Source organism: Canis aureus, chromosome 1 (genome assembly GCF_053574225.1).
Source record: "Canis aureus isolate CA01 chromosome 1, VMU_Caureus_v.1.0, whole genome shotgun sequence".
Classification (NCBI taxonomy): Eukaryota; Metazoa; Chordata; class Mammalia; order Carnivora; family Canidae; genus Canis; species Canis aureus.
Genome location: NC_135611.1, coordinates 49522952 through 49591882, shown reverse-complemented (window position 1 = coordinate 49591882; position 68931 = coordinate 49522952). Strand labels below are relative to the sequence as shown.

At 47.2% G+C, this 68931-nt stretch overlaps 4 protein-coding genes and 2 non-coding genes across 14 annotated transcripts; 3 read left to right on the top strand and 3 right to left on the bottom strand.

Annotated features, from left to right (window-relative positions):
- Positions 1 to 13211: 13211 nt before the first annotated feature.
- On the bottom strand, positions 13212 to 31208 carry PNLDC1 (PARN like ribonuclease domain containing exonuclease 1). Of its 8 annotated transcripts, none has more exons than XR_013380511.1 (19): positions 31075 to 31208; positions 30602 to 30659; positions 30277 to 30350; positions 29199 to 29238; positions 28359 to 28482; positions 28108 to 28196; positions 26394 to 26542; positions 24764 to 24840; positions 24437 to 24580; positions 23933 to 24002; positions 22278 to 22363; positions 20808 to 20863; positions 17781 to 17845; positions 17310 to 17363; positions 17059 to 17224; positions 15509 to 15608; positions 15113 to 15206; positions 14817 to 14915; positions 13212 to 13724 (listed from the first exon to the last, which is right to left on the bottom strand). XR_013380511.1 is itself a non-coding variant. In XM_077899026.1 (19 exons), exons 1-19 carry the CDS (start codon positions 31148 to 31150, stop codon positions 13661 to 13663), a joined length of 1767 nt encoding a protein of 588 aa, XP_077755152.1. In that variant the 5' UTR covers positions 31151 to 31208; the 3' UTR covers positions 13212 to 13660. The 8 variants fall into 8 exon arrangements, 7 of the variants coding, with proteins under 7 accessions (XP_077755152.1, XP_077755162.1, XP_077755181.1 ...); XM_077899026.1 differs by having other exon boundaries at positions 15031 to 15206; XM_077899036.1 differs by having other exon boundaries at positions 15031 to 15206; positions 15542 to 15608.
- Positions 31209 to 32697: 1489 nt separating this feature from the next.
- MRPL18 (mitochondrial ribosomal protein L18) lies at positions 32698 to 37683 on the bottom strand. Of its 2 annotated transcripts, none has more exons than XM_077899000.1 (4): positions 37336 to 37683; positions 36911 to 37097; positions 33761 to 33821; positions 32698 to 33105 (listed from the first exon to the last, which is right to left on the bottom strand). In XM_077899000.1, exons 1-4 carry the CDS (start codon positions 37427 to 37429, stop codon positions 33034 to 33036), a joined length of 414 nt encoding a protein of 137 aa, XP_077755126.1. In that variant the 5' UTR covers positions 37430 to 37683; the 3' UTR covers positions 32698 to 33033. The 2 variants fall into 2 exon arrangements, with proteins under 2 accessions (XP_077755126.1, XP_077755118.1); XM_077898992.1 differs by having other exon boundaries at positions 33590 to 33821; positions 37336 to 37619.
- A 705-nt stretch (positions 37684 to 38388) lies between these two features.
- On the top strand, positions 38389 to 47504 carry TCP1 (t-complex 1). The gene is made up of 12 exons (XM_077898920.1): positions 38389 to 38596; positions 39424 to 39509; positions 39710 to 39838; positions 41447 to 41544; positions 41922 to 42032; positions 42310 to 42491; positions 42885 to 43011; positions 45276 to 45451; positions 45836 to 45959; positions 46263 to 46455; positions 46587 to 46750; positions 47205 to 47504. Exons 1-12 carry the CDS (start codon positions 38533 to 38535, stop codon positions 47419 to 47421), a joined length of 1671 nt encoding a protein of 556 aa, XP_077755046.1. The 5' UTR covers positions 38389 to 38532; the 3' UTR covers positions 47422 to 47504.
- On the top strand, positions 41697 to 41836 carry LOC144289507 (small nucleolar RNA SNORA29). The gene has a single exon (XR_013357376.1). It is a non-coding gene; the product is annotated as a small nucleolar RNA SNORA29 (small nucleolar RNA).
- Positions 46021 to 46150, top strand: LOC144289492 (small nucleolar RNA SNORA20). Its single transcript, XR_013357362.1, has one exon. It is a non-coding gene; the product is annotated as a small nucleolar RNA SNORA20 (small nucleolar RNA).
- ACAT2 (acetyl-CoA acetyltransferase 2) lies at positions 47415 to 65105 on the bottom strand. Its single transcript, XM_077898933.1, has 9 exons — positions 64947 to 65105; positions 64273 to 64407; positions 61458 to 61639; positions 59947 to 60064; positions 50441 to 50584; positions 49520 to 49642; positions 48789 to 48943; positions 48164 to 48274; positions 47415 to 47810 (listed from the first exon to the last, which is right to left on the bottom strand). The coding sequence occupies exons 1-9, from the start codon at positions 64999 to 65001 to the stop codon at positions 47640 to 47642; spliced, it is 1194 nt and encodes a 397-aa protein (XP_077755059.1). The 5' UTR covers positions 65002 to 65105; the 3' UTR covers positions 47415 to 47639.
- Between the last annotated feature and the right edge of the window lie 3826 nt (positions 65106 to 68931).

Below are 68931 nucleotides of genomic sequence, written 5' to 3'. Positions count from 1 at the left end.
CAGGGAGCCCGACGTGAGACTCGATCCCGGGTCTCCAGGTTCACGCCCTGGGCTGAAGGTGGCACTAGACCGCTGAGCCACCCAGGCTGCCCTGTTTTGTTTTTTGTTTTTTGTTTTTTAATAATAGTCATCCAAGGGGGCCTGGGGGTAGCTTGTTTAATGACGTGCAGATACTAAGATGAGGAGTATGTACTTGTGCTCTTACCTGAGCCCAGAATTGCCAGGGTTGGGCCTCTTCTCACCACAATTATATTGGAGAGTGTGTTCATTTCCTAGAGTTGCCATCACAAATCACCCCAAACTGGGTGGCTCAAAACAACAGAAATGTACTCTCTCACCTTTCTGGGGGCCAGCAGCTACCTGCAGGGCCTTTCTCCCCATGAAGTCTCTAGGGAAGGGTCCTTTCCTGCCTCTTCCACCTTGTGCAGGCTCCCAGTGCCCCCTGGCTTGGGCAGCATGCCCTGACCTCTGCCTCCATCTCCATGGCCCCCTGCCCCGGGTAGGATGGATCCTCAGTCTCGGCACCCCAACAGTTCTCATCTCTTCTAGTTTAAATAGTCTCTTTTGGATAAGAAGGAAGAAGACTTTGAGTTCAGGTGTCTCAAAGACCCACTCCACACAGAGGGATCTTTCGGCCTTAGGGGTGGTGTTGAGTTGGGTCCCAGGAGAAGCAAGCACCAAGGTGGGATGGTATCTGGGGGACTCCCCCCAGTAAGAGCAAACAGTAAGCGGGCAGCAGGCAAGACAGTTGCCAGACCTCAGTGCAAGCCTGGCCCTGTGTGCGGGGGCAGGAAGGACAGTTGGTGGCTGTGGCCTGGCCTGCCTGGAGCCAGGGAAGCGCAGCAAGCCCGGTGGGGCATCCCTGAGCACTGCGGGCTGTCGGCTGTCGCTGGAGTCCTGTTTGCTCCAGCACCCTGCATGCGGCTCCCAACCACTGGCAGGGAGGCTGGGAGCATGCCACTGCCACCCCCCCCCCCCGCCGTGTCCTCCGAGCTGCTGGGCTGTGGGCATCACCAGCACCCTCCTGGCCTGGCTCTGGCACGTCTCCTTGCCCTGCCCACCTCTTCCCCAGCAGGGTGTTCTCAGCCCCGCAAATGAAGAAGAAGGTCATGGCAGGCTGGTGTGTGCAGACGCCCCAGGGCCCCTCCACCCAGGGGCCCAGACAGGAAGCAGGACAGACCACCTCTCCTGCACTTCCTCGAACCCTCTGGCCTCTCTACTGCCTTGGGTCTGAGCACCAAGTCCAGCATCCCACATTCGAGCCTTCCTCCCCAGGCCCCACGCCAGTCCTGGTAGGGACTTCATGGCCACCACCAGCCCCTGAATGTCCAGTCTATCTTAAAATAGACCCTCGGTGCCCTGGGCCTCTGGGCCAGAGCCATTGATGTCCTGCCAAACAGCCCCCAGGAAGCCGCTCCTTCAAGGGGCTCAGGAAGCTTTTCTAAAGTGGTTTAAACCCCGGTGTGAGCAGTGATGTCTGTCCTCTCTCAGGCAGAGGAAGAGATACGGGTCACAAACTCTCCTGAGAGCAAAAATACATCAAAACAAATTTCAAAATAGCATCCCCCCCTCCATTTGGGAAAAAAAAAATGGAATTTTAAATGACTCCACCTGTAGGCAAGGAGAAGTCCTTTTGGATTTCTTATTTTTTGGTGCCCTCAAGTGGTGACTTAGGTTTTCAAAAAGTGGAATCATTCTCCTAATTCTCTGTATCCTTGTTTCCCTGCTTCTAGAACATGTCGCATTTTTATCTCTTGAACTATTTTTAGGGGAATTTTGTCCAAAAAAACAGGGAAGATCCCCTAAACTTGACAGACCCCAAATTAAATCGGCTGTTTTTAAGCAAGTGAGAGAGAGAGGCTGTTTTAAGCAAATGAGAGATTCTACATTTCTAAGAGGCAGCACTCAAAACGGGCTTTAATGAAGTCCCTTTGTTTTCCATAAAATATAACATCGTGCTCTTCAGATATCACTCACCCCCAGTCGTCCACACCTTCTCATCGTTTCCCCTTGACGTTCCAAAGGCTCAAGCAGAGCTTGGGGGCGGCCTGCCTTACAAGGTTGGACAAAGGCAGCCCCAGCCCAGCCCCTGCTATCCTCCCATGGGGTGGCCTGTCTCCCCCTTCTATGCCCCAAGATGACTGACAACGAATACAGCCAATTACAACTGTCCCTTTCTCCCTTTGGGGGCACTGAGAGGTGGGTTTGTTCATGGCCAACAGAGGCATGACAAAACGACAATCACTAGAAGTTATCGTGACATAAAGAAAGCTCTAAAGACCAAAAGAAGAGCTTCTCTTCTTGTTGTGTTTTGTCGTTAGAGCTCCCAGGATGACCCCCAGGGGCTGGCTGTCCCAGGAGGATGGAGCGATGGAGGAGGTTCAAGCAGATGTCCTGCTCACTTCTGCCCAGGGTCCCTGGCACACCTGTTGTAACTGAAAAATTCAGACTGATCCTTGGGGCGGCCACAGGTCCTGAGAATGCGGGTGCCAGATGTCTTAAACCAAATACTAGACAAAATTGATTACAGTTCTGCACACAAAAAAACAAACTTCTTGGCAGCCCCGGTGGCTCAGTGGTTTGGCGCCGCCTTCGGCCCAGGGTGTGATCCTGGAGACTAGGGATCGAGTCCCACATCGGGCTCCCTGCATGGAGCCTGCTTCTCCCTCTGCCTGTGTCTCTGCCTCTGTGTGTGTGTGTGTGTGTCTCTCATGAATAAATAAATAAAATCTTTTTTAAAAAACCCCACAAACTTCTTACGTTTATATATCTTGTATTTTCTCAATACATTTCTCAGGTGGAAAACACAAAAGCAGAGGATGTAGTTCAAGATTGGAGACTGGCAATCCTAAAGGTGGGATCATCCCTGTTTCTTCCAGGAATGGGAGGTGGGCCTGAGGTGCTCAGGCAAACGGGAGCCCACTTAGTCCAACAAGCCCAGAGTTCCTGGTTGGGCAGGTATAGTAGTCTCCTGCCTTCCCTTTCCCAGCTATCATGGTACTTCCTTCCACCCAGACCCACAGGAATATTAGCCCTGCTCCCATAGCCCTGTTCACATTGCTGCAAGGAATAAGAAGGGGGTAGCCAGTGAAGCCCTACAGATACACAGTTGTAAGAAATGGCCATCCATAGGGCACCTGGCTGGCTCGGCCTGTAGAGCATTCTACTCTTGATCCTTGGGTCCTGAGATCAAGCCCCACATTGGGCATAGAGCTCACTAAAAAAAATAAAAATAAATAAATAAATAAATAAAATTTAAAAACAGAAATGTCCATCCATAAATATTTATTTGGTTTGTTTTCACCCTTCTCAACTACGTAAAACATTTCAGATGACTTTAATGAATGCTTATAAATGATGGACATAAAATTAAGATCTTAGAAGGATAGGTAGGATGAAAGATATAGTCCAAAGGAAAAATTAACATGTAGATATCCAGACTGTAGTCTCACCTGTATTAACATGAATTAATATTTATCTACATATTTTAATTGAGCTTCCTGGTGGTCAAAGCAATAAGGAAAATATTATTAGCATTCTCTGGAATGGAAAGGAAACTACACCAATGTTTCTTAGCTCTCCTTGCATTTAGGTCTGAGTAAAATTTCTCCCCTGGTCTTCCTTGGAGTGAAAAATGAATGCCTTTGTAACATAAAAACACTGTGGTCCAGGTACACAGCTTTTTAGAGGTCTAGCTTAGAATGTAGTTAAAACCCTATATGATCTAAGAATAGACTGACAAACGATCTTCCATACATCCAGATTTCTTTAGGTGGGTTCTTGATAAAAGTAGATCATCAGGCTGTTCAAGGATATATTCTCAGGCAATCATTTTCTGTATCAGAATCAAAATAAACAAAGCTACATGAGTTCCTGGTATCTGAAGGATGCCCATGGCAGCCGCCCACAGCAATTGGTCTGCAACTCTGTTTTCTAAAGGAACCTACCTGACACTTTGCTTGTGTGTGGGTAGTAATATTGCACAGAGGAAATATTCTCTACTGCCTTAACATAACACAAATTCCACCTCGTGGCATTAAGCAAACCACGTGAACCCACTCAGAGAGAGCAGACTCTTGTGTTGGAACCAGGCAGAAGAATCTTGCATGGGCTGATAATGAAAGAAGGGTCCATGTCAAGAATGATAAACAAACGTAAAGAAAAGCCAAATACAAGTGATTGAGGAAAAAGAAAGAAAACTAGCTTGTTACCTTCTTTATGAAAGTATCTGGGAAGAAACAAGGAGAGAAGAATGGAAGTTTGGGAAATTAATATTTTTGCCCGTTGCATATTTTTAAAAGGATATTCCTATAGAACAGCCTACATACAGAGAACACAAGAGAAAATAGCGACCAGTGGAAATCCCTTTTTGGTTTCTGATTTGGGGCACCATTAGGTGGCCTTTCTGCCTAAATGGTTCTAATGATTATGTTCATTACTCTATCACTTGTCATCTTTCTTTTGGAGGTAACTGAAATGACTCCTTCCTGAATTTTGATAACCTTCCTAAAAGTACAGAATTTTTCTAAGAGGTGACTATTTATCTTGAGGGTAGAGTTGCCAAATGGCTTTACCAAAAATATTAGCTATACGTGATACAAATTTGCCAACCTACTAGGTTTTTCCAATGGCATTTTAAAATTTGATTCTCACTCAGAAAGCACAAACATTAGAGTGCCCAGTTCCAAGCCAGAATCCCTGCCAATTCCATATGGAGGGTCATCCATATCTGGTCTCCTTTCCCTTGTCTCCAGGGCAAAGAGGGGAGTTGGGGCCTTCATTACAGGTAGGTCACCTAGTGGATAACCTCTGCACCCCAGGGAGAGTTGCCACTGCCTCTCCCAAACCAGCTGTTGAAAGGAGTAACCACAGTTCACCTGCCAGGTACATCACAGGGGAGGTGGAAATTGTTAACCTGTATGCAGCCCTTGGAAATGTCCATAGGGATGTGTGTGTTTATTTCACTTGTGTTCCACAAAGGAAGTGAAGTAGCTAAGACACATAAATTAAGTAAAAATGTGGACATGGATAAAAGCCAAAATCAGAAGGGCACAGGCAGCATGAGAGAGGAAAGCCAGGGGGAAAGAGCTATAAACATGCCGACCACAGAGCTGTCTGGACTCCCGCCAGTGGGCTGTAAACACCCAGGCATCAGAGCAAAGAGAAAAACCAAGTAGGGTCCATGATTTGTGTCCTCTGTAAACTGACTAGTTCCTGTCTTGGGGCGGGGGGGTGGGGGGGCACAGTGCAGGGAGGGAGGACACACACGTCCTGGTCTGAATAGAATTTCTACCATGGATGTTTCTGGGGAGACAGTGAGCAAAGACTTTAAAACCAGTCATCAGGTGGTGTTTTCTAGCACTCTGTTTTTCCAGACATTTTTTCTGGGATACAATTCACATACCATCAAATTTGCCTTATGTAAAGAGTACAATTTGGGGCACCTGAGTGGTGTAGTCAGTTGGGCGTCTGACTCTCGGTTTTAGCTCAGGTCTGATCTCGGGTTGTGGGATCGAGGCCTGAGTCAGGCTCTGTCTGTGCTCAGCACAGAATCTGCTTGGGCTTCTCAATCTCTCTGCCCCTCTGCCTGAGTGCGCTCTCTCTTTCTCTCTAAAATAAGTCAACAAATCTTTAAAAAAATAAAGTGCGTAATTCAGTGGGTTTTAGTAGAATCACAGAATTGTCACCATCCTAATTTTAGAACATCTTTATCACCCTCAAAAGAAAGCCCATACCCCTTAGCTCACACTCCCCACTCCCCAGAAACACGCATCTACTTTCTCTATGGTCCCTATGGATTTGCCTACTCTGAACATTTCATTTAAATACAATATATGGTCTTTTGTGACTGACTTCTTTCACTTAGCCTAAGGTTTTCAATCCACATTGCAGCGGGGATCAGTACTTCATTCCTTTTTATTGCCAAATAATATTCTATTGTATTGATAAACTTTATGTCTTCTTTTTAAATTTAAATTCAATTAGCCAACATATAGTACATCATTAGTTTCAGATGTAGTCTTCAACAATCCACCAGTTGTGCATAACACCCAGTGCTCATCACATCACGTACCTTCCTTAATGCTCTTATGTCTCTTTTGAAGTTAAGCAGATAGCATAATTCTAGGGTGGGGGGAGGGGGTAGGCATCAAGTCAGAGGCTGTCTGGGATAATCCAGCTGGGTCCTGGAGTTCACAGAATATCTAAGAATTGAAATGCACAGGGAGTCCTTCAAATTATGGTTGCAACTTTGTTCCAGATGTGCACTTGATCAGAACAGAGAGCAACCCAAGTGCACACTGCTTGGAAAGGCTGGGATGGGCAAGGCAGATCTGGGCTGGCTCAGGACAGACACATAGATTTCAGAATGGACTGGTCGGATGACAGGATTAAGGACCTTTTGCGGTATTAAGGACCCTACCCAAGATTCATACTTAGAAAGATGACTATTCAGTAGGAGAAGGATAAACATTATATGGTCTCATTCATTTGGGGAATATAAAAATAGTGAAAGGGAATAAAGGGGAAAGGAGAAAAAATGAGTGAGAAATATCAGAAAGGGAGACAGAACATGAGAGACTCCTAACTCTGGGAAACGAACTAGGGGTGGTAGAAAGGGAGGTGGGGGGGGGGTGATGGGGTAACAGGCACTGAGGGGGGCACTTGATGGGATGAGCACTGGGTGTTATTCTATATGTTGGCAAATTGAACACCAATAAAAAATAAATTTATAAAAAAAAAAAGAACGATGACTATTCCATCTGTGTAGGAGGTACTTGCAGGCCAGGGTAGAGTTTTACTTTGCACATTGTTCTAGATCTTCCCCACCAGGTGAGTAAAAAATGATCAAGACCACAAAGCTGTGTAGCAGAGAGCCCATCCCAGGAGGTTTTGAGACTTTGAGAACTTTGTTTTCTTTGAGAACAAAGAAAGCAAATACCCACTACTATGCCAGAGAGATCTTACTGCAACCATGAGAAACAGCCCACTACTACAAATAGGTTGCAAAATGAACCTCTAAGTAAAGACACTCGTTCCCTTGCTGACTGTACTTGCTAAATATAGACCAATTAAACTTGGACAAATTATCTGCCAAAATAAAAATCATTTAGGTTTTAAAAAAATCATTCTCATTTCAAGTGATTTTTTTAAAGATCTTATTTATTTGAGAGAGAGAGAAAGCTGAGTGGGGTGGGTGGCAGAGGGAGAAGCAGTCTCCCCACCAAGCAGGGAGCCCAACGAGGGGCTCAATCCCAGGAGATCATGACCTGAGTCAAAGGCAGACGCTTAATCAATTGAGCCACCCAGGCAACCCTGGTTTTAAGTGATTTTAAAGTAACTCTTCCTGACAGTGCTCAGGTTAGGGAACCAATTGCCTACTACTTACATTCCTAGCTTATGATGAAATAATATGAGAGGATAGTTCTTTCAGTCTGTGACCCTTTGTTTCTGTCTCTGCAGCCAAAGCCCTCCTGCCCCTTCGTGGTGTAAAAAGAAGACACCCCTCTCCCCTACCTTAGCAACCATATGTGGCAACAGGACTGAGGAGCTGCCCATCAGATGCTCTAGGGCTGGAGTTTGATTCATCATTAAACAAATATTTGCTGAGCCCCCACATGTCAGGCAATGGAGACATGACAGTAAACAAGACAAAGACCTTGCCCTCACGGAGCCCACATTCTCGTGGAGAGACAATAAACAACTACCTGTAAGGTGCTAATTAGTGCAGCGTGGAGTCTTAAGATAAGGGAAGGGGGTTATATATTAGACATGGGCGGGGGTGGGGGGGGCGGCTTCCCTGTAGATGTGACATTGAATGGAGACCTTGAATGGTGAGGAAGAAAGCCACGTGGCCTGGGACGTGGAGGGAGGGAAGCAAAGTGACTTAGGAATTGTTGCTTGCAGCAGCTGTGCTAGAGCCCAGAGGGCTGGAAGTCTTTGCTAGTCTATGATGGGACAATGCAGGGGTTGTGACGGTGATACTGTGGTAGAACGAAGCGAAGCGTGTCTGTTCCCTTAGGGTTCAGCTGGGAAACCTGAGCTGCTAAAAGCACACTGGGAAGAAGGGAGGAACCAAGACTAGAGGTGGGAGGTCAGAGGATCAGAGAAAGTCGCTTGGAGCAGCCTGGAGCACTGGTGCAGGTGGGCCGGTCTGAGCGCACAGGGAAGTCGGAGGAGCCCTCATGCCCACCACTCTACAAAGGGGCGCCCTCAAAGAGGCCCTGGCTCTGCAGAGACTGGCTGGGGCTACTGATGATGGGCAGGGCCACAGGCCAGGGTGGTATTTGCATCCTCCTACCTGAGCTCGTCTTGGGATTGAGGGGTGGCGGGGGGGGGGGGGGGGGTACCAAAGGGAAACAGCCCTGAACGTGTCAGACTTGCCTTGCTCCTGTCTTGAGTTCCCCTTCTGCACTGGGCAGCATGGGAGCTTGCGGCAAGGACCTCAGTGGAGTTCTAGACATAATGGAGGTGCACACCCCAGCTGCATGTCCTGTATTAACAACCCTTGAGACACCTAGGTAGCACTTTGTGGAGGCGCTCACTGGCCGCCAGACCAGTCAGGTGGATTTTGGGGTAAGATGCCAGCGGTATGGATTTGGTGGGTGACACGGTGGAGGCGTGGGTTCCGATGACAGCTGGGAGCTTGTATCTCCGCTTTTGTGGAACTGAACTTCGAGGGTCCTCGGGCCCTCTCACATTAGGTCCTCAGACAGGAGAAGCAACTAAAAACTTAGCTAATAAGCACTTTGAAGGATTTCTCATGCTATCTGAAACCTGCCCACTGGTAGGTTCCAGCTCTCTCCCTCCCGATGGTGATCAGACATGATTATCATGCCCACTATGTTTCATGCTGCAGAAGCTCTCGAACCCTGTACGCTGGAAAGAGGAGGACTCTGCCACAGAGTGTGCACATCCACCAGCCAGGTGGGAAAGCCACTTGCTTTCCCCACCCAAAACATCCCAGGAGCAGGGACGCCCTTCTGGGAGCATCAGTGGTCAGCATCCTCAAGAGTCCTGCCTGGAGGTCTGGGCCAGACCACCCAAGGCTGTTTTTATCCTTGTGGAAGTCAACACGGACACTGAAAGGGAAATGACCAGTCTCCGAACGAGGTCAGTCGTTCACTCTTATCACAAAAAAGGCTGAGCATTAACCCAGATGTGCGTATTTACTGATAAGTTGTGTGCTGTGCTACATGTACTGATATGCTCATGATTAAATAAATCTTTAAAAAAGTTTCATTTTTTCATGAGAGACACAGAGAGGCAGAGGGAGAAGCAGGCTCCCTGTGGGGAGCCCGATGCAGGATCCCAGGATCACAACCTGAGCCAAAGCAGACACTCAACTGCTGAGTCACCCAGGCGTCCCAAAATGAAATTTTAAGGGTAAAGAAAATAAATACAAATAGGTTCTCGTATTTCCTTTCCAAACACCAATGGAGGTTTTAAGTTTTAGCACAAGCTTGGCCACCAGGTAAGTAAGTATAATAGTCACCCATCCAGGCAGTTTTTAAGGTACACTGAAAGGACCCCATTTGGCCTGCAACTTAACAGCCCAGTATCTAGAATTCCATTAGAAATAATTTCGAGTGAGACTGCAGGGTGGTGCTCCCTTGGCATTTAGTGAAGGGATGTGGGAATGATATCCCCTGGGTTTGCATGGGACCCTCACAGAGCCAGCAGAGGAGCACACTGAGCAGAGCCCTGCAGCAGGGAAGGCCTCCTCAGGGCCTCCCCAACTCCAGATGGCTGCTCGGTGGGGATTCAGACAGGGTTCCCTTCCCCTAAGGGATGCAATGCTTCGTCAGAGCACGTGGCTGGGGGAGGAGAGTGCTGCCCGGGCTCCAGGTCCCCACCCCTTCCTGCTGGCAGCCAAGTCCACGTGGGTCTGCAGGATGGGACCCCAGCTGTTCCCATGGGTGCCAGCAGGGAAGCAAAGACAATACTGATGTAGGATGTGCCCAGAGGAAGGGTGGCTGTGGCTGCTGCTCATTCTGGTCCCTCCCTCCCCGGGAGGGAAGGGGGGGTGGGTTGGCATCTGAGCAATTCAGCAGCATCCAATCCATCAGCAATCCGCAGCATCTCCTGGAGGGACTTTCCTCTCCCACATGGCCGTGGCCCCTTGGTTCTCTCCACCTGGAAGCCTCTCTTTACATCCTGTAAAAACAGAACCACAGCCAGCCTGGCAGCATAAGGGGTGGAGATGCCGGAAAAACAGGCAAAGGGGCAGTGGGCACAGGGCCCCAGTGCATGACGGGACAAGCACTGGTGGCGGAATTCAACCAACCTGGCCCTTGGCCTGACCCTGGGACCTAGGGAAAGGTCACCTTCTACCTCACCTGAGTCACTTTTCTCTCATTGCCAATAAACGACAAACACTGTCTCAACAACAAAAATAGTAAGTGTTCTCTACTCACAGATACTGAAATAAAACAATCTCAACACCCTCACATAGCAACCCCACACTTCTAGCTGCTCAGGCCAAAATCCACACATTCTCAGGGGGAGCCAGGCTCCTGGGAGGCAGAGCACACGCCCTGGGGGTGGGGGGAGCTCCTGGGGAAGCAAGGACAGAGGGTTAGAGGGCTGGGAAGGCAGGGGTGGGTGTGATGCCATCACCCTGCGTCCCAAGCAGGCTGGAACAGGGTACAGCCTGAACAACGAAGCAGGGGGAGCCCAGGTCTCCCTGCAGCCTCTCTGTCCCAGATGTGAGGATCCCGTACTTCTCTTTAGGAAAAGGCATCAGGATAAACGATAGCAAATGAAAACCTGTGTGCGTGAGCTGCCACGCGCTGACCCTCGGCAGACGCTAGGGAAGCACAGTGGTTCCAGAGACCAGGCAACAGAGCAGGGGCCCCAGCAGGGACGGTGCGTCACTGCCTGCAAGCCGGGCCTCCACCAAAGCCTACTACCTCGGCTTCACCGTCATAAGGTGGGGGCACAGACACATACCTGGCTGCACCGCGGTGAGTTAGCTAAGCCAGTGCTTGGTAAATGTGATGCTGGAGAACGTGTTGGGCAGAAAGGATTCTGACCCCAGAGAGGCCCATGTCCTAACCCCAGAACCTGTGATATGGCACCATGTGCGGCAAGGGGACTTAGCATTTATTTTTTAAGGTTTTTTTTTTTTTAAGATTTTATTTATTTATTCATGAGAGACACAGAGAGAGAGAGAGAGAGACAGGCAGAGGGAGAAGCAGGCTCCATGCAAGGAGCCCGATGTGGGACTCGATCCTGGATCTCCAGGATCACACCCCAGGCTGCAGGCGGCGCTAAACCGCTGCGCCACCGGGGCTGCCCAGCATTTTAATTATTAAGCTTGCACTAGATTTTCAGACAGATTTATAGAGATGGCATAGAGATGTTTAACGGTTAGAAAGTAACAGACTTTCTTTCCCTAGGAAGTATTCTAAAGTTGATCATGAAGGACATGAATTTTTTTAAGTAGCTTCCATGCCCAGGGTGGAGCCCAATGTGGGACTTGAACTCACGACCCTGAGGATCGAGACCTGAGCTGACATCAAGAGTCAGGTGCTTAACCGACTTAGTCACACAGGTGCCCCAAGGACATGAACTTTTATCTCTCAGAGAAAAGGTACCTGAAAGATCTAAAAAGGCTAATTTTAAGATGACAATTTTAAGATTGCTATTTCCACTCATGATTTTTCTTATGCTAAAACATCTCATCAGTTACACGTAAGATTCAAATAGCCAAAGAGCAAGGACTGGAGTCATGTCAGGAGCCAGAGGGTCACGAGGACATTCTAGGCCAAGGTCATGTGGAGCGACCGTGCATCCTTCTAAACTGCAGAGGCAGAACCATGTCAATTGTGCAGGAGGATACTCATTATTAAGATGCCTCAATGAGCAGCACCCAAGAATTCAAACTGCATTCCAAGTAGCTCAGAGGCTCCAGCACAGGGAACATCAGCTCACACAGACACAGAGGGACCCGCAGGTTCCGTGGACCTGACAGCAGAGAGCCCACCTGTGAGGGGACAGCCCAGGACCTGGCCACACTGTGCTAAGTGTCCTAATAGAGGCAGGAGAAGCCCGACGACCCCTGATGGGGCCATCAGAACAGCAAAGATCCAGAACGGAAAGGAGATGCCAGGGAGGCTCAGAGGCAAGCAGAAGAGGAAGGGTGCTCAACACAGCCTACAGGGCAGGAGCAAGCAGGAAGATCAGGGGAACCTGGCCGCAGAATCCATAGGAGGACTCGGAGCAGGAGGGGCAGGGAGAGGGGAGGCTCTGCATAGCGTTAGTGGACCAGGAGGTCCCAGGGAGGGCAGGCAGCTGGGGGCAGGCTGCCAACGTGGCCACTATGGCCTGTGAGCCAGTTTACAAGGAAGGGAGATGCAGCTGAAAGGAGAAGGGTCCAAGCCACAGAGGGAGGAGGCAGACAGAGGGAAGGGGGGAAGGGGGGGCAGCTGGTTTACATTTTGCTTTGGATTTTTCATTTAATGATGGCAGAAAGAACTACATGAAAAGCACAGCTCTGAAGACCTAGACAAGATAACGAGAAAGCACGGGGAGGGGGAGGCCCCATGACTGGGACCCCGAGCCCACCCAACACCCCGGGGTTCTCCTTGCACTCGGCACTTCTGAACAGCACACAATCAATCGAGAGGCTCCGGAGAACTCGTAAATGGAACCCAAACATGATCAAGGCCCAGCCACCCCCCCAACCACTAGAAGAGCCAGCAGACAGGCAGTGCAGCCAGCGTCCCCACGGTCCGGTACAGACCACTACCGCCAGCACAGACGCCCCAATGAAGGTGCACACAGCAGGTAGGAGTCACAAGACTCCAGTCTCAAAGTCACTTCAGGGTGGTCCTCACTCCAGAACTACACAAACTAGCTTCTGGTGGTCAGGCCCTGCCCCAATCTTGGAAAGCCAAAATGGTCACTTGGTACACTCAGCTAAGTGTGTTTTTCACTTCTCACGTTTGCTTACTGCATGTGGAGCTCGTCTAATGAGACTGAGCCCCAAAAAGCCCACAAGAGAAAAGGGGAGGGGCACCTGGGTGGCCATCTGCCTTTGGCTGAGGTCATGACCCCAGAGTCCTGGGATAGAGCCCCACATCCAGTTCCCTGCTCAGCAGGGAGCCTGCTTCTCCCTCTCCTCCCCCCCAGCCCTCCACTCCACTCGTGCTTCCAATCTCTCTCTCAAATCTTCAAAAAAACATCACAAATACATATGGACACTTAGCTTCATTTTTTTTTTTTTTTTTGCCTCTTTACTAAACTCAGGCTGGTAGAGGTTCCCAACTGGGAAATGGCCTATCGGCCAAAACTTTCTCTCCCAGAAATAACGTAGTCTTTGGTTCACCTGCTGTCCAGCTCCCGTGCTCGTGGTCTGTGCAGGAGACCCTCTGGGGGTGGGGTGGGGTCTAGCCTAAATTCCCAGGGGTGGGAACATCTCCCCATTTACAGAAAGAAAAGTTCTGGCCACCAAAGTGCCACATCTAAGGATTTCTTTATCGTTGATGATCATTACAGTATTTCACATTCAGAACAAAGCTTCTCATAAGGACCTCACAGATCGGTCTACATGTAAAATATGATTTATACAAACAAAACCCACAAAGAAAAAAAAAAAAAAAACCCGGCTGGCTGTCCCAGGTTGGTGCAGAGATAGGACAGGGGCTGCAGGCTGCACTCAGGGGCCAGGTCTTCCGAGGAGAAGCGCCAGGAGAGCCCAGGTAGTGACCACACCACAGACCCTGCAAGACAGAGAGCAGGTCAGCGGCTCCACCGACAGCCGTGTGAGAACAGGCAGGTCCAGAGGACAGACAGGCAGGTCCAGAGGACAGACAGGCAGGTCCAGAGGACAGACGCGCAGGCCCGGCCCCGCTCACCCAAACATCCCCATCTTCCCATCCTTCTCCCCACATGAACTTCTGACTCCAGGGCAGAATGGCCCAAGACACATGCAGACAAGTCATTTTCCTGGTGATTTACATCAAAGGTTGACAGATGGAAAAGATAGCCAAACATTTTTCTCCAAGCATGTGGTTTTCTACAGATAAGGCTCTTAACCAGCAGCCAAAACCCTCATAGAGCAATTCCATCTGTGTCACGCAGGCTGAAAACCCAAACTCGACCCTGCTCCAGGGCTGCCCATGATCCCGCCTCAGCACCCCACTCTGCCACCAACGCAGTCCAAGCCCAACTGGACAGGATGCCTGCCTGGTTTCCCGACCACCTCCCTGGCCCTCTGCAGCCTGCCTCACACAGAGCACCTCACCTGGCCGCCCACAGCTCCTCCCAACAGCCCAGGCCCACCAGGCCCACAAACCTCTCCAGCCCCTCTCCGTGGTCTCCTCATTGCCCCTTGGCACACCAGACATTTCCCCACCCAAGAGCCTCGGCCCCACACCCAGGCAATCTCCCCCAGAGCTCTGCCGGGCTCATTCCCTCACATCCTTTAAGACTTTAATGGGGTTCCCATCTACTCCCTCACCGGCAGCCCCCCTCTAGCCCCCTACTCCCACCTTCTGACCTGCTCTTGTTTTTGCCACACACTTGTCACCTGATCTATAATTCACTTGTTCACAGTTACCTCCCGCTGGAGGGTGAGTTCCAAGAGAACAGGGATTTTGTTTTATTGGCTGATGCAACCTAGAACCCACAATAGTACCCAATATAGCAGATGTTTAATAAATGCTTGCCCGGTGTTACCGAACGACACTCAGGTCACCATACTTGTCAATGACCCCTTCATAACACACACTAGCTAGTGAACTCCACTCCATGCAGAGCCCACCAACATTGTAGTCTTAGTCCGAAAAGCGGCCTTGGTCCTGGTCACTTACTGTAACAAGCAGTTGATGTTCGGGGAGTGTCTCCAGTATCGGTACAGGGAGACTTGCAGGGTGGGGTGGCCCCTGTACTCCTTCAGGATGCTCCGAGCGCTGCCAAGAGGAGTTCTCAGGTCAGGCATGCAAGTATCAGACCTGCTGCCCCAAGAGACCACTAGGAGACAGGGGCTGTGGGGCCCAAGGACAGGCTGGAGGCCAAGGCACCTACTCCTTAAACTTATTGGTCAAGAGCAGGAACTGGCTCCGTGAGAGGCGCCGCACATCAAACTTGCAGACATTCTGAAACTCACGATAGACTTGCTGCTCGCTGACCCCAGGCCACCTACGGACACGCAGGAGGAGGATGGGAGGCCGGATACTGGGGCAATCTGGACCAGAAAAGTTCTAGAAGACAGGGAGAAGAACAGAGATTTTCTGAAATTCCCACTGACAAACTACCTGGTTTGAAAATCCTGAGGCTACAAGATGTCCTGTGTGGACTGGGAGGGGGACGGAAGGAATGTACACATCCGCATTGGTTTGCGCAGGAAGACAAGGAAAGAACAAGCCTATCGGGGTGGAAGCACCCTCTTCACTCTGGTTTTTGGTCGTCATCAGACCACCTCTGAGATATCCCCCAGGAAACCAGGCTGCTTCCCAGCACATGCCTCTGAGTAGGGGAAAGGAACAAAAGAAAGGCTACTCACAATCTTAGGGACCCCAGCTCGGATAAGATTCACCTGGTTCACATAGGGAGCCAGCACGTCAAGGTAGAGAGAAAAGGAGGGCTCAGGCATGGGACCAGCACTGTAGGGACAGAGAAAACCCCAGAGCATTCAGGCAGAGCAGCGATCAAGCACAGGTCCTCAGCCACAGCTAAGAGTCCGCTGATGGAACAGAGGAAGGGGCCGCCTCGGATCACTCTTCCCCCTCCTCCCTCCAAATCACCGTGCTTCCCCCACCAACCAATCTCACAAAGTTCTCTCCAGGGCCCAAATCAAAGCAGGGCTTCCAGGTGGTCACTGCCTGTTGGTGACACTTTTGGTAAGAATTCCTTGACAAATGTTAGCAATGGGCTCAGAGAATTAGTGAGAGGCCATGGTCCAGAGGTGCACTTGACAGGACATCACCCTTGATTCCTAATGGCCGCCCCTCAGCCGTCATTCTACTTTGCCCTACCTCCATCCAGACACAACCACACATCTGAGCACAGGTCCGTGGAGAAGCACAAGCCTTGGAGCCAGGCAGGCCCCAGGCCACTATAGAACTTCTCTAAACCTAGGAGGGTTTTTAAGTCATGAGGTTCAGAGCAAAAGGCTGTAAGGCACCCAGGTGCAGGGCACGATGGGGCTCCCCTGCCATTAGCAGCCTTCACTGTCTTGCATGCATGTACCTCCCCAGTCAGCACTCAGATGCTGTCAAAGGAAAGAGTAAGGGGAGGGGGTGGGGACAGACTTCTTATTCAAGCTATCAGCCTCATGTCAACAGGTCATAGAGTATTTCTATGTATAACAGCCATTACTAAAATGGGCAAATGCAGGCAGTACTAAAGTTAAATTAGTCCATGATTATTAGTTTTCTTAGTCAGAAAAGGTTTCAAGTCAGCCTCAAAGACCCTGCTACAATTTTGATTAGCTCCTCCACCAGGCCTAATTCCTACTTATCAAATGCATACACCAAGGACGGGGCTACAGAACACATATTTCAAGTGTGGCATCGGTGCCTAGGAGCCTGGTGCCATAGGAATCAAGAATGCTGCTGCCATGGGTAAATGCATTTACAATGCCAACTTGGGGTTAAGAAGCTCTTCCCTACAGCCCTTATTCCAAGCAGCTCCCCTTCTCCCCAGCCTGTACAGGCCCCAAGGAGGTGCCATTCATTGACCAGAACACTCCGTCCTCCTACCTGTGATTTATGCAGTTAGGAGAACCAGGTGGGTAATAAAGCCAGCATACTACACTGGGAAGCACTGAGGCAGGTGCGGGGACCTGCAGCTGACCTCCCTCCCTTGGCCTCCTGGCACGTGAATGATCCCAAAGTGGAGACGAGGGCCCAGGACCAGCAGGGAAGGCCATCCTCCACGGGGTAGGGTGGGGGGGTGGGGGAGCTGCTGCCCCGTCAGGGACCATCCCTGCCCAATGATACTGCCTCCCCCCGTCTTTGGGAGAGCCAGAGGAGCCAGGAGGTCTTAGCTTACAGCGAGGGCTCAGAACGCGGCCACTGTTCTGGGAACAGGACGAAAGGAAGGAACGCTCACCTGTGTACTCTCCATAGGAGCAAGTGTGCCACTTTCAGAAGAACTGGTGGTGGTGGGGGGGGGGGGGGGAGAGAAAAGCTAGAGATGTAACACACGTCCAGGCTCAACCGGATCACCTCCTCAAAATATGCCAACTCCTGCTTTGTGTCCGTTACGTGCAACCCACCTGGAAATAAACGGAGACCCTCAGGATGGTGGGAGATTACCACAGGTAAAGCAGGAGCCCCCTTGCAGAGGAAAGCAACTCTCACCTGATCCACAGAGGAAGGCGTCATAGGCGGCCTCATGGGGGTACTTGGTCTCAACTGAAGAGAGAGAGAGAGAGAGAGAGAGAGAGAGAGCGCGAGCGCGAGCGCATGGAGCCACCATCAGAACACGGCCTGGACGAGGAATCTCTTCCCCACCCAGCTCCACACCTGCACCGGCCAAGCACACACCACCAGCACCCATCATTCCTTCAGAAAGGTGTGTGTGCTTCTCCCCGCCTGTCTTCACCGTGGGCTCCCGCCGCCCAGCAAGCCAGCCACATGTCAAAGGGGACAGAGGACCCCCAGGAGTTACGATCCCTTCCAGGATGGCTCCTTCATAAGGCAGAGGGGAGACATAGAGCACCCCATGTGACCTTCCCACACACCTGCCCCTGATCAGGAGAGGCGAGGCCTCATCCCTGGCACCTCAATACTTTGCCAACCATGGAGCAGCATACACTCACAGGAACATACCGTATTTTTCACACTTGCTTGCATGAATAACCACTGGCCCAGAATTTTTGGTAGGATTCAAGTCACTAGTAGAGAAAAGCAGCGTAAGGAACAGTCACTGCAAATAAGCCCTTCTTGGGCTCTCCACACCACGTTAAGTCAATAAAAATAAAAGGGTCCTAGAGACTGGGGTGCCTTTCTAAAAAGAACAAAAAGGCACAAACCCAGGAGTGGGGGGGGAGGTAGGGTCTTGGTAACCAGGCAATCGGGCAGATGTGCCAGAGGCTGCAGCTGGGTCACTCACTCTGAGCAACTGCCATGCACCGAGCCTGATACACTTGGCATCAGCTCTGCCTGGAACTACCCTGTGGTCTAAAGGGCAGGTTGGGAGCTGGTCCCACTACCGCAGCAGCACCCCAGGAGTCCTGAACCACAGGAACTCATACGGTTGGAGGCACAAAGAGGTGTCCGGCAAGTTGAACATGGAGAACAGGCAAAGGCAGCGAGGCCCAAACAGTGCCACTGAGGCATTAAGTGTGGCCAAAGCCCCCATGGGAAGGGCAGGGGCCAGGAAAAGAGCTCGGATGATCGGGGAGGAGAGGTGAGGGGGTATGGAAAGCCCTTTCAGAAACATGGGGAAGACAGCCCAGAAACACAGCCCAGGTGATTCATGTTTTAAAAGATCACACCAGTGTCGATGGGAAACGAGCCAGACAGGCCCTGAGATGCCCACAGGTTGCATGCCTGCAACGAGAGAGGACGGGGCGAAGGCAGGGATGCTAGGCATACAGAGGAAGGGCACACGAGAAAGCCTCCGGGCATGCTCAGGGCGTCAGCCGACTAGGAGTGGCTGGCCTGGCCCGGCTCAGGCACAGGTGGGGGCACTCCACGAGGAAAACTTCCCTTGGTTTTCCAACAAAGCCTCTCAACATGGGTCAGTGCCAAGCACCTCAGAACTGCCAGCTTCTGTCTCAGGTGTGTGCCCATTTGGTTTAGGGCCACTGGCTACCATGCCAGCCGCCAACACCAACACTGCACAGGCAGGGACCCTAGTCCTTCCCTGCATGTGAGCTGTTCACCTCTACTGCCACCTGTGGGTTTCCCGTGGCCACTTACTCGGGTCACAGGCGGGAAGACAGAGGCCCAGAGAGATTCAGTCACTCTCTAGAGGTTGCTCACAAGCCACTGGGTGGCAAAGCCAGACCTTGAACCTGAGGAGTCTCAGTTCAGAGCCTAGGCAGTAGAGCCTCCCACATGCACATGGGCCTGGGGCCAGAGGACCTAGCAGGGGTTGCCTCAGGCACAGAGGTGGGCTTGAGGGCCAAGAACAGAGCAGGTTAAAAGTGGTTTGTGGCCATGCGGGTAGGAAGGGCCACCAGACAGGGGGCAAGCGAAGGGGCCCTGGGGGTCTCAACAGTCACAGATGGTGGCAGTGGAAGCTGAGGAAGTGGATTCAGTCACCCAGGGACATGGTCATGAGCAAGAGGAGGGCTGGGGAGCCGCCCTGAAGGAACTAAAGGGGTGGGTGGAAGAACAAGACCCCAGGAAGAATGGATTAAAAAAATTAAAAACCCACCAGAAATCTGGGAAAGGATCTTAGGGAAGGCCTGGGAGGGGAGAGGCTGGGAGTGCCAGGCACCAGAGGGTGGGTCATACACCATGCACCTCACACACATCGGCCCCTCGGCTGCGACCATGGCAGAGCCTGCACCCAGCAAGCTGGCAAGAACAAGGTTCATGAAGGAAGAGAACCCGACCTCCGTGGGCCAAGGCTATGTAGAGCACCCCCTCACCCCGCCCTGCATACAGGCGGCGCTCACATGTGCAGGCTGGCAGGAGAGACTCTTAAAAAGACAACACTGGAGGGCAGGGAGGGAGCAGAGACTCCCCGCATAGGGCCTCTTACTGTCTTCCTGTAACTAGACCAGGGGCGCTGCTGGAGGACCCAGTGCCCAGGCATGGCACAGCAAGGGGTGGTCAGAAGACAGCCACCAACAGAGGCACAGATCTGATCACCTCTCAAAAAGGTGCCACTTTCAGCTGCCGCAATGTGGCACTCTCCCCACCGCTGCTCTGGGTGCTAGTCCTCCCAGCTGGGGCAGAAGGAGGTGAGCTGCCCCTACACCCTTGGGTTCCCAGGCCCTGTGTCCCCACCAACTTGCACCCAGGCCACAGTGGGTTAAGGCCAGGAAGGGAGGTGGGAGCTGCTTCTCCTACAGAAAGATCAGGGTCGTCCCTAGTACTGAGGTCGTTCATTCACTCAAATGCTTGGGGGCACATCTACCAGCTCTGCTGTGGGCCCAGGAGAACCACCATCAGATGAAAGGAGACGAGCCTGATCTCATGGAGATTATCTCCAGTAATCAGAAACCAATCAAAAGAAATTAAACCGTGGCCAACAGAAACCACCACGTAGGGACACTTGGGTGGCTCAGCAGTTGAGCGTCTGCCTTTGGCTCAGGGCATGATCCTGGGGTCCTGGGATCAAGTCCTGCATCGGGCTCCCTGCATGGAGCCTGCTTCTCCCTCTGCCTGTATCTCTGCCTCTCGCTCTGTGTCTTTCTCATGAATAAATATATAAAATCTTTTTTTTTTAAAAAAAGGAAGTATCAATATTTTGGGATGCCTGGGTGGCTCAGTGGTTGAGTGTCTGCCTTCAGCTCAGGTCAGGATCCCAGGGTCCCAAGATCGTGTTCCACATCAGGCTCTCTGCGTGGAGCCTGCTTCTCCCTCTACCTGTGTCTCTGCCTGTCTCTCATAAATAAATTTTTAAAAATCTTAAAAAAAAAAAAAAAAAAAAAAAATCACATAATCCATCAGCCGTAGGTATTTTACTGGATTCCTGGCCCTCTAGACAGGGTTAACCTCAGCACTAGAACATTTCGGGCTGGAGAATCCTCTGCTGTGGGGGGCTGTCCTGTGCCTCTACTCAGCGGATACCAATCCAAAGTCTCAACACTGCAGCCATGTCCTGGAGAATAAAATTCCCCCTGCCCTGGACTGAGAATCCCTGCACTGCTTTTTAAAAAAAAAAAAAAAATTCCTTACCTGTTTAGGACTTCATAAACTTCTGAAAGGTTTGAAACTCTTGGAAAATTCAGTTCCTAAAATTATGGAAAACAAATGAGGGAGATAAAACTTGTGCTTTTGTTATCTACTTTGAGGATTACCAAATGGCCATTAAAGAACCTAGAAAATAATCCCTATAAGCCCCTCTTTCTATTCAAACTTAAATCTCCTTATTCTTTGATATCTGGGCACCTACTAATCTTGGGTTTCCTAGAAAGTACCCAAAGACCTAAACTAGAAGAACGGCAACAACTACTACCTTCCTTCAAAGACAAGTGTTTAAGAGGTTCCATAAATGTATGCCTCCAAGGCTCCCGGCCGTGGCCAAGGACATACATGTAGAACACCAGGTGCTTTGAGAACTAGCAAGCCTTGGGGAACTCCAGGTTGCCTTAGAGCTCATCAACTCTTGTGTGGCAAAGGGTACACACGGTCCCCTCAGATCAGCCCACATCCTCTCTGCTTCACCCTAGGACTCCACCACATGGACACAGACAACATCACATTAGCGTGTTAAGAGCTAGGAACTGGTGAGGTGCAAGTAGTGAACACAGCTCCAGGCAAAGATGTACCAAGTAACCCAGTGCCATTTCTGTGGCTCCCTTATTGAGTAATTCATCTTAAGTGACCAGCTTGAGGCTTTTAAATGTTGATCTGAGGGACACCTGGGTGGCTCAGTGGTTGAATGTCTGCCTTCGGCTCAGATCGTAATCCCAGGATCCTAGAACAGAGTTCTGCATCGGGCTCCCTGCAGACAGCCTGCTTCGCCCTCTGCCTAGGTCTCTGCCGGTCTCTCTGGGTATCTCTCATGAATAAATAAAATCTTAAAAAAAAAAAAAAAAATGCTGATCTGACTCCTCTTCTCTGTTCTTCAGTTTAATTTCTAAGAAACATTTAAGCTAGCTGGTGGGTCCCTTCTCCAGGTGTAGTTCACGCCCTAACTGCACAACAGAAGCCATCTGGGAGCTTTTAAAACACTCGCCCATCCCTCTAAACCACAGGAAGCTGGCGGTGGGACCCAGGTGTCAGGACTTGGTTTCCCAGGTGACTAATGTGCTCAGGGTGGAAAACTCATGACCTTATGGCTCAGTAAAGATTTTTCAGAACCTCCTCCATCCTGATGCTCTTGAAGTTGGCTGCAAATACTCATCACTCATATCAAGCTCTAGAACAAGCTGTTCCATGACATGCTTATTTAGATCAGACAAGCTAAAGAGAACTCATTCAAAACATGAGAACTTGAAGGAAAAAAAAAAAAAAAAAAAAAACTCGGAAGCTAATAGGATAACCCAACGCTAAAATACAAATGAAAAAATAAAATAAAATACAAATGAAGCCAATATTGGTGGTAAAATAGAGAAGGGTTCCAGGAAAAACTTTTAGAAAGAGACAAAGTGAAGTGTGACTGGGACAAAGCACTCCTTAACCCAAAGCAGTCCCGTTCATTACCTTCCAGATGTCCTTGGTCACATTCTTGGTGTCAATGAGAATGGGAAATAGGTTGTGGATATTCAACTTAAATTGATCATAGCTTTCTAAAGGGAAAGACCAGACAAAAGAGGGTACGTTGGTAAAAATGGGGAAGAAGATTCTCCAATCTAGCTTGTCACCAACGCTAACAAATAAAGCAAACAAAACGAGAATTAAAAACATCCCTGCTCTTAATCATTAAGAATTGACAGATCTCAAACCAACCTGCCATCACCATTCGTGGTGGTGAAAGCCAATGACTATTAAATTCAGGATATTTTCTATGGTCAACATTAATGTAGTTTGCAAGGTTTTAGCCAACGGGGGGAAAAAAAAAAAGGAGAAAGAAATGCTATTGGAAAGGCAGATATGAAATTGTCATTTGTAAGGGACTGTTCAGAGAAGATTCAAGAAAAGTCAACTAAAAATTATAAGTGCCCTGATAAATTAAGCTACTGATTGGTATATTCAGATCAAAGGCCTACCTGCATATAGTTTAAAGAGGTTTGTTGCGAAACCAACCAACACCAAGCCTTGCTCTCCTCTTCCCACTCCCCACACACTTTCCATTCCTTTTCTCTGGGTGTTTGTTCCCAGATCTCTCAACGGGCAGCACCATGCTGCTGCCAATTTCTCCAGTTTTAGGCATCTACCTGTGATTTCCTACAACGTAGGAGGACGGCTCAACTCATGACTCATCTCCAGCCCACACCTCCTCGCGCTCTCACAGGGCCAGGCCATGTTCCCCGACCTTTCCTTACCCAGCTCTTGTTCTCCTAGAAATCTTGTCTTAGCTCTTCTGGTGAATGCTTATTAATTTTACCCCTACTCCTCCCCCAATTTTCTTAGTATGCTCAAAGTAAGGTGTTTTATCAATACATTTCTTGGGGAAATCTTAGCACCATCTTGCCCTCCTTGTCTAGATAGTGTACAGGACTTCATTTAATCCCTGTATCAGGATGTTGGTTCTATTTTTACCCTCAATTTTATGGGCAAGGAAATGGAGAAAGTAGCTTGCTGGAGCTCACACAGGTAACAGGGGTGGAATGAGGACCCAAGCATGGCTCTCAAGTCCGTGCTTTAACAGCAGCACTACACGGTTGTACATCCAAGCAAGGGCATCAGTCATAGAAAAGCACGGTCCAGCCATAAAACAAGGCCACACAGCCACCGAATTGGCATTTATTGAGTGAATGACATACATGCTTTGGGTAAGTGGGGTGGTGGTGGGGAGAGCCAAACAGCCAAACATACCATCAACTATGTAGTGCGACCTAATTTGTGAGAACTCAGAGGAAAAAGCCAAGTGTTAGGATTATAGCTGAGATTGAAGGCAGCTTCCCTCCTGCTCCCATTTCTGATTTTGCAAGGTTATATATGAGAATAAGGGACAATTTCCATAATGGGGATCAGAGGATCAAGTCAAATGTAAGCTTTCCTGCCAGAAAAAAAATCAGTCACCTGGCTTCCCCTCTGGGAGGATGGCAACAAGGACAGATGTGCTGGAACTCTGCAGAAGCCCACCAAGTCGTGGGGAGCAGTGCATGTCAGGGCTACTGCAGGAGCACTCTGGACCCAAGCCCCTTGCAAGGGTCGAGAGAAGCCCGGAAAGGGAACGGAAGGTGTACCCGTACCTGGGAGCGGCCTGAAGAACTTCTCGTGGAGATGCAGCAGGTCCATCATCATGTTGTGGCCCACTAGGGGCTACTTGGACGAATCGACAGGTGCACAGAAGAGGTGTAAGAACAGACATCCTAGGTGAACACCCTCTCACAGAAGGGGTGGCTTTAGAACCCACTGTGATCTTTCACCCCACCCTCATGACACTCGACGCAACCGCTCCACGGCCAGGATGACAAGCAGGGTGTAGGAGGATGTGGGACAGGGTCCACGCTGGGGCTCTGAATGAAACAAGGTTCCCCCAGCAGTTCTAGGTCAGCTAGTAGTGAAGCAGCCGTGTATGTAACAGCGGAAAAGAACCACAGTGTTTTATGCGGACCCTCTGTCCCAGCTTAACTCATCAGTTTAGGGGAAGCAAGGCTAGATCCAGAAAGCCAGTTATGGACAAGAAAGAACCACTTATCTCAAGGAATACAAAGGACTGCTAGAGAGCAAGAGAAGAGATTTTTCTTGCCTACCTTCTGGGCTTTCACCAGCATCTGGAAAAACACCGAGAAGCCCCTCGCAGAGAGAAGAATCTTCTCCTTCCAACAGCTCTCTCGATCACAGGAGGTGTTCTCAAGATACCAGCGGTGTTGTTTACTCACTTTTTTTACTATAATCTGAGACAAAAGTAGAGACAAGTTCTCTGAATCCTGGGTTCCTGGGAACAAAGCCAAAGAAGTGGTTCATCTCACGAGGAGAAGGGGAAAAGACGAAAGAAAGAAAGCCTTTCAGAGGCCAGATTTGGTGGGATGAGAGAAAATGGGGCCACTGAGACAGCCTGCTCGCAGGTAGGAACTCACCCCCTGGTCTCTCAGGACCGTCCAGATGTCAGGGAGGGCCTGCCTCAGCACCAACTGGACCTCAAAGGCCTGGAAGCCTGTGGCAAGGAGACATGAGGCTCGCATAGAACCATCACAGACGGCAGTCTAGCTTCCTCAGGAGGAGTTGAGAGATGCATAGAGCCAACGGAGAGGCAGCGCGGAGGTGTGCCTAAGCCCAGGAGCCCCATGACAGGACAGCACAGCATTCACATCCACATCCATTCTTGAAGTTTACTTCAGGGCCACTCTGAGATGGAGTACCCCGATGGGCCTTTGTGGCCGGCGGGGGGGGGGGCGCAGGTGATAGCTTTTGACACTTAGCACGTTAGAACAGCGTGCGGTAAACAACATAAAGAGTTCTCTTTTAAAATAACAAGCCCAGAAAAATAAATAAATTAAATAAAATAACAAACCCAAGGGCTCAGTCGGTTAAGCATCTGCCTTCGGCTCAGGTTATGATCCCGGGGTCCTGGGATCCCGGTTTCCCCTTCTCCCCACTCGTGCTCTCTCACATAAATAAAATCTTTACAAATATAATAAACCCATTATATCGCTGCCCATGGTTTTGTAATCTCATGCATTGGTTACGTGAAAGATACTGGTTTGTGGAGGTACTCGAGTCTCCTGAAGTTCACACATTTCGTTAAACGCTATCAACAAGAGACACTTGCACATGTGGCCACCGACCATCAGAAAGGTCTCGGTATTGGCAAGCTGTCAAACTCCTGGTGGCAGAGCCAAGTTTCCCAGAATTTTAGTTTCTGATTGAAAGCTCAAATTTTATCACTAGCAAATTCTGTGAGTTCTTTTTCTGCAAGTGACAGGTTTGCTTTTCTCACTTGACAAAATGGCTGAAAATACCCAAATTGAAATAACTACAGTCAGCACTGTGCCGAGGTGCTGGCAGGGTTACCCACCAGTGCTTCACTGGCTACTATTCCTGCAAAGGCACAGTGACAATGGCCAGTGAGATTCTGAAATACTTTTGACCTTGTGGACGCCCAGGGAAAGGGTTGGAGACCCTGGGGTTGGGAGGAGGTGTCACAGGCCAGGCCTGAGAACCACTAATCCAGGGTATGTTCATTGTGATTCTACACTGTGCCATGAGGGGAAGAAAATGCAGAGATGAACAAGAGAGCCCCACAGGACTCTCAGGATTGGGATGAAAAAGACGACTCTAAACAGAGCTGGACTTCAGTCTGAAAACTCAAAATAGGGGCGCCTGGGGGGCTCAGTCAGTTAAATGTCTGCCTTCAGCTTGGGTCATGATCCTCGGATCGAGGCCCCTTATCAGGCTCCCTGCTCAGTGGGGAGCCTGCTTCTCCATCTCCCTCTGCCTCTCCTGCACCCCCTCCACTTATGTGCCCTCTCTCAAGTAAATAAAATTAAAACACACACACACACACACACACACACACACACAACTCCAAATGGGTCAGAAAACCTCAAGCTTCCGAGTTGAGGTCAGAGCTTTAACCCCAACGACAATTCACCTGCTGAGCCGGTGCCCAGAACATACACTCCCCACAGGGAGCAGAGTGTATGCTCCCCCCAACCCCTGCACCCAACAGTCACCAGCCCCAACACCCCAGGCTGGGGGACAGCCTACCAGCGATACCGGGGAGAGTCATCCAGTCGCCCTCCTCAGCCAAATCCAGCCACCGTGTCACCTCATCAATCACCACCTTGATCTGGTCTTTATCCAGAGAACTGAAAGTGGGCACATGAGAGTGGGATGCTGCAGAAAACCACCAGAACCTTAAAAGCAGAGTTAACGTGACAGCAGTTTTGGAGGACTCCAGTCTTAACACTGCCAACTCAGCAAAAAAAATAGATCCAAATAAGACTATATTTTCTGAGTCTTGTTCTACAAGAGAGCGCCAACCACTCGGCCCATACTCTCCCATACATTCGCAGGAGAAGGTCCCATCCCTTTCTCCTGCATGGGAGCTAGCCAGCACTAAGCACTACTGTGAGGCCTGTCTGCTTAATTCAGCGTTTGGGGTGAAAAAGCACCATCTGGTGAAATAAGGAAAAGACAGGAACTTTGGTAAGCACGTCTTCTCCTATGTTAGAAACGTAAGAACACGATGTTATTTTGAGATGAGGAAAGACTTTTCTCCAACATTTGAAAATAACAGAACGTTAAAAATTCAAATAGTTCTTCTCCTACAAAAAGCTACATTTTTGGGTGCCTGGGTAGCTCGGTCGGTGAAGCATCTGCCTTCAGCTCAGGTCATGATCCCAGAATCCTGGGACCAAGTCCCACATCAGGCTCCCTGCTCAGTGGGGAGCCTGTGTCTCCCCCTCCCTCTGCTCCTCCCCTTGCTCGTGTGCTCTCTCTCAAAATCTTAAATTAAAAAAAGCTACATTTTTATATGAAAAGCCAAGAATAAGAATTTCAGAAAAAAACAAAAACTTCCACGGGCACTTGGCTGGCTCATTCAGTGGAATACAAGACTCTTGATCTTGGGGTTGAGTTCAAGCCCCACATCAGGCATATAGCCTACTTAAAACAAAAAAAAACCTCTACTAATACATGGTTTTCTGGACCCAGTATTCAAGTTACAACATTCCAGAGCTAAAAATCAGGGTACTTTAACCCTGTCCTGATAAAGGTAAAGAATCGAAAGCTCAAAGAGCTGAAAGGACTAGTTCAGCTCCATCCAACTCTGCCAGCATGTCTTCCTGGGGCCCAGGTGACCACACGATGCTATCACGCCATCACTCCTGGCCCTGTCTACAGCAGTATTGGGTTTTAAGTAGGACAAGTGGCCTCGAGGGGTAAAGAGAAAAGGCTGAGACCCCGCCTTCAGGAGTGCACAAATTCAGGAACATGGGGCAGGATGTCCAGGCGAAGGTACGTGACTGGCATGGTCACCTGTGATTTACCCCCCAAGACATCCCCAAGGTCACACTGAAGGCCAGTGTAACATCCCAGAGTGAGTCCAATACAACCTGCTTCTCCCCCTGCAGCACTGGAATGAAGTTCCTGCTTTTTCATTTGAGGATGTAGAGTTAAGAGTCTGTGTTTTCTCTTTTCCCCCCTTCACTTTTAGACATTAAAGATCGTCCTCAATGCAGTAAGACAGCTCTCATCTGAGATGAGAGAACAGGACCGCCAGGACTCGGAGCTGCGGTGTCTGGCTGATTGTGTGCTGCCAAAGCCACTCAGCTAAAGGTGCTGGCGTGAGGTCACCGTACCCCGGCGCCAGCACGCTAACCCACAGGAAACACAGAAGAACGCCGGTGACAGAGACAAGAGACACCCCCGCCCCCACCCCTACCCCTATCCCCAAAGCACCTGGAGAAACAGGCTCTACCTGCGAACTCTCCAGTTCCCAGTCAGGATGTTGTGTTTGATTTTCTTCTCCTGCTCTTCATTCATATAGGGGATCCCATTTTTGAGAAACTAGACAGGGGACAAGGAGACAAGTGGAGGCAGCCTCTACACACAGGAGCAGAGGGGAAAGAAACCATCCTCGTCCAGGTCACATGGAAGGCAAATGGGACTCCGCCCACCTGGACCAAAGAACTTTTCCAACCTTCCCCTTGCCCTCCTCTGCTGCCATACCTTGTTATAGTCGAAGCCATACTGATTCAGAAACTGAACACTAGAAGCCTGGAAAGAGAATTCGGAATCCAAAATCCCAAATGTCGTAGGGAAGAGAAAGAAGTTACATGAATGGGCTACATACCTATGAGAAAAAAATAAACATAAGGAAAAGCCAAAACGGTCTTTAAAATTCTAGCTCACAAGGGACACCTGGGTGGCTCAGTGGTTGAGCATTTGCCTTTGACTCAGGTCATGATCCTGGATCCTGGGATTGAGTCTCGCATCAGGTTCCCCACAGGGAGCCTGTTTCTCCTCCTGCCTGTGTCTCTCTCATGGATAAAAAATCTTAAAAAATTCTAACTCACAGTGCAGACTTGGAGCAGGCTCCTCCTTTCATTCGAGGAGTGTTTGAATGTTGGCTGTTCCTAGTACTCCTGCCTGGCTCTGGGTCCAGAGGGAAAAGGCAGAGATCCTGCCCCCTGGGAAGGGTCTACTCCCCATCCCGAGCCTACCGTGTGGCACGCTCTCTGACGGTGCCCAGGAACCAGGTCACCCTCACTAGGACACCATGTTAACTGCTCCCCTGAGGCACAGGTGCAGAAACGGGCAGGGGGCGGGGCGGGGGCTCAGTGCTGGGAAAGGCCCCAGAAAAGATGCTGGGCCAAGAGAGACTTGGAAGAGCCAGAAGCCGCAGAGGACAGTGGGGTAAGAGGGCACAGAAGCAGGTAGAAGGGCAAGAAGACTGCGGAACATCCGGGGCCCAAGTGGTTCAGACCCTGAGGCAGGAGGTGGAGGGCAGCAGGTGAAGAAGATTAGTGGGCAAGTGCCGGGTGCTTTGCAAAAGGTCTTCATACTTACTTGTTTGATTCTCCTTCAATACTGGAAAACACGGACAATCCTAGAAGAACGAGCACAGAGGAAATGAATACCAAAGAAAACCTATCTGAAGTGAGCTTCAGAAAGGCAACATTTTGACCAGTACTTTGCACCTAGGGATATTGTGTATGCTTTAGAATAAGATCATCTCTTAGACTGGAAACAGGAGAACTGTCAAGCTGTAACTCATACCGAAAATACTACAATAGAACATCAAGGGGTTTTTCATGCACAGAATATTGACATTTTTTCTAGTTTTAAAATCAGAGATTTATACACTTAATGGCTTTAAACTGTCCATACTGTTAAACAGACCCTGCACAAAATGAAGAAGGCTTCAAAGTAGAGGAAGACAACAGAAACCTACTTATTTGTTTTGTATACTTTTCACAGAGGTCTTATAATTATGAAAAACACCACAATAGAACAATAGCAGAGAACAAGGATAGAGCACACACACACAGATGTGCATCATTCACAGAAAAAACAGGCGTCAGTAAAATCTGCTGGGGGTATACCGAACACATATATACAAACCAAGATAATTAATACAGCTTGTTCTATCACACACAGAGTATCCTAATATGCATCATCAGGAGACTGAGTCAATTGATGCATTCACTTTGTAAGACTAGGGAGTCACATAGTTAAAAATGGAGGTCTGTTTATGCTGATATTGAAATATCTCTAAGCCCCATTATTGGAAAAAAAACAAACAAACAAACAAACCAGGCTGCAGACAAGATGTTTATAACACAACCTTGTTTCTATAAGTTTTCTGTAAACAAAATTCCTACAGGTCTTCCCTTGAATGATGGTAAAGCCTCCTTAACGTTGATTAACCGTAAGGCATGGCAACGAAGCTGCTAAATTCAGTTTCTGCTTGTTCCACAGCGTTGGCCCCTGCAGGCACAACACAGCCCAAAACGAAACAATCACGTGAAACAATAGCCAGGCTCTCTGAAAGGAGTCCAGGCCGTTTGTAACCAGTGGGAATTACGGAGATGATACAAACACCTCCTTTATTAACTCCTTACAAACAGCTGAAGAGCACACTCACCAATCTGACAGATGGTGAACTGCTGAACACTGTGGCGGGTCTTCAGATACCACTCCGAGGGCAAGTCAAAAAGACTGTGGAAAAACACAGGCATCTCAGTGCCCAGGCAGGGAGAGGGCCGGAGGCACCTGCTGGCTCAGCACCCTGTTACTACTGGGGGCAAAGGCCGGGTCCCCAGGCCCTCTACCCCTCAAAGTGCTGTCCTGCCCCCTCGCTGCCCACACGGTGACTGCTGCCAAAGAGCAGGGAGGTGCCAGAGTCACAGGCAGCAGGGCGCAGGTGAGCACACCTCCCTAGCTCAGCTGGAAGGCAGCTCTGGCTTTACCTGATCTGTTGGGGCCGGGAAAGGTTGGAGCGAAGGCCCGTGAACTCGATGTCCAGACCTGCAGGCCAAAAAAGAAAAATAAAGGAAGACAAAGGTCCCCGGACGCAGACCATTGCCAGCTCTTCCTGCCGTAAAGGCTGCAGGTGGCAAACGTATCCGGCTCACCGTCGGGGCTCAGAGGCCAGGCGGGGTCAAGACGAGAAGCAGAAAGCCAAAGCAAGGACAAGGCGGGCCACTCACCCCACGGGCTCTGCTCTGCTGGGGCCGCACTGGGGCCCGGGGCCCGGGGGCCCAGGCAGGGGAAGGAATCCCCCCGCCCTCCGAGGCCCTCTGGGCGCCTCCCGCGGCCTGGTGCCCGTCCCCGCGCCCGTCCCCGCGCCCGTCCCCGCTGGGCCGCGCCCGTCCCCGCTGGGCCGCGCCCCCGCCCCCCCGGCCCACCCGAGCCGCGGCCTCCGCCGCCTCCCGCGCCTCACCCACGAAGTCGGCGCCCAGGACCAGCTCCTGCAGCAGAGGGAGGCTCTGCTCGAACTCGTCGGCGCCCACGTCCATGGCCACGCAGCTCGGCCCAGGGCGCCGGTGCGGCCACGTGCTGCCACGCTCTTCACGCGCTTCCGCCGCGCCGCCGCCTTAAGGGGCTCGCTCCTGATTGGCCGCGTGCCCCCACCTGCCCGCCCCCAGGTGTTTCCACCCCCCCCCCCCCACACACACACACACACCTCGCCAACCCGCGGGGCTGCCGGAGCCCCCGCCTTCGCAGCCAGAGCCCAGCCCTCCGGCGGGCGCCGCAAAGATGGCTCTGGGGTGGCCCGAAGGTGAGTCACCTAGGTAGACCCAGGGTACTGAGAGGGGTGGTAGGTGAAAATAATGCCCGGAGGGCACCTGAAGGAACTTCGGTGAGTAGGTAATCACCGCAGCTGGGGCAGCGCGGGGGCAGGGGGCCGCACCTTGTCCCGTTTATATCAGCGCGTCCTTGCACGTGGCCCATAGTGAGCTGTGCCTGAATCTCCGCCACCCCATCCTATCATTTTCTTCACTTTTTCTGGCTCATCATTTAGAACACAGTCTCTCAAACTTGCCACAAAGGCCCTCAGGAACTGCCTATCAAACTTGGAGAATCTTTGGTGCAGAGATGATCTAGGACAATCCTATTCCTTGCAGGAAAAACCCTAGGTCACTTCCAGGTGAACCCTGTTTTTGTCACTGCGGATTCCAAAAATACTAGTCCAGTTTTTGGTCTTTACGTCCTCCTCTGAACACCAGACCTATTTTGAGAAGCCTTCTACAACCACAGTCTTCAAAGTGAGATGCTCCAGTCTTTTAAGATGAGGGAAGAAAATATTAGACCTATATTATACATTTTTAAATGTCCCCACTTGGGGTAGTTACTGATCACAAAGGGGCCACTGAGTCACTGCATCCTGAAGGCCTCTCAGAACCAAGCATACTTTGAAAAAATGGTACATACATATCTTTTAAAAATATCCAACACTCAGATTATAAATAGTAATGTTACTTCACTTCTGTATGAATACATAATTGGGATACATGTTTAAAATTGGGAAGTACTCTAGAAGCCACCTTAACTACTTACAGGTCTTCTCTTCACACCGGTCTTAAATAGCCAAAAATAGTTACTTTGATTTAATCGACTCCTGTAGAGAGCTGCCATGATTCCCACCTAGCCCAGTTTCATCTTAGATTAACATGATTTCAAGCTTCGCCTCCAATTCCACAAACCCTGACTTCAAAGCAAATTTAGCAACACCAATCCTGCTCCTTTCCACTTCCACTTACATTTTTTCACTGCATTCCTTTCTTCTTTCACAACTCGTTTTGCATGTCAGAGTTCAGGAGCCCAACTAAGGTCCCACTCTGCCCCTTTTATCTTCATAGCACTAAGACTGTTAATAGTAAATTGATGGATAGAGCATTTCCTATTTTAAGAAAAGGCCCAAACCCTAAGCAGCAACAAATACCATTTTTTGAGATCACCCACTATGAGCTGGACGTGGTAACAATTAGTTTGCACAAACTTCCTATGTATACTCTTGCCACAGTGAGCTCAAAGGCAAAGAAAACTTCACGTAACCACAAAGTGCTCATAATATGCCTTTATTCATTAACTTATAAACATTTAACTTGTCCTTTGAAAGTTAATTATAATTGGCAACCGCTTTTCCCAGATAATTCTCTCCTGTCCAAGAGAGGGGAAGAATTTAGCCTTCGATTTAACCACCGCCACCCAACCCCGAAAACAGACCTAAGGGGAGGAGGGAGTGATGTTAACTACAGTAATGTAGTTAACTACAGTAATGTTCCACACTGTTACGGGATTGTACAAAACTTCCCAGCTGGCCCTTCTTCCAGATGCTCTCTTCTGAAGGACGTAGCACCTCACAGCTTCCTAGTTCCCCGTTTGGAACAATGCTATTTCATTCATAGATTCTCCGAGGCTCCTGCAGCACCACACCGCCTTCTGTCATGGCATTCTGTAGTCGTTTCATCTGGTTTTGAAGATCCATAAAAGGGAAAAGATTAAGTCAGCACAAGTAAGCTGATAATAAACAGTTCACTTCCCAAGAGAAATAAAACAGCCGATTTGTTCCTTGCTAACTTCCAAGCCCACACTGGTTTTCCAGAAAGTGATCTTAATAATGACACAGATAAGAAACTGTAGATGTCAAAGATTACTAGTGTTTCATCATACAGACAAGATGTTAACCTGAACGGGGAAGCAAAGTGGTGGTCATTGCAGCGATAGAATCAGTGACCCTGGACTGACTCTGGACAAGCCTGCCTCAGGTGACTTGGGAATACTAATCTTGACCCTCTGGGCAATGAGGATGGAATGAGGTCAGGCATGTCAACCTCATTCCCACCTCAACATGTGCTACATGGAAAGAACTTGATAAATGCAACTATTGTTACTACGTAAGCACCTGTTGTCAAGAATTAATACCTTTTAAATAAGTACAAAAACCAAAATACCGAGTCTGAGGCTGCCTCCCAAGGAGTGGGTTGGTAGACCATGAAGTTGATCCCTGCCTCTAAGCATCGCTCTGCCAGCACTCGTCCTATACTCTCACAGGCCACCACATTTCTGGTGCTATAAAGGTGCTTTTTAATAGCCCATTCCTGAGTAGATGCTGAAACCACAACCTTGCCGTTGCGATGCTCAACGAGTGCTTCTACGTGATGCTGAGTCTTTATAACTCGCAACCTAAATGAGATGAGAACAGAATCAAATCAAAACAATCTTAAAGATAAAAGGCCTCAGGTGAATAAACGCCTCCATATTTCTCTAGAACGCTATGTTCAATTTGTTTACTTCAACACAGTTAACCTGGATTTTACTTGGGAAAAGTATTTTTCCTGTCTTTATGACAATATCCTCAATAAATCAAACACTTCCACTTAACCTCAAATATCCAGGAGTAATTTGATATTTCTGAGATGTGAGAATTATTTTTTTTTAATTTTTATTTATTTATGATAGAGAGAGAGAGAGAGAGAGAGGCAGAGACATAGGCAGAGGGAGAAGCAGGCTCCATGCACCGGGAGCCCGACATGGGACTCGATCCCAGGTCTCCAGGATCGCGCCCTGGGCCAAAGGCAGGCGCTAAACCGCTGCGCCACCCAGGGATCCCAGATGTGAGAATTATTATATAACATCTACTTCAAAAAAGGATTCGAGGAGGCAGAGCTATAAGTTATGACTTTCCAATGAGGAAGGATATACTTATTCTACGCTTCTACTTTCCAGCTAACACCAAAATAAATAAAAGAGCAATCAAAGGTTTAAATTAAAAACTGAAACAGGAATACTAGCAAGCAGGATTTTTTTTTAATAATCTCAGGGTAAGCCTATTTAAATAGGACATCAAACCATATCATCCAGCTTTTATAAAGAAAAAACAGTTTTCTACAGTTTAAAAAACAGTAAACTGAAGTCAAAAGGCAAGCAAGAAACAAAAAATACTTAAAACACATATTATACAAAGGACTAATTTCCATTTGTAAAAAGCCTCCTCTCAATAAAAAACCCCCACTAACTTAGTAGGCAAATGATTTGAACAGACTATTCCCAGAAACAAAATATTAATACTTAGGCCCATGAAAATACACTCAGGTCACTGATGAGATGCATACGCAATTCATTGCAACATGGTTTGGATCACTAAGGTAATCATCAGTATGGAGCTAGCTAACTAAAACATCCATGCAGTGGTATTCTATAGTTACCAGAAAGAATGCTGCTGACCATTTATTGAGTGCCTACTATGTCAGGCACGGTCTTGTTTACTGGGATAGCTCATGTTTCAAAATAATCTCTCTTTTTTTAAAGATTTTATTTATTTATTCATGAGAGACACAGAAAGAGAGAGAGGCAGAGACACAGAGGGAGAAGCAGGCTCCATGCAAGAAGCCCAATGCAGGACTCAATCCTGCATCTCCAGGATCAGGCCCTGGGCTGAAGGCGGTGCTAAACCGCTGAGCCATCAGGGCTGCCCATAATCTTTTTTTTTTTTTTTTTTTTAAGGCCACAGAAACTGACACAGAAAGGTTTAGAAACTTTAACAAGATCACAACTAATGGTAAGTAATGGAGCTAGGACTTCAGTCCAGGGTTTTGGCCCCAGAATTAATGTTCCTAAACACCATAAAGGATTTCCAAGATGTATTTTGAAGGGAGCGGAGAGGATTCAGATGAATAACAGTGTACATGGTGTGCTAAGATTTGTAATTTAAAACTATAAGTTTATACCGGTATACACAAATTCTCTCTAAAAGGATACACAAACTATCCCCCCTTTGGATTTTATAGCATATGTTTATATTACACGTTTAAAAATTAAGCTCACGTTAAAGAAAACACTAAAATTAGAGATCACACTAGGATTCTTAGTGTGAAACAGCAGAAAAAGCACTAGATTGAGAAATGTGGGTTCTACACCTGGTTTTGCTGGAAGCCCTAGTGAAAAATCACAATTTCTTAATCAAGGGTCAACAATCCTTTTCCCTAAAGTCTCAGATAGTAAATACTTTAAGCTTTATAAGCCGTAGGGTCTCTTGCAACTGCTCAACTCAGCCACAGTTAACACTAGAACAGCCAGGTGAGAATGAGTGGTGGTATGTTACAATAAAATTTTCTTTGTGGGGAACCCTGGGTGGTGCAGCGGTTTAGCGCCTGCCTTTGGCCTGGGGCGCGATCCTGGGGACCCAGGATCGAATCCCATGTCGGGCTTCCGGTGCATGGAGCCTGCTTCTCCCTCTGCTTGTGTCTCTGCCTCTCTCTCTCTCTATCATAAATAAATAAAAATTTAAAAAAAAAAAATTTCTTTGTGGATAATGAAATCTGAATTTTATATAATTTTCACGTCACAAAATATTATTTTTTGAAATTTGTTTTCACACTTTAAAAAAGAAATTTTTAGTTTGCAAGCCAACTTTGGCCCATTGGCCATCGTTTGCTGATCTGTGTCTTAAACCATTTGTTGAACCTTTGTCCAACAAAGGCACAGGACTCATCTTCTCTGAGGTCACTTCCCACTATAATATGCCAAAATTCCATACTGATGATAATGTGAATATAGCAGATAGGAAATTTAAAAAAGTGGGAAAATACATCTCTATTTAGATGGTCCAAATATTAAGTTGAAACGGTTGGGTTTCAAAAGAATTTTAGACTTAAGATCCAAATTATTTCAAAAGTGACCTACCTACTCCCTTTCTTTGACTCCTCCTATGAACACTAAGTAAAAACGCATCACAGCAATCGTAAAATTTTATTATCCCTATTCCATCTTCCAAAACAAAACCTAAAATTTTTGCTAACAAGGATGAAATCTACTTTCTTTGCATCTCCTGCATCTAGCACAATGCCTATGAAGTGCCATAGGCCTAATGTTTGTGGAATGAATATATCATAGTTATGACTCTAACTTCCTGTTACGATTTTATATAGTCCTTAGGAAAGGATTCCCATTCCCACCCACCCCAGCCGTTTCTTCTGCTGGGAGTGCTCTTCTCGGCAGGTTACCTTATCTTTCAGAAGGGGCCTTAGCAGGCACCCAGGCTCCCCAACCTCACATCATCCTCTTTAAATTTTCTCCCTGACATTCATTTATTTACTTCCATTATTGTTGGTTTGTGCCCCCGCCCCCGGCCACTGACCCCTCCTCCACCACCAAACGGCGGTTTCCCGAGAAGAGAATCGCCACAAGTATCCGGCCTGTGGACTGAGCTGAGGAACGCTTTGCAGGGCAGCGTGCACTGCTCCGTCGGTCGGCTAACCGGCCGCCGCAGTTACCTGTGCCAGAACTCCCGGGAGGGCCAGGTTGTCCCCCAACCCCGCTCTTTCCTGGCCACACCTAGGAGCTCCAGGTTGCGGGGGTTCCGGTTGGTGAACTCTGGGGCGACGGCTGCGTTTTCCACAGGGTCCACTTCAGGCTTCGCCGCGGGCTCGGCACTCGTTGACAGCGCTGCGACCCCACACCCTAAGAACGGGAACCACCACGCGTATCTTAAAAACTGACACACACGGACAAAACGGGAATAAGGCCCAACCGCTATCCCCGTCCACTCCCCGAATCCTCGCTCCCCGGGAGGGAGGGAGGGAAGTCTGGTCACGGGACGCAGTCATCACAGGTCCTAGTACTGTCGTCACAGCGCTGTCGGCCCGTAAGCTGCTCGGCGGGGTGGACTATAAAACACGACTTGCATGTGCACACTTACTGTGCAGCCCCCGAGGAGTCGTCTGAGAGAAATGGGAATTCCCGGGGTTTCTGCAAACCGACAGGCACTCCCAGAACCGCGAGCGGAGCGCCATCGCTGAGGGATCGCGGGCTACGCCTCGGAAAAGCCTCACGTCCTCCCCTCACCGGCGTCCCAGCCGCTCGCCGGCCGCAGCCATGTTGACTCAGGGAGAACTGGTTCCCCGGGGTTCCCCGGGGTCACCGACGCCTCCGCCCGGAACTGGCGAGCCGGGTCGCCGAGTGGCCGACGGAGCGATCAGTCACCTCGGCTCCTCCAATCACTGCCCACGCAGAGGCGCACGCTACGCTGGAGCCCGCCAACCACCTCGCAGCACCGCGCGGGGGGCGGGGCGCAGCTCGCTAGGTCGCGGGCGGCGTCTCGCCGGACCGGCAGGCGCGAGGCACCCGTAACTTCACGTTGCCTTATTTGGTCCTGCGGTCGCAAAGCGTCTGCCGACCGCGGTCAGATCCACACACGGCCCCGCTGGGCAACGGGAGGAACCGGCGCAGCGCAAGATGCAGTTTCTCTCCAGAAACCGTGGTGGCCATTTTCCTCGTAGAAAGCACTTGGCCCGTCCCACCCAGGTTCAGGCCCCCAAGCGTATGCTCGTGGGCTCGGAAGTCAGCCCCGACTCGCCACGTCCTCTCTGAAGACCCTTAGGGAAGCTGCCGAACTCGCTCAGGAGTGCAGCCGAACCGTGAGAGGCCCGCCCTCTCGTCACACCCCAACTGCAAGCTCCGCCCCACCGTCCACTTTTTCTAGAAAGCACTAGAAGGTGCAAGCGCGCACGCGCAACCCGTTCCCGCAGGAGGGGAAGAGAAGCCTCAACCGTGCACCTCCTTCCTCCTCCAGTGCGCGATCCTGACTTCCGTTCTCCTGCCTTCGCGCCCTGCTCATTCGCTCTCTAATTGGGCGAAAGTGCTGCTCCCGCCTTCTCCCGCCCCCTCACTTCCGGCTCCTTCGCGCTCTCGCTCCCCCCGCCCTTTCTTTCCTTCCCGCCCTGCCCCGCGGCCCGGCCGCGGCAGCGGTGTTCCCAGCAGCCCCCGCGGCCTCGCTCGGCCCCGTTCCACGCCGTAGCCGCCGCCGCCGCGCTGCAGTGGCCGCCGCCGGGCCTAGGGATCCAGACGCTGGTTGCCCGCGGTCAGCGTGAACCTCGACGTGCACCCCGCCGCCAAGATGGAGGGGCCTTTGTCCGTGTTCGGAGACCGCAGCACCGGGGAGGCGATCCGCTCCCAGAACGGTAAGCGCGAAAGAGGCCTGTGCCGGGCGGGCCCACGGCGGGGCGGGCCCCCGCCCCCAGCCCGCTCGGCTCGGGCCGCCACCGCGCCCCTTCCGTCCTGGAGGGTCCGGGATGCGCCTCGCGGGGCTCCCCGGGGCGGGGCGGGGCGGCAGCGCCCTCTCGCCGTCCGCAAGGCGTTGCGGAGAGCCCCGCACGTTTGGGGGCACAGCCCTGCCGATTGTGGTCGGCAGCGGATCCCCGGGCCGCCCAGCCCTGCAGTGACACGTGCCGTCACGCCTCGAGTCCCCTTTGGGCCGGGCGCCCTGCGCCTCCGGTTCTAACCTGCAGGAGCGCCTAACTCCATGTTTGGGCCTCGTTTTAGGGCCATTACCCAGAAAAAGACGAGCTTTAACTGCTCGCTCTCCTGATGAGCGAATGGCCGCGACCCGGGTGTCTTGCCCGTTGTAGAACCTGCTGGTTCGAGCCTGCGGTGGTAGCCGCCGGTGCCCGCGCCCAGACCCAGTTCTTTGCACGCATCGCTGACAGGTTCTTACCGTACGGTTGACCGGCGAAATTTCGGTTGAACGTTCGCGTGAGTGGTACTTAGGACGAGTTCATCCTGGCAAACGATGCGGATTCACACGTTTGCTGCAGTTAAGCCTCTTTTGCAAGCGTGTTCGCTTTGAAGTCATGGATGCCTGCCCATCTTAACCCTTTTAAGTATTTCGGATTGATTTGTATATTTGGAAAATGCAAAGGCTGTGGCTGTCACTTTCTTTAGGCCGAAATGAAATGGCCGTCATTTGGAGCAGTGGATTTAATTTTTTTTTTTTTTCTTTTTCCTGCAGTTATGGCTGCGGCTTCTATTGCCAATATTGTAAAAAGCTCTCTTGGTCCAGTCGGCTTGGATAAAATGTTGGTTGATGATATTGGTGTAAGTACACCTACATGTTGTGTTTGTGACTTTAACAAAAAATAACAGTGCTTAAATATTTAGCGCCATGAATTGTTTTTATCACAATGCTGATATCGAAAGGTGTTGTTAAGGGGCTGGTGGGCTTGTGTTCATTTAGAGGAGGTTCTCTGTTTGTAGTTGATTGTGTTGTCTTTTTTTCTTCCCTGCAAATTCCTTAGGATGTAACCATTACTAACGATGGTGCCACCATCCTGAAGTTACTGGAGGTGGAACATCCTGCAGCTAAAGTTCTTTGTGAGCTGGCAGATCTGCAAGACAAAGAAGTGGGAGATGGAACTACCTCAGTGGTAGGTAGTTTGTCACCTGCTAGATCGCTATAGATTAGTTGTTTTCCTTTTTTTTTTTTTTTAAGATTTTATTTATTCATTTATGAGAAGACAGAGACAGAGAAGCAGGCTCCTTATAGGGAGCTCTATGTGGGACTCTATTCCGGGACCCGGGATCAGGCCCTGAGCCAAAGGATGACACTTAACCAGTGAGCCACCCAGGAGCCCCTAGATTAGTTGTTTTCCTAAAACTGAACCTTGACAAAGTGCAGCCAGAGGTAAGTCGTTTGTTTCTCAGTCAGATGAGGTACATACTTGAGAGGGAGAAAATTTAAGTTGGGATAGTGATTTAGAAACAGAATTTAAAATCAATATTTACTGCTAGTTTGTAGAATTTAAAGGAGAGAAGCTTAAGAGGTAATATAGTACAGTCATTTTAAATGTGAGTTTTCAAATGGTTTGTGAGTTTTTCAGCTACAACAATATTTATACATCACATACAGGGCTTTTGTTTGTTTTATGTTCTGTTTCCAGGATGTCTGGGTAGCTCAGTCAGTTAATCGTCCAACTCTCGATCTCAGGCTCAGATCTTGATCTCAGGGTTGTGAGTTCAAGCCCCACATTGGACTCTACATTGAGTGTGGAGCCTACTTTAAAAATTTTGTTTTGTTTTCTCCTTACTACCTGAAACTTAGAAGTTCCTAAATTCTTAAGTTAGGGGAGAAATGTTACTGGGCTTTTTTTTTAAGGTGTTTTTATATTAAATCCTGATAGGCAAACTCCTAAGTTCAGAATGATAAGGAACAAATAATTTGCTGTAAAAAAAAAAAAAAAAAAACCGGCAGTGATTTGCAGGGAAAATGTTTATATTTGTAGATTGAACTTCAAACCATGAAAGAATGGAATGGAATCTACCTTTTCTGAAATAATGAAAATAGTTTAAGTAACTTGTTTACAGTAATATGATTTTTAAAATAAAGTGATTTTAATTTTCCCTAGAAGAGCCAGACTGAATTTTTGATTCTTTAATGTCCTTAGAAGAATGATTTTTTTAAAGATTTTATTTATTTATTCATGAAAGAGGCAGAGACATAGGCAGAGGGAGAAGCAGGCTCCATGCGGGGAGCTCAGTGTGGGACTCGATCCCCGGTCTCCAGGATCACGCCCTGGGCTGAAGGCGGCGCTAAACTGCTGAGCCACCCAGCAGTCCCCAGAAGAATGATTTTTAATTTTTTTTTTTCTTTTTAAACATTTTTATTTATTTATGATAGTCACAGAGAGATAGAGGCAGAGACATAGGCAGAGGGAGAAGCAGGCTCCATGCACCGAGAGCCCGATGTGGGATTCGATCCCGGGTCTCCAGGATTGCGCCCTGGGGCAAAGGCAGGCGCCAAACCGCTGCGCCACCCAGGGATCCCGAAGAATGATTTTTAAAGTAAAAAAGTAAACCAAGTAAAAATTTAAAGTAATAAAGATTATCGGAGTAGTAGACTTTTTTTCAGGTTCCCAATAACCAGTTATTCACCATCATTGGCACTCTGATTAATTGTAGGTAGTCATTTTAGTGCTGTTTTTACATATGTGTTGCACATATTGTCAGACTAAAAGCAGTGAATATTTTCTCAACAGGTTATTATTGCAGCAGAACTTCTTAAAAATGCAGATGAACTAGTCAAACAGAAAATTCATCCCACATCAGTTATTAGTGGCTATCGACTTGCTTGCAAGTAAGATTGTTTGCATTCAGAGGAAATTTTACATTATGTGATGTTATAGTTGTAAATAGTCTGTGTTCTTTAAATGTTAATGACTAAATTTTATTTTGAAAAAGTGCTATTTTAGTAATAATATCTGGAGTAAGAATAAGGCTAGCATCTTTTTTCCCATTTGACTACCACATTTTCTCCCAATAATAGATTTTGGTGGCTATGCTTATGGGATAGATTAAAATTGCCATGATCTGAAGAGGGAGGATTTATTTGTGTCCTCCTCCTATATGAAATGGCCAAACAGAAAATTGGTGCCTAAGATATTTTGACACTTTGGTAAAACAAAGTTTGAGTAGTGCATTTAACAAATGTTTTCTCCCACACACTTCAAACAGGGAGGCAGTGCGATACATCAGTGAAAATCTGATTATTAACACAGATGAACTTGGAAGAGATTGCCTAATCAATGCTGCTAAGACGTCGATGTCTTCCAAAATCATTGGAATGTATCCTTGTGATAAAATCTTGGTTAGTTTTTATGCCGTGTGATACTGTATTAAAATTGCTCCCTTCCTTGATTTTCTAGGGGGAGAGATGATAATAAAGTGTGTAATAGTACTATGAATTTCAAGTAGTGATAACTCCTGCGTTTTGATGGAGTTTTATTATTAATGCTTGTTTCTTTGATGAATTGCTAAAAGGAAGTGCCTTGGATTACTCTTGATTTTTGTGTGCACCTGTTCATTCCATGTCTCTCCATGTTCCCCTTAACCCTTGTCTTAGAAATGGTGATTTCTTTGCCAATATGGTAGTAGATGCTGTACTTGCGGTTAAGTATACAGACGTAAGAGGCCAGCCTCGCTATCCAGTCAATTCTGTTAACATTCTGAAAGCCCATGGGAGAAGTCAGACAGAGAGTTTGCTTATCAGTGGCTATGCACTCAACTGTGTGGTGGGATCCCAAGGTAAGGCTTAGGATTTAGTACTAAAAGTGAAAATTTGCTTTTTGTGGACTACTTACTTACTATACATCTTTCAGGTGGGCTATCCAAGACTTGCACCTACTTTTCTTCAGTAAAGCCCAGAGTAAAGGAAATCGTATATCCAGGTTTTCGGTTTCCCTTGTGTAACTTAGTACATAAAACTTAGGAGAAGTGCAATGCAAGTTAAAATTACCATTACGTGTGGTAATGCCCCTAAAAATTTGTTTGTAGAGTTAAATATAATAAAAATGTAAGTTTTTGTCTTTAAAGATAATTTAATATCTTTTGCTACTTTTGTGCTTAAGAATAGGTGTATTTTATAAGATGTGACATTGTTACAGTCCTTATAAAGGTATTCAATGTGTTCAATTATAGGCATGCCCAAGAGGATAGTTAATGCAAAAATTGCTTGCCTTGACTTCAGCCTGCAGAAAACAAAAATGAAGCTTGGTGTACAGGTGGTTATTACAGACCCTGAGAAACTCGACCAGATTAGGCAGAGGTATGTTTAGATATTATTTTTGACTTTTGGAAAAGGTGTTTATAAATTATGCTTGTTAAAGTAGGTAACAGTAAAGAAGTACACCCAAAAGGAGCGGGGCACTGGGGTGGCTCAGTGGGTTAAGCGTCTGACTTGTCTGACTTGGGCTGAGGTTCGTAATGGCATGGTCTTGGTTCTAAAAGGGAGTTCATGGACTCTGCTCAGCAGGAAGTCGGCCTGTGCCTCTGCCACCGCCCCCTCTCATGGTTGCGCGCTCTCAAAGAAATACGATAAAATCTTCTTTTAAAAAAGCACATTAGGGATCCCTGGGTGGCGCAGCGGTTTGGCGCCTGCCTTTGGCCCAGGGCGCGATCCTGGAGACCCGGGATCGAATCCCACGTCGGGCTCCCGGTGCATGGAACCTGCTTCTCCCTCTGCCTGTGTCTCTGCCTCTCTCTCTCTGTGACTATCATTCATAAATAAAGAAATAAAGAAATCAATCAATCAATCACATTATGCTTTCTAGAAAACAGCAAGTAAACCAGTTGCCAGGTAGCAGAGGATGATGATGATGCAACTGGATTTTTTTAAATGTGGATGTAAAAAACAGTAGTAACCAAACCTATAAGAAATCTTTGCCAGGAGTCAGGCATGCTTTTTCCTTTTGGATCTGCATGTGTGCTTTTTTTCATTCCAGTAAACAAAGTGTCCTTTCTTCCACCAAAGGTCAGGCTCTAGAGTATTATCAAACTGCATCTTCAATTACTAATTCTGTTTCTCATTCCTTTTCTAGATTCCACTTGCAGCCACTTTGTAGCTCTCATACCCAGAAATAAAAGCCTCCTGCTCCAGTTACTCCGTCTTTCCCCATCTCTTCACAGCTGGACGTCCTGGGTTTTTGTTTTATTTTGCTTTGTTTTTAATTTCACAAAATCAGTTTCCTGGTATTTTCCTTTCTCATTTCCTTTTCATCTCTGTTCTTCACTGGAGGGACCATTTGCAAAGGGCACTGGTGGTCCCTAGTGTAAAATTCACTAGACACTTAACAACCTTCACTTGTCCTTTATCAAGCTGTTCGTTACTTCCTTCTTGAAACACTTGGAAGAGGCGGGGATGGGCTTTGTGATACAGCCCCATCTATATCTGTATGCCAGAGTAACTCCTCCTCACTCCTAGGACATCAGATAATCTCTCAGTGCTGGACACTTCCAATTCTGTTTCTTTGCACTCCAGACACCTGTGAATACTCCTTATGCATCTCAAAATCAATATTTAAAACTGAACTTCAGGGCAGCCTGGGTGGCTCAGTGGTTTAGTGCCGCTTTCAGCCCAGGGTGTGATCCTGGAAACCCGGGATCAAGACCCACATCAGGCTCCCTGCATAGAGTCTGCTTCTCCCTCTGCCTGTGTCTCTGCCTCTCTTTCTCTGTCTCTCATGAGTAAATAAATAAAATATTAAAAAAATAAAACTGAACTTCAGGTGGTACCCATAAATCGACTTGTGCTATTTTAGTGATGAGGATCTTCAGAGAAAACTAGGAAATATCTTTAATGCCTCTTTATAGTTATACCTTTCTCTTTTCTATTTATCTTCAAATGAAATCTCAGCTTCGTCTACTTTTCATTCTCTTGCCCAGACTGTTGTAGAGGAAGCCACGCTGGTCACCTGGGTTCACTCTTGTCCCCTCCCAGACTGTTTTCCCCACAGAAGCCACTTCATCCTCATAACTTCCAAGTCCAGAGCTTTATGTAGGTTTTTCATTGCTCTGCAGTAGGTGTTTTTAATTTCTTATATATCTTTTTTCACTGTGGTCCAGCAACACCCAGTACTAGGACTTACCAAACTCTTCCCCCGGTTGCTTCAGTAATGTTCTCTCTGCCTATGGCCTACTCTCTGCTTGTTTGGTCTGATTAATTTTTTACTTGTTTTTTTTAGCTAATCAATCTCTCAGGCTTATTTTTCTCCTTTAATCTAAATCCTACTTTACCATGAGTTCCTGTACTTGATCTTCCCGGCCCTTAAGCAGTTTTTGTGTGTTTGTAGGACTTCGACTAACCGCAGTTCTTGGTTAGGAACTCCCATTGGGATTGGGGGGGAACCTAAGTAGTAATTTTAAATTTCTTTGCTTTTTCTGTAAATCAATTTAAATTTTGGTCACAGAAGGGAAAGAATGTTTGATATAATTTAATGTGCAGTTATTTTGTGGAAAGTACTTAATGGAAGAACTAGATTAACAACATAGAAGATAACTTTGGGTTATTACCCAAATACTTCATCTCTGTAGAGAATCTGATATCACCAAGGAGCGGATCCAGAAGATCCTGGCAACTGGTGCCAACGTTATTCTAACCACTGGTGGAATTGACGACATGTGTTTGAAGTATTTTGTGGAGACAGGCGCCATGGCAGTTAGAAGAGTTTTAAAAAGGGACCTTAAACGCATCGCTAAAGCTTCTGGAGGTAGGGCCTCTGCTGGCTCCCGGTTGTGGTGTGTCACTCACTATACCATTTACACAAGCGTGTGTCTTTACATTGGAATGTCCTCACTAAGCAGCTTCAAAAACATAAGTTTTTTATTTTTATTATTCTCCCAATGCTTTGTGCTACAGATAGAGCCATTTTTCATGTTACTGGGAAAGTTTTTTAACTTACTGAATTTTTTTACATCAAAAAGACATAGTTTCACGTTAGGATAAAAGGACTCAGTGGTTTGTCTCATGCTTAACTGTAAACCTTCGATTGTATCTATACATTGCTTTTATCAAATGTTTCTAAATCTAAGTCAGGATATGAAAACATTCATGGGAAAACAGTGTTTATAGGTGTTTGTCATTATCTTAACAGCAACTGTTCTGTCAACCCTGGCCAATTTGGAAGGAGAAGAAACTTTTGAAGCTTCCATGTTGGGACAAGCAGAAGAGGTGGTACAGGAGAGAATTTGTGATGATGAACTGATCTTGATCAAAAAGTAAGCTGCTTTCTAAATTACAAAGCTGTACAGATTTTATTAATGAGTAGAAATAGATCACCTTCCCATTGATTTGCTGCTCTAGTCTTTCAGTGATAGGAGCAGTTATACGCATGGGAGAGAACAATGTTAGGCCATGGTAGATAGAGATGGAGTAACCATTTCATCTCATCTGCACTGCCCAGACACTGCTGCTCTGTCTGAGTGAACCATGTGAGCAGGACTCAAGGTGCTTGCAGTGAATTTCTATGTAGACTAATGTTATAAAATATTGACATAAGAATTCTACTTTATTTTAAATAGCACTAAGGCTCGTACGTCTGCATCAATTATCTTACGTGGGGCAAATGATTTCATGTGTGACGAGATGGAGCGCTCTTTACATGATGCTCTCTGCGTGGTGAAGAGAGTTTTGGAGTCCAAATCCGTGGTCCCAGGTGGGGGTGCTGTAGAAGCAGCCCTTTCCATATACCTTGAGAACTATGCAACCAGCATGGTAAGAATATATAGAAATGTGGTTTCTTTGTTTTTCAAGAAGGGCATGGGACCCCATCTTTAGCATTTGGTTAGTCTACCTTGTCTGAGACCAGTGCTGCTTTGTGAAGACTGTTCATTGTTTGTTCTCAGGGGTCTCGGGAACAGCTTGCTATTGCGGAATTTGCAAGATCTCTCCTTGTTATTCCTAATACACTGGCAGTTAACGCTGCTCAAGACTCCACAGATCTGGTGGCAAAGTTAAGAGCTTTCCATAATGAGGCTCAAGTTAACCCAGAACGCAAAAATCTAAAATGGTAAGCTTATAGTTGCCTTGTCTTTTTCCCTGTCATCTGTGTATCCTATATGGTAGTTTAGCTTTGTTTTAAATTTAAGAAAGGTGATGGCTAGTGCTTACCTCATGTTAGCATGTGTTAGTTAGCACTTCTGGTCTCAGCCTCCCTGCTTCTCTGGGTAGTCCCTGCACCTACACAGATATCTCACAGAGGCAGAGGGGGGATTATTTTGGGGTGATCTGAATCTTCTTAAGCATTCTCTTTCAGTGATGTTTAGAAACATCTTTGGGATCATCTAATAATCTTTCTATAATTCTTTTCAGTACTGCTAACTACTATAGTCTTAAAGGCTCTACTGTAAGGTCCCAAGGTTTCCCAGGATTCACATTTGAGTGGAATGGCTGGATTCAAAGAGCTGGAATGGGATAGGTATATGTTATCTAAGAAGCCACTTAGTTTTTTTCCTAAATTGCAGGATTGGTCTTGATTTGATCAATGGTAAACCTCGAGACAACAAGCAAGCAGGGGTGTTTGAACCAACCATAGTGAAAGTGAAGAGTTTGAAGTTTGCAACAGAAGCTGCAATTACCATTCTTCGAATTGATGATCTCATCAAATTACACCCAGAGAGCAAAGATGACAAACATGGAGGTTATGAAGATGCCGTTCACTCAGGAGCCCTTGATGACTGATGTGCTTTCTTTTATTTATAACAATGTTGGATGCAATTCTCTTGTTCCTCTAGTATTACACATTAAAAATAACAAGCTGTCAAGCCTTGGGTTCTTATGAAAGATAAGTTTCCATCCTTTTGGTCCTGTGGTTTCATACACTGTAACTTAGTACCATATTAGCTTAAAAAGAGATTAGGTTCCAGTTGAGTTCCAACACAGGTAATTGTTAAGCAATTTCATCCTCTCTGAACACACATTGCTATGCCCATCCCACCCCCTATGCACAGGGCAGCAACACCACGGTGTCCACCCTTTCGCTCCATTGTGTGTAACAGGGTAACAAGAATCCGACAGCCAGATGCTCCAAGAGGATGGCCCAAGGCTATAGCCCCTCCTTGAATGTTGACCTAAGAGGGAAAAGATATATATCATTTATTTTGTGGACATCAGGTAAAAATCCCGAATTACCCTTCCCTTTCTAATGTTCCACCAGGAACTATCCTTTCAAATTCTACTTTGATTTTAAGTGCTTAGGAACTGAGACACCCACCCTACCTTACTAGTTTAGTCAAAATGCTCTGTTTATGTCAAAAGTAGAAAAACAGTCCAGGGGTTTTGCCTTAGGAAACAGAGTAACTCCTGAGTCCCAGAAGGAGCTTCCCAGTGTCTGCCTCTAATAGTATGGCCTGTACCTGGGTTTTGCTATTTATAATCAGATTTGCATTGCAAGCTGTCCTCAGGACTGCTTGCTCAGGTTTACCTTCTCTGGGTTTAATCCAAGTTCTTTAGTTATTGCAACAGAGAGGGCTGCAAAGGCTTCGTTGATCTCAAATATGTCCACATCCTCCAGGGACCAGCCTGCTTTTGCAACCTAAAGGAAAGATTAATGGATTAGAGTCCTAAAAACTTAGATGAAATCTATTCTAGATACTTGAGGATCTCACAGGTTTTTACATGAGTCTGGTGATACCACATTTTGCCTTGGCTACACCAATTCTAAAATGTTAAGGATAAAACATCTGGGTTCCAAAAAAAGTTCTGAAGCCGTAACGTACATGTGGTGAGATGATCTAGGTGATTTAGCAGTTCCCCTGAAAAGTACATGATAAATGTTCTTGGCTGTTCTTTGTGGCAGAGAAGTAGACTAGAGATAAAACTACATGAATAAGTTCATTGAAAGCTAATGGGAAGACTCACAAAAGGGAAAGCAGGTGAAATGTGACAGGAATAAAGCCAACTCAACCTTGGTATTTTGGAGTAGAGAGGATCTGAGCCAAGGTGTAAGAACGCAGAACTGAAAAGGGAATTACATGGTATTGGCCTGGCCCAAAGAGATTCATTCTACAGAGCAAAGAATAGGTACTAATATTCAGAATTAAACTCACAGCTTGCTTTATTGCTGGAATTGGTCCTGTCCCCATGATGGAAGGTTCCACACCTACTTGTGACCAGGAAACTATCTGTGCTAATGGTGTGAGCCCTCGATTAGCAGCCTCTGACTTCTTCATAAGAACCACAGCAGCAGCACCATCATTTATTCCTGTAAGCAATAGGAACTTCATTTTTTAAATGCTCGTTAACTTGAGCTCTAACCTGTGTCTACTTTCTCTTATTACATGTTCAATTATTCTTAATACATCTTGGCAAAATCGTTTGCCCTAATTCCTCTTTTACAGTGTAATTAGAAATGTTAAGTTAGGTAATAGGACATAATTGACCACAGAACATTCTAACCAAGGAAAGTAGAAAGATTAAAAAATACCAGGGGAGGGGAAGAGTGATAAAAAGAAATGGAAGAAATAGCCTCGTGCTCTCACAGAAGGTATGAGGAGTTTCTGGTTTTGGAAAAGCATTGAGGCAGAAGATGAAACTCCACGGTTCCCTATTTTGATTTTTCATCTGTATGTCTAGTTGGATGTGGGGAAGTCCAATCACTTCTTTCGTAAATAGGTTAAGCCGAAAATAAGACGATGCTAAGTAATGATGAAGTAGAAACTACATTTTCCCTCCAAATGAAGGCTTTAGCATAATTTTTACATAAATAACGAAAAAGGCATTGATTTAGTAGACCTAGAAGAAGACTGTATTTCCCCCAACTGCCCTTGGGAATTCTAACCTGAAGCATTAGCTGGGGTGACTGTTCCTGTTCCATCCGTAAGAAAGTAAGGCTTTAACTTAGATACGGCTTCTATGTTGCTCCCATGGCGAGGAAACTCATCTGTTTTCACTTCAGTAAGACCTAACAGGAGAATCAATTACCCAAGATTAGTACAGTGACGGCAGTCTGTGCTAGAATGGTGGAGTCCTCAGACACAATGCGTGAGGGTTCATATTTGGAAAGAAGGTTCATTTAGAAATACTTTGATTCCAACAATAAAGTACACACTAAAAAGCTGCATATTCAAACAGGCCTATAAGCCCTGTCCTCAGACACTTTGAGTGTTTTCCACATCCACAGTGCTTTCTGAGGAAAGCAAGTCTTTGTGAGAAAGGTTGCTAGGGTGTGGGGCTTGGCTGGTTACAACTGCCGGATTCATAAGGGCTGGACATATGCATTGTCAGTTATCGGTAACAACAGGTATCAGTAACAGCATCCATATTAGATAACAGCAAAGGACCCAAAAAGATAGACCCTCAAGAAATAGGAAATGTATACAAAAACAGGAAGGAATGGATATTCATTTCTGAGGAGATTCAGCCTGGAGGGGCAAGTCAGCTGTTGCCTCCTGACAACCTTGAGCCAATGCTCCAGTTTCTTAGACAAAACCTGCTGTATCTCCAGAGCCATGTGTACACTGGAACCAGGAGTGCCCAGTGCTGACATAGCATCCCATGTTCTTCACCCTTCCACACCCCATAAACACACCCCCTCCACCCGCCATTTTCAGGGGTATCCAAGATGAAGCTTTTCTTTGCAACCTGAAAGACATAACTAAGATACAATGTACAAACTTTCCTCTATATTATTCTTTGAAGTATTACTCCTACCTATAAATAGGCATGCAAATGTTCAAACCATTATGATCTATAGACTCACCTTTTCTAGAAGATACAAAAACCGGTACAATCTCTTTGTCAAAGTAGCCAGCTTTCTGTGCACTCTCTGTCCTGTTCTGGGACAGAACTGCACACTTGTCCTGATCTTCTCTACTCACTTGCCATTTTTTGGCTACATTTTCAGCTGTGAAAGAAAATAATAATAATAATGATAAAGCAAAAGATATTTTCAGAAACTGGCTTTTGGTAGCTCAAGTTCTGCCCCTGTAAGCAAGCACCGCTTGCCCCAGACAAGCCCTCACAGATGGGAGGAGACCTTGGTCTGTGGCCATCTGGCCTCCCCCTGGTGATGGATTTGGGAATCCTGCAGTGACTCTTTTAAGAAGTCACTTTTCCTCTCTGCTTCCTTCCTAGGTAACTAAATTTTCAGAAATTTCCTTTATGCAGATTCGCCAACAGTTTATATTTTTGCCCCATTTACTTTATCATTCTCTCTCTGAACCATCTGAGAAAAGTTACAATCATGCTTCTTTATTCCCTAAATTTTAATTTCTCTGTATATGTCCCCCAGACAGCCATTCTCTTACATAAGCACAGTTATCAAAATCAGGAAACTGGTACAATCCTGTTATCTATATCTAATTTTTGGTCCATATACAAGTTTCACCCACCTCCTGTCCCAGTGATGTCCTTTGTGGCTAATTTGTATGTTCAGCACAGGATCATGCCCTGCACCTCACCATCCATCTCTTTAGTGTCTTTTTATTGAGAACACTTCCTCACACTATCTTTGTGTTTCTTAACCTCAATATTTTTGAAGAGCGGGGGCTAGTTCTTTTATCAAATGTCTCCAATTTAGGCTCGAGATTTCTCAAGATTAGATTAAGATTTTGCAGAAAAGCAGGTATCCTACTGACATGATCTCAGTGAATCTTATCATGATACCTGTGATATTAGTTTATCCCAGGTGTGTGAACTCTGATCACTTGGTGAAAGCATCTCTACACCATAAAGTTACTACTTTTCCATTTATAATTTATATTTGATCAGGAAGTTATGGGGAGTATTTTTGACATGACGAAATGCCTTTTCCCTATTCCCCCTGCTACTCATCAGCATTCATGATTTTCCAACTCCAACCTTCCTTGGCATATAGTAACTGCCATCTACTGTACAGGGCTTTTCCCTCTCTCCATTTATCGTACTGACATCAGTATGGACTCAAATATTTTCACTTCATTTAGTAAGTTCTATAACCCATTACTGTCATTTTTATTGTGATGTTCAAATTGTTCAAGATTTGGGCAGTTGGAGTCCTTTAAGTTGGCTCCTGTGTCCTTCTGACATGTCCCCATGTGCTCTAAGCACTTTTTCTTATAGTTTTATGGATTTATTAACACAAATATGATATGCACATAAGCTGTTCATTTTCTTTGCTGTGCAGCCTGGCATTGGGATTGGTAACTCTGATGGCCAGCAGGGCTGCTCCTGCCACGGTGGCTTGGTGGTCCTTGAGGAAACACTATGAGCCGTCTCCATGCAGGAAGATGTGTTGCACATCAGTAGCACTTCAAGCTCCCTGACTAGGAACTTCTGGAAGCCACTGGGCAGCATGTGCTTTGTCATCTTGCTACTCCCATAACCAGTGCTGGGCATCAAGTTCTGGTCGCTGAATCTTCTGTGCACCCTCCTGTCAGTGCCTCTGGGTTTCTGCCAGCCGTGCTTAAATTTGACACATTGGTCTGACTGGTCCTGGGTGAACTTCCTGGCCCTTTCTAATGATCTTGGGCTTTACTAGAGGTCTGAGAGTGGCTGTGATGTCGAGCGGGAGGGGGCTGCCCCATCCACAGGCAGTGCCAGGGAGGAGCCTGATTTTTGTAGCACTTTGCCCTACCCTGGAATGAGCCACTTCTCAAAGGAACCTTAGTTCTCTTTAGTGGAGAAGGTTTTTTTTTTTTTTTTTTTTTTAAGATTTTATTTATTTATTCATGAGAGACAAAGAAAGAGAGGGAGAGAGAGGCAGAGGGAGAAGCAGGCTCCACACATGGAGCCCGATGTGGGACTCAATCCCAGGTCTCCAGGATCACGCCCTAGGTGGAAGTCGGCGCTAAACCGCTGAGCCACCCAGGCTGCCAAGAGAACGTATTTAGAAAGAAAGATCTGGGTGTCAGGACTGCTCACTATTACTGGCATGTCAATGTTTCTGTGCCTGTTCACTAGGAACTTACATACACATACAATTTGCAATTGTATACACCCTCGCGGGATACCTTGCATTCACACTGATGTCTCTGGGTGCAATCTAACGCCACTAGTGCACATTTCCCTTTGCCATACTTGAACTCCCTTCTATAATTGTGAGAAGCCTGGTTCCCACTATCCTCAATATATCCACTCCTTTGCTCAGATCTAGAATTTATACAAGATAGTTTCAGAACATGCTGGCCCACATCACTGGGAAAAGCAAACCTAATAACTAGAGCTCAATATTTGTTTACAATTCTTTTCTTTTTTTAGGTAAAACTTATACAGAGTGAAATACAAAAATATTAAATGTATAATTCAATGAGTTCTGACAAATGCATGCAACTACATATCCCATATATGTAGTATTTCCATCACCCCAGAAAGTTCTCACAAGCCCCTTCCCCATCTCGCCCTCTTTGAAGCAAATAATGTTCTGATTTCTTTCACCATAAATTAGAAATGCAACTCAGTGTCTTTTGCTCAGTATTCTGTTTATCATATTTACCCATATTGGTTCTTTTTTAAAGATTTAATTTATTTGGGAGGGAGAGGCAATGAGAGAGATCACAAGAGGGGGAGTGGCAGAGGGAAAAGCAGACTCTCCACTGAGCAGGGAGCCTAATGATGTGCGACTTGATCCCAAGACCCTGAGATCACGACCTGAGCTGAAGGCAGACACTTAACTGACTGGGCCACCCAGGCACCCCATATTTACCCATATTGTTAAATTGATTACTGTTTGTTCCTTTTTTCTTGCTGAGTGGTATTCCATGGTACAACTTTTTTATTATGTATTCTCCTTTGGTGGATACCTCAACCATTTCTACATCTTGACTCTTACGAATAAAGCTACTGTGAACTTGCTTGTGCAAAGCTTTTAGTGATCATGTCTTCACGTGACTTTGGTAGAGAAATTGCCCAATCTTTTCCAAAGTACATTGTACCACTTTATGCCTGCAATGTAGGAAGAATTCTAGTTGCTCTACATCCTTGCCAATATTTGGTGATGTCAATTATTTTAATCTTAATCATTCTGGTAGGTGTAGAGTAGTATCTTACTGTGTTTTTTTGTTGTTGTTGTTTTTGTTTTTGTTTTTTTTAATGGCCCACGCTCTTTCAGGAGATTTCTTTTTTTTTTTTTTTTTTTAAGATTTTATTTATTTATTCATGAGAGACAGAGAAAGAGAGGCAGAGACACAGGCAAAGGAAGAAGCAGGCTCCATGCAGGGAGCCCGATGTGGGACTCGATCCCGGGACTCCAGGATCATGCCCCGGGCCAAAGGCAGGTGCCAAACCACTGAGCCACCCAGGAATCCCTCTTACTGTGGTTTTAATTTACATTTCCTGAAGTGACGATGAGCCCCATTTTTGTGCTTATTGGCCATTCATATATCTTCCTTTGTGAAATACGTGCAGGATCTTTAGATCATTTTTCAATTGGGTTGTCTTTTTTATTCTTATTATAGAAATTCTTATATGTATCATGAATATTTTCTCCCAGTTGGTGGCTTATTTTCTTTCTTTCTTTCTTTCTTTCTTTCTTTCTTTCTTTCTTTCTTTCTTTCTTTCTTTCTTTTCTTTCTTTCTTTCTTTCGGCTTATTTTCTTAATAGTGCCTTTGATGATAAGTTTTCTTTTCTTTTTTTTTTTTTTTTAATTCATAGAGACACAGAGAGAGAGAGAGAGAGAGAGAGGCAGAGACACAGGCAGAGGGACAAGCAGGCACCATGCAGAGAGCCCGATGTGGGACTTGATCCAGGGTCTCCAGGATCACGCCCTAGGCTACAGGAAACCACTACGCCACTGGGGCTGCCCATAAGTTTTCATTTTTAGAAATCTAATTTATCTAGTTTTTCTTCTGAGGTTATTGCCTTCTTAGTACTGTCTTTACTTATTGCTCTTTGGTTCAGAAGCTATTCTATGTCGACTTCTTTGGTTTTAATTTTAGGTACATGATTCATCACAAGTGACTATCTGTTTAGTATGAGGTAGGAATTGAAGGTCATCTTTCCCATGTAACTCTGGTGGTATAAAAGTTGAGGGTTCTCTTTTCTATATGGGTAACTATGGTGTGAGATAGGAGTTGAGGGTCATCATTTCCACATGTGTAACTATGGTGAAAAGTAGGAATTGAGGGTCATCTTTTCCATGTGTGTAATTATGGTATGAGGTAGGAGTTGAGGGTCATCTTTCCCACATGAGTAACTTGTTCCAGGACCACTCACTGGAAAAGGTTTCCCTTCCCTCATCTCATTACACTGGTACCTTCGTTGAAAATCAGCACAAGTCTATATCCATTTCTGAACTCTACTCCATTCCACTGGCCCACCTACCTGTCCTTATGCCACAACCACACTGTCTTGGTTATCACAGCTTTATACTCAGTGTTTGAATTGGATAATGTAAGTCCTATTTTTCCTTTGTTTGGCTATTCTAGGTCCTCTGTGTTTCCATATAAATGTTAGCATCAACTTGTCAATTCCTAAGAGAAAGTCTGCTACAGTTATGATGGGACCACCCTGCGGCCATAAGTCTTTGCACAGTCTTTAGTGACAATCTAGGTATTACATTATGCGTCCTTAACCTGTTTACTTCGAGTTAATACTGTAGTGCTCTGTGTTAAATTTAAGAACGTTGAGACAGTATATGCCCACTTTCTTCCATCCTTAGTTCTCACACAATAGCATATGTTGTAAACCTTACGATACAGTGTTAAACTTTTTGCTTTCAACAGAAAAAAAAAAAAAAAAACTAACAGGAAAAAAAAAAGAACCCTTTTACATTTACCAGCAGAGTTAAAATTTGTGGTGCTCCTCATTCATTCCTGTAGATCTGAATTTCCATCTGCTTTCAATTCCCTCTGGTTTCAGGCAGCCCCAGTGGCTCAGCGGTTTAGTGCCACCTTCAGCCTGGAGCGGGATCCTGGAGACCCAGGATAGAGTCCCACATCAGGCTCCCTGCATGGAGCCTGCTTCTCCCTCTGCCTGGGTCTCTGCCCCGCCGCCCCCCCCTCTCTCTCTGTCTCTCATGAATAAATAAATAAAATATTTTTAAAATTTCCCTCTAGTTTCAAGAACGTCCTTCAGCATTTCTGAAAGGAGGGGTGTTGGCAATAAATTCATTTTTCCTCACCTAAGAAAGGTCTTTATTTCACTCTCAATTCTTGAAGGCTATTTTCACTTGTTGCAGAATTCTGGGTGGACGACTTTCTTCCAGCACTTTAGTCCAGCAGCTTCCACTGTTTCTGATGAGTTATCCAGCATTCATATTGTTGTTCCCATGCCCATAAGATAATAGTTTTTCTCTGGTTGATTTCCATATTTTTTTTATCTTTTCTTTTTCAGTAGCTTTATTAAGTTTGCCAGAGAGCAACTTTTATCTTTCTTGGTAAATGAATTGTGTTTTTCACAAAATCTGGACATTTTCTGCTATTATTTCTTCAATATTTTTTTCTGCTTCCTTTCTCTTTCTTCCAAGACTCCTATTCCACGCATGTCAGTTCAGTTTATTTTGCCCTGGACCAGGTCATTGAGGCTCTGTTCATTTTTTCTTCCATCTTTTTTCTCTGTGTTCTTCAGGTCGTATCTGCTACTATAAATCAACCAAGCCTGTCTTCTGTCTCCAGTTTTCCGTGAGGGCTATCCAGTGGGGTTCTCATCTCAGATCGTGGGCTTTGCAGTTCTAATTTTCATCTGGTACTTGTGTGTATTTCCCCTTTTACTACTGAGATTCTCCCCATGTTTTCCTTTATATCTTTTTTTTTTAAGATTTTATTTATTTATTTATGAGAGACACAGAGAGAGAGAGGCAGAGACACAGGCAGAGGGAGAAGCAGGCTCCCTGCAAGGAGCCTGATGTGGGACTCAATCTCAGATCCCAGGATCACACCCTGAGCCCAAGGCAGACGCTCAACCGCTGAGCCACTCAGGCGTCCCCTCCTTTATCCTTAAACACAGGTAAAGTAGCATCTTTAAAATCTTTGTTTCCAAAAACAAAACAAAACAAAACAAAACAAAACAAAACAAAAAAATAAAATAAAATCTTTGTTTCCTGATTCCAATTATCTGCCATTGAGGATCAGATTCTATTGACCATTTTTTCTCCTGGTTATAGGCTACATTTTCCTACTTCTGTGAGTGTCTAGAAATTTCTTATTGCATGCTGGACATTACATTTGCTATACTATTGAACATCTGGATTTTATTATCTTTAGCAAGTACACTGAGTTTCATTCCCATTAACATACTGGCAGATCTTCTAGATCCTTTTGAAGCTTATTTTTTAAACTTATTAGTTTGGGTCTAGAGTATTCCTTACTGTGGGGCTACAGTGGCCCTGGCCGTAAACAGTGGCCTGAGAGGTCAATGGAGTGTCCAGCGGGTTCAGTAAAGTTTCTACTCTGAATGATCAGAACACTCCTGTTTCCAAGTAATCAAGTCACAGCTCCCCAGCAGCTATTTCTACTAGACCTTGTAGGGTGTGGTCCTGCACATGCATAGCTGAGTATCTGACCCAAGAGTTGAGGGAACACTTATGGAGATTTCCGGAGCTCCTTTTCTAGCTCCCTTCTCTCCAATACTCTGCCCCACAAACTCCAGGCATCTCAGCAGCTTCAAACTCTGACCTCTGCATCCCTAGCTCAATTGACACCATCCTCCCAGGTAGAAAGTAAGTGAGGGTGGGATTTTCCCCTTCTTCCAAGAATCTTGGGGTGTCTGGGTAGCTTAGTCAGTTCCACATCTGACTCCTGATCTCAGCTCAGGTCCTGATCTCACGGTCAAGAGTTTAAGCCTCTTACTTAAAAAAAAAAAAATCTGTCTTGTGACTGACCACATTTGAGGTAGAGACGGTACTTGTATGGGAGAGTCCCCCTCTCTTATCCAGGGGATGCCTAGAACAGCCCCCAGAGAGGGGACCCCAGAAGAAGGGCAAGAAATTGCCCGGAAGGGGAAGCAAGGCCCTCTGCTAACTGCCCCTCCCTTGCCATAGGATCGTGCAGGGCAGGAGGAGGGAACCCGAGGCCCCAGTGCCCTGATAGGAATCTTCAAGCATCCCTCTCCACCATTTCGGATGCTGCCCAAACTTGGGTCTCTTATTTCCCCTGGGCCGAGACCCTGAAAGGGGCACACTGAGAACATTCAGCAGGCTATGGCTCTGTGACATAATTCAATCTGGAGTGATCCCAGGGATGTAGCCATTCCAAGCCCAGGTGGACTCCCTGTACCTTGTCCCCAGGGTCTCAAGCACCTGAAAGGGAAGAACAACATGTTCCTCCATATTATTCTAGAAAGGAAGATTTCCCAAGGCTGAGAGGAGTGAAGATCTGATAGGCATCAGACAGAGGCTCCGTGGGGAACAGCCCAGGTATTGACTTATGTGGAAAGAATGCATCTACCCTTGTTAGAACAAGCCATCCAGGAGCAGAGGAAATACCAACAAGAGAAGGACAGTAGCAAGTAGGAAATGGTAGATCCTGGCAACCGTCCCTCCCAACCTACTCCTGAGGCCCAGCCCACTAGAGATACCTGCATCATTGTGGAAAAGATGCAGGACCTTCCCCAGAGTCACAGCCTTTGTCTGGAGCCTGAAAGAAGGGGGGTAGAGGGTGGTTGCTAATTTGGACTATTCCAAATAGTCCCCCAAAAGGAGCCTGCGGGCGGCAGGGCTGTGGGGTGCTGGGAATTTGGAAGGTTCTGGAAGGCCCTTGTGAATAAAGGCCCTAGCAGGGGAAGGGGAAAAAAAAAGAATCTCAGTCTTACGTGCTTGTTGGCCAATACCTGAAAACAGCTGCTTGTTACTACAATATGGCCTGAGGCTTTTTTTTTTTTTTTAAGCAACAGAAATTTATGTTCCCATAATTATGGAGAACAGAAGTTCACAATTAAGGCTTGAGCAGGTCTGTTTTCTCCTGAGGCCTCACTTCCAACCGCTTTCTCGCTGTGTCTGCCTAGTCTTTGTCCTGGGCTGACATCTCCCATATTTCATCCTCTTCTTACAAGGCCACCAGTTAGACAGCATTAAGGGCCACAGTAAAGGCCTTGTTTTAACTTAATTACTCCTTCAAATGCCCCAACTACCAATACAGTCCTATTCTGAGGTTCTGGGGGTTAGGGCTTCAATGTATGACCTTCGGAAGATCACAATTCAGCCTGTGACCCTGCGGAAAGGGGCTTGGGAGCTAGATTTTCAAGGACAGCCTATGGTGATGTTGAGACAGTTGGCTGGAGTATGACACTTTGAGGATCTCCGGTTGGGACAGGATGACAAGTAAGAGCCCGGCACGGCATACAGAGCCTCCCGTGGCTTGGCCACCCTTTCCAGCCATCCTCGCTGCTGGTCTCGCTCTTGGTGGCCAAGACACTTCAGCTTCTCACTGCTCCCCATGCCTGTATGCCTCTCCGCCTTTGCCTTGACATATGCTGTTCCCTCTGCTTAGAATCTTGCTCTTTCCCCCACTTTTTCATATGACTTCCATCAGATTTATTATACCTTCACCTAGACCCAGAGTCACTACCATATGCATTTAAACAAGGGTGGAGGGGATTCCTGGGTGGCTCAGCGGTTTGGTGCCTGCCTTCGGCTCAGGGTGTGATCCTGGAGTCCTGGATTGAGTCCCGCATCAGGCTCCCGGCATGGAGCCTGCTTCTCCCTCTGCCTCTGCCTCTGCCTCTCTCTCTCTCTCTGTCTGTCTGTGTCTTTCATGAATAAATAAATGAAATCATTAAAAAAAAAAAAAAAAAGAATTTTTAAAAATAAATAATAAATAAATAAATAAACAAGGGTGGAACCTCTCAGGGCTTATTCCTTTAACTCTAAAGTTAAATGTTCCTTTTGTTCTTAAGCTTTACATTCTAAATGCAGGAAAAGACAGGAGCTCATTTGATCTTCTGGCTGCCCTGCCAGGACACCTGAACCGCAGACAACCTACAAAGACTGGGTCGTGCCAGGCAAAGAAGGCAGTGCAAGGCACCAGAAGCACCTGTTCGCCTCTGATGTTGCCTGGGCCACAAAACCTCTGTTCAGGGGCCCTGGTTTCTTCCAACAGTAAAATGGGACATTGCTCAGAGCTCTGAAACACCACCTGCCTCTAACATTCCATGATGGTCAAGGAGTCAACACTGGGGAGACAGGCTATCTCCCCAGGTTGGCTTATCCAGGTGGACTGAGCCTCACCAGCAGTGATGCAGAGTCATCAGGACGTGGTGCCCACCCTCCAGGAGGAAAGCATCTGTAAAGTTAGCAATTACATGATCTTTTTTAAACTTCGTGCAGTTACTGTTTCCAGTGGCGTCGGCCTTACCTGTTATGCCCATGTGATAGTTGTGGAATGCATCAGTGAGCCCGTCACAGAGGATGCTGTCGGCCAATGGCATTTCCCCGATCTTGACTCCTGCCCTCAAGTGAACCAAGTGAGGAGCCTGGCAACAAGAAATACAAATGGACTTAGGACTGGGTGTAACTAGTCTTTTCCTCAAAATCCCACTCAACACTACCTGGTGTTGCTCAGTCTTCACCTAGTTGCCCCTGGGACCTGTCCTCTTCCTCACCCAGGGCCTAGGGCCTGAAGACCCCTAGAATCAGCAGTCTATTCTATCCTGTCTGCTCCTGAGAAGCTGATCCTCTCCTACCTAGCTATTTCCATTTACCACCACATCAACCCATTTTGTGTCCTATTTCCTTAAAAACTTCATTTATTCTTTCCAAAGAGGCAACTAGCTATTTGTTAAATGAGGATCTCATCCAAAGGCATAAAGGATGCTAACAATGTGTCATTTATTTATGAAAGATGTAATGCTGGGACGCGTGGATAGCTCAGTGGTTGAGTGTCTGCCTTCAGCTCAGGGCATGATCTCAGGGTCCTGGGACAGAGTCTCGCATCAGGCTCCCCACAGGGAGCATGCTTCTCCCTCTCCTTATGTGTCTGTCTCTCTCATGAAGAAATAAATAAAATCTTTTAAAAAAACAAAAGATGTAATGCCTATAGTGAGAATAACCAGGTTGCCTAATTAACTCGGGATTTCTGGGTGGGGGGATCTTTTTAACTCCTACCAACTCTATAGCAGCTCTAATAGAATGGAAAGACCTGGAGTCAGAAACTTGGCTCTGGGCCTCAGTTTCCTGACCTGTAAATTGGGAATGATACCACCTACCTTCAAAGGGCTGTTGTGACTGTATGTACAAAAGCATCTTGCAAAGTGCGACACAGACACTAGCACAGTCCCGTCAGGGTTACGCTGACCCTGTTTGATGCCTTCACCTTACCTCCTCCTGGGCCACTGAGCAGAATCAGCCTCTGTCTAGCGGACCTTCAGGTCAGACCTGCAACTGCCTGGAGGAAGCAAGGGCTATACTTTCTCCTTTTCACTGCCATGCCAATTCGAGGGATGGACCTTGGTGAAACAAATCCCACCTGGCAAGCCTATTAGAGAAGGTACCACTCACTGGTCCTCTTTTCCACATTCCAAATGCTTTCAAAAGGGTCGACCAAATTTGGTCCCTGGGGTCCTCCTTGTCAAGTGCAGGACAGTAAGTGAAAACATCTGTTTTTGACTTTTTCCCACAAGGAGAAAGAAATTTAAGATGAACCAACTAATGTAGTAAGTTTAATTCAGGAAATATTTTATGCTTTTTTATGCTGATAACATTTTAGAAAAAAAAGTATCCTATCCAGGTAGAGATGGAGGTGGAATCCATTGTTTATTTGTTTACTGTTTGGTTTCAGCTCTAAGACGCATCAGTTTACTCTGCTATGGTATGGACAGGAGTTTATTAGGGAGCGGTCAGTGACAGCCTTACCTCCAGAAGCCTCACCTTGCTCATACTTTCCATGCCTCCTGCCACCACAATGCTGGAGTCTCCGATCCCTATTGACTGTGCTGCAAGACACACGGCTTTTAGGCCTGACCCACAGACCATTTGGCAGCTCCACGCTGGAACGGCGTAAGGGATTCCTGCACCCATACTGGCCTGTCGAACAGGATTCTGCCCACAACCTGACAGGGAACACAGAGACCTCTCAGCAAGAAATAGACCACGCACATAATCGTAGCAGAGAAGGGAAGGGAGTTGAAAGTTCCAAATGTTCTCAGTCCCCACTGTCTGTTATCAAAGGATCAATGTTTATACAGTGGTTAATCTGTTGCAAATTTCAGATCTACCCATACCTAGCATCCTTCCTCAATGAGTTTGTTAGCAAAAAACTAGCAAATGGGTCACAGACAAAAATTTAAAGATTATCTTCATCATAATGTTCCTTATCTGGGATTAGACTGGTAGCCTTGAGACTGAGACTGAAGACAGGTATAGGAAAAATTATTAAAAAGACAGAATCAAGGATGCCGGGACACCTGGGTGGCTCAGCAATTGAGCACCGGCCTTCGGCCCAGGGTGTGATCCCGGAGTCCCAGGATCGAGTCCCACAATCGAGTCCCATGCTGGGCTCCCTGCAGGGAGCCTGCTTCTCCCTCTGCCTGTGTCTCTGCCTCAATCTCTCTCTGTGTCTCTCATGAATAAATAAATAAAATCTTAAAATTAAATAAAAATTTTTTAAAAAGAATCAAAGATGCCTGGGTGGCTCAGTCGGTTAGGTGGCCGGCTCTTGATTCTGGCTCATGTCATACATGATCTCAGGGTCCTGAACCTGAACCTCAAGTCCGGCTCCAAGCTCAGTGGGGAGTCTGCTTAACATTTTCCCTCTCTCTCTGCCTCTCCTCCCACTCATGCAGATACTTTCTCTCAAATAAATAAATCTTAAATGAAACACATAGCATGGTAGTTAATAAAAAAGACAATCACTTCAGGCTCGTTTTTGAAGCTACAATTAATTACATATACATTTAAATAAATAACTCCTTCATAAAAATATTATGTGTTTATTTATAACCCCCATCTTCAAGGTAAGAAATGAGTCCTACACATAATTAGATAATATAGTCTAGCATTTAGCAGTATATGAGCTCCACAAGAATGATGAATTCTACCCTTTATGAACACTGCTTATCCCTAGTGGTGCATAGCAGGTGCTTGGTTAATATTTTTACAGGACTGTGAAAGGTACCTGGCTTTAAGGACTAGAACAGATGAGGGTTCAAATGCTAGCTGCACTTCAAACTGTGCCCCTGGAGAAGTGACTTGACCTGGGGGATCCCTGGGTGGCTCAGCGGTTGAGTGTCTGCCTTCGGACCAGGGCCTGATCCTGGAGACCCAGGATCGAGTCCCACATCAGGCTCCCTGCATGGAGCCTGCTCTCCCTCTGCCTGTGTCTCTGCGCTTCTCTCTCTCTCTCTCTCTCTCTCTCTGTGTTTCTCATGAATAAACAAAATCTTAAAAAAAATTAAAAAAAAGAAGTGACTTGACCTCTCAAAATCTCATTTATTCATTTGCAAAATGGAGATAATACAAGTCAGTGGAGTTATGGATAGGACTCAGTAAAGCAATGAAAGCACTAAGCACAGTGCTTTAAAAGCCCAGCGCTTATTAGGCCCTCAATGAACACAGCTATTATTTCCATTAAATTATGTAGAGGTACTATCGAGGACAGATGTGGAAGAGATAACAGGGAAACCAGCATGGAGCACCCTATGGCAACTGAGTAAGTCTGAATTGTGGGTAGGTCTGGGAAGGAAGGAGGATGTGGACTGAAGGTGGCCAGTCTGAGGATGTTACTCGTGTATTTTAAAGCCCTTGAGAGGGGAATCCCTGGGTGGCCCAGTGGTTTAGCACCTGCCTTCGGCCCAGGGCATGGTCCTGGGGTCCCAGGACTGAGTTCCGCATCTGGCTCCCTGCATGGAGCCTGTCTCTCTCTCTCTCATTCTCTCTCTCTCTGCGTCTCTCATGAATAAATAAAAATCTTTAAAATAAATAAATAAAGCCCTTTCATGAGAAAGCATTAGGCTCCAACTTTACAGCCCGTAAGGACAATTTGAGAATCAGGAAGAGGAACTAGAAAACCATCAAGTGACTTCACCAAACAATGGGCCAGGTCTCAGGGTAAAAACAGAAGTCAGTTGTAAGTGAGCATTACCCAGTACCACTAGGAATAATGAGAATTTATGCTACTGAGTGAGCATGAATCTATTAATAACTAACCAGGAACTTTCAGTGATCGCAGGTCTGTAAACTCAGTGGGAACCAGAAGTGAGGCTGGAGCGCTCTGATGACTCAGTGTCCCCACCCAGGGAGCCAGAGCCCTGTGAGGAGCAGGAAGTGCGGCCTCCCTTCCCAAGTGGGAAGTGAGCCCTTACCTGGGTGGTTGGAGCCCTGGCCCCAGCACCTAGCACGGTGCAGGGCACAAACGAGGAATTCATACATGTTTGTTGAACATGTGGCACTTTAGGGGCATACGGAGGGCCGTGTACAGTCTCTGGTGGGTGAGGCTGAGCCTGGTTCTAAGGAGTGAAAAGACGGTGGAGGGCGGTGGTCTAGCCCGGGCTCACCAGGAAATGCCTGTGAAGGGGCTTGGCACGGGGGAGCCTGAAGAAATCCAACAGAGGGAACCCCCGCGAGCAGATCTCTGGAGGTAGGAACTTAGATTTCGGCAGCTGGGTGGCGGGGTGGGGGAGAGGGGGGTGAAAGGGGGGTATGATGAGTGGCTTCCAATAAACCTCCGCGGTCCCTGAGGAGTTACCTGCCGCCAAAACGTGTCCAAATATGACCTCCGACACCTCTTCGGGAGCCACAGCGGCCCTCCTCAGGACTTCTTTGATGACAGATGAGCCCAGGTCATGGGCAGGGACGGTGGCTAGGGCACCATTGAAGGAGCCTAGGGCAGAAGGGCAGGCAGGGGCGATGAGATGCGCGCCCAGCGCGGCTGGCCCGCGACCGAGCGGACCCGCGGGAAACCCACCCCTCCATTTCCCCAGCGCCAGCAGATGGGGGCGGCCCACGCTCCCCCCAACAAAAGGGGTCGACAGCCCAAGGGCTTTGAAATCTCCACGGCGCTAAGCCACGGGAGGCAAGTCTCAGGAATCCTCCGTTCACCACCCCCGCCCGGCTCAGGCCACCCCGCGACCCCGCCCCTGCCGCCACAGGGCCGACATGGTTCCTCCCGGAGCTGGCCAACCAGAGGACTCGAAAGACAGCGCCTATCTCCGCCAGCCAATAGCACGGCAGGGCGGCGCGATGGTTCTACCCGGGGACCCAATCGGAGCACGCGACGCGCGGTGGGCCTCACCGGGCGAGGACGGGGCGGGGCTGCCGGCCGGCGGGCCCGAGGAGGCGCGAGGTGCGGGGTTCCGAGGGGCTCCGGGGGATCCCCGGGGCTCCGGGGTCCGCGCGGCCGAGCCGCCGCCGGCCACTTACCTATGGGGGTCCGCGCCGCCGAGACGATGACCACGGGATCAGAGCCTGCACTCATCCTGCCGCACGAACACCTCGCGCTGCTGCTGCCCGGCACTGAGAGCGAGCGAGGCAGTCTTGCCAGGCAGCCGAAGGGCCGCGCCAGGGGGCGGAGCCGCGGGCTGCCCCGCCTCCGGCCCCGCGGGCGCCAGTGCGCAGGCGCGACGGCGGGGCGCGCGGGGGCTGGGAGGGCCGTCAGCGGGCCGCGCACCGGGAGTCGCCCGCCATCACCCAGCCTTTATCCGAAAACCCTAGGGCTGTAGTTTGTCCCGACGTTTTTGGTTTGGGGGGCGGAGGGGAAGACAAGTCTTTTTGAACTTCTTTCGAGTCAGTGAAAAGTGGGGGTGACAAGATAGTACCCCACGTTGAGCCCAGGACTCAAATCCCAGTGGGGAGGATGTGGGTGCGAATCCTGCCAGCTGAAGGCCTGCAGGCGGTTGCGTCCTGCTCTGGTGGCTTGGAAAGCTCCTCCATTCATCAGGGGTTAACTTGGTTCTCTGGGCAAACCCTTCTCCGTGCTCTCCTGTGAGGGTGGCTCATCAGCTCCAGCGCCGAATGGGTGAGGAAAATGTGAGGGTCTTAATCCCACAGACCAAAAGGATTTCCTCCAGGGAGCAGTCTGGAGAATCTGCAGGAAGTGGGTGCATGGAATACGTTGGGCCACTCTTGTGTTTCAAAGTGTTTACGGCTTACTCTCGCTGTCTCATCGGGGGAAGCTCAATTTTTCAGAGCTATCTAGAACCTTAATACCCACCTCCTTCCCCCCACCCAGTCACTTTCCAGGCTCAGGTCTGGGTGTTTCTCCTGGACACGCCCCCACAGCGTGGACTAGTCTTCGAGAGCGAGCTCTTGCTTTGTCTTCTCTCTAGCTCTCAGGCCAGTGTCAGACCCACAGTAGCGGCTGCTTAATGCATTAATAAATATTAATGAATTTTCAGGACATTCTCTCCAAAAGCTTTAAACATCCCCAAGGGCTGCATAAGACCCCCATACAAAGATTAGAGTCAGCCACAGATATGGAAACAATTCTTATTTGAATAATAATTGGGGAGGCTCAGCTGGCAGAGCATGCAACTCTTGGTCTGGGGCTATTCAGATCAAGTCCCACATTAAGGGTAGAGATTACTTAAAATATTTAGGGGTGAGCTGAGTGAAGTAAGTCAGTCGGTGAAGGACAAACATTATATGTTCTCATTCATTTGGGGAATATAAATAATAGTGAAAGGGAATATAAGGGAAGGGAGAAGAAATGTGTGGGAAATATCAGAAAGGGAGACAACGTAAAGACTGCTAACTCTGGGAAACGAACTAGGGGTGGTGGAAGGGGAGAAGGGCGGGGGGTGGGAGTGAATGGGTGACGGGCACTGGGGGTTATTCTGTATGTTAGTAAATTGAACACCAATAAAAAATAAATTAAAAAAATAAATAAAATAAAATAAAAATATTTAGGGGTGACTGGGTTGCTCAGTGGGTTAAGCATTTGACACTTGTTTCGGCTCAGGTCGTTATCTCAGGGTTGTGAGATGGAGACCCGGGTTGGGCTCCTTGCCAGCACTGCATCTGCTTGAGATTCTCTCTCCCTCCATCCCTCCCCCCTGCTTACACCACCCATACGCTCTCTCAAATAAATAAAGCTCAGAAAAAATTTAAAACTCCTTAGAAATTTTAAATAATTAACATTTAACAATCACTGATGGTCAATATTGGCAAGGGTAAACACCTGGGTGGAGTAATTGGTGACAGAATATTATGGTTATTTAGACTTGATACTTTTTCACCTCTTTCCCATAATCGAGTTATAGTGATTGATTCCCACTATCCATTTTACTCTATATAATTAACCTTAGCCCTGGGCAATGCTTTCAGAACACTCACGTGACCCAATCTTGGCCTTCGAAGTGTGAAGGGAAGCTTGCTAGATTGGCTGTGGAAACCAAAGATCCCACCTAGGATCTAGAAAGAAGGATGGATCCTTCTTACATTTGGACAGTGTCTTGGTGTGAGGCCTGGAACTGTTGCATCCATCTTTTGAGCATGAGGAGAGACAGCATGACCCTTGCCAAGACCAACACACTGAGGATAGCAGAGCTAATATGGAAAGAGTACAACCTTTGAGGGCATCTCTGAAGTGAACACTAAATTCAGTCTCTAAATTCAACCTCTAATTTTCCAACTATGTGAGACAAATATCCCTTCTTGTTTAAGCCAGCTTGAATTAGACAAGCTATTGTGTCACATGCCACTGAGAGCATCCTGATATATCCACACGGAATTCCTGTGAGGAAGTTAAGATTTTTGAATATGGCAGGAAGGAAAGGGGTTTCTAGGTGGGCAGGGCAGCTTGTTGAGAACACTGGGGCAAGAGAATTGTGTCACAATGTGCAAGGGAAATGGTTGCCAAGCCTGGAGAATCCTCCTGAAGTAGACTGAAAACTCATTAGGTCCTCGGAATCTGCATTAAGACTTTGCAGAGGAATATGGATGGGCCAAAGGAACCAGAGAAGAAAGCTAGAGCACTGGCCACACAGGTAGGAAATGCTTGTATAACAGTGTTTTATTTGGGAGAAATCCTTAAGAGTCTGGAGTAGTGATGGAATCAGCAGTCCTCCTTAAGAATTCAGCAGCAAATCTGTCTGCAATGTGTTCCCTGTCCGAAAAATACGAGAGTCCAAGGAATGTATGGAACTTTGTGCCTTGGCTTCATGCTCTGTTCTATTTGTGTCCCCTTACATCTTAGGCTACTTAGTCTCCTTTGTGGGCTTACTTTGCCCCTTATTATATATTCAAGGTTGTTACTCTGCACCAGCACTCTGAGTAATACCAGTCACTCCCATGGCTTCAGTTACCATGACATGCTGACCACTCTGAAATCTCTAATCTAGTCCCCTGAGCAGATGCCTTCTCCATTAAAATTTCTCAACACACCAAGTTTAACTCATCTAAACCAAACTCATTAAATCCACCTCTTCCAGGCTTTATTATTTCCTTTCTGTTCAAAATCTCAATTAGGGGCAGCCCAGGTGGCTCAGCAGTTTATTGCTGCCTTCGGCCCAGGACGTGATCCTGGAGTCCCAGGATCGAGTCCCAGGTCGGGCTCCCTGCATGGAGCCTGCTTCTCCCTCTGCCTCTCTCTCTCTCTGTTTTTAAATAAATAAATACATACATACATACATACAAAATCTCAATTAGCAGTGCAACTTGTCTTTTGCTGGGTAGCAAGCACTCCACTTAGATTATCACTTCTTCCAGGAAGCCTTCCTATCTCCTGCATTTGGTGCCCCTTGGCATCATCTACCTAACTTTTCTTACAAGATGTTAAAATTCCTGGTTTCATCGGTCTCCTGTACTCAACTACATAAGCTTTGCAAGTTCGTCTTGTTATATTGCTTTATGCACAGGTCCTAATACATTACAGGCATTAAATATGAATGAATACTAATATATTCTTTATGCCCAATGCCTAACAAATATGAGTATGTTCTTCTGGATGCAAGGAATGCATTCAATAGTTTCCTACCTGGAGGGTCTATCAAGAACCAAGAGCAAAAACTGAGAGGATAATTGCTTGCTTTTGTTGAGGGGGCACACAGCACCTGGGGAGTCCTCATTATAGTTGTTCACCAAGCTCTCTTCAGAGCTTTGAATGGGCCAGATAGGAACTAAGAATAACAAATAGGCAAAAGAAGAGTATCATTTTAAAAACTGTATCGAGGGACTCCTGGGTGGTTCAGTGGTTGAGCATCTGCCTTTGGCTCAGGGCATGATCCCGGAGTACCAGGATCGAGTCCTACAGCTCCGTGTCTATGTCTCTGCCTCTCTCTGTCTGTCATGAATAAATAAATAAAATCCTAAAAAACAAACAAAAAATTATCTAAATCTATAAGTATATGCTACCCAGGCTGGTAAGGAATGAGTGGGTAGCCACCATAATCTCCAAGTGCAAGTGAAG

Excerpts from the sequence above, each read along its gene's own strand:
- PNLDC1 (XM_077899026.1), bottom strand. The coding sequence starts at position 31,150 with ATGGACGTGGGCGCCGACGAGTTCGAGCAGAGCCTCCCTCTGCTGCAG. Across the intron at positions 30,351-30,601 it reads TCCCGGCCCCAACAGATCAG|TCTTTTTGACTTGCCCTCGG; the intron begins GTAAAGCCAGAG and ends GTTTTTCCACAG. Across the intron at positions 24,581-24,763 it reads CGGTCCTGAGAGACCAGGGG|ATTATAGTAAAAAAAGTGAG; the intron begins GTGAGTTCCTAC and ends CTTTTGTCTCAG.
- MRPL18 (XM_077898992.1), bottom strand. The coding sequence starts at position 37,429 with ATGGCGCTCCGCTCGCGGTTCTGGGAGTGCCTGTCGGTTTGCAGAAAC. Across the intron at positions 37,098-37,335 it reads GACTCCTCGGGGGCTGCACA|GGTGTGGGGTCGCAGCGCTG; the intron begins GTAAGTGTGCAC and ends TCCCGTTCTTAG. Across the intron at positions 33,106-33,589 it reads GGGAGGCAGCCTCAGACTCG|ATGAAACGACTACAGAATGC; the intron begins GTATTTTGGTTT and ends CTTCAAAACCAG.
- TCP1 (XM_077898920.1), top strand. The coding sequence starts at position 38,533 with ATGGAGGGGCCTTTGTCCGTGTTCGGAGACCGCAGCACCGGGGAGGCG. Across the intron at positions 45,452-45,835 it reads CATCGCTAAAGCTTCTGGAG|CAACTGTTCTGTCAACCCTG; the intron begins GTAGGGCCTCTG and ends TTATCTTAACAG. Across the intron at positions 45,960-46,262 it reads GAACTGATCTTGATCAAAAA|CACTAAGGCTCGTACGTCTG; the intron begins GTAAGCTGCTTT and ends TATTTTAAATAG.
- ACAT2 (XM_077898933.1), bottom strand. The coding sequence starts at position 65,001 with ATGAGTGCAGGCTCTGATCCCGTGGTCATCGTCTCGGCGGCGCGGACC. Across the intron at positions 60,065-61,457 it reads GCATGGAAAGTATGAGCAAG|GCTCCTCACTTGGTTCACTT; the intron begins GTGAGGCTTCTG and ends TCTTGTTGCCAG. Across the intron at positions 49,643-50,440 it reads TTTTGTATCTTCTAGAAAAG|GTCTTACTGAAGTGAAAACA; the intron begins GTGAGTCTATAG and ends TTCTCCTGTTAG.